At 34.4% G+C, this 60,948-nt stretch overlaps 3 protein-coding genes across 4 annotated transcripts; all 3 read left to right on the top strand.

The window, feature by feature from the left end:
* The first annotated feature begins 6,260 nt into the window (after positions 1 to 6,260).
* On the top strand, positions 6,261 to 27,152 carry LOC136819479 (cyclic AMP-dependent transcription factor ATF-6 alpha-like). Its single transcript, XM_067075714.1, has 15 exons — positions 6,261 to 6,487; positions 15,323 to 15,402; positions 15,851 to 16,316; positions 18,490 to 18,542; positions 19,168 to 19,269; positions 19,769 to 19,846; positions 20,385 to 20,492; positions 21,930 to 22,057; positions 22,338 to 22,691; positions 23,161 to 23,239; positions 23,716 to 23,795; positions 25,286 to 25,402; positions 25,722 to 25,788; positions 26,254 to 26,344; positions 26,777 to 27,152. The coding sequence occupies exons 1-15, from the start codon at positions 6,400 to 6,402 to the stop codon at positions 26,884 to 26,886; spliced, it is 2,001 nt and encodes a 666-aa protein (XP_066931815.1). The 5' UTR covers positions 6,261 to 6,399; the 3' UTR covers positions 26,887 to 27,152.
* Positions 27,153 to 28,715: 1,563 nt separating this feature from the next.
* Positions 28,716 to 33,097, top strand: LOC136819478 (uncharacterized). The gene is made up of 5 exons (XM_067075713.1): positions 28,716 to 30,886; positions 31,063 to 31,155; positions 31,470 to 31,641; positions 31,779 to 31,864; positions 32,121 to 33,097. Exons 2-5 carry the CDS (start codon positions 31,138 to 31,140, stop codon positions 32,442 to 32,444), a joined length of 600 nt encoding a protein of 199 aa, XP_066931814.1. The 5' UTR covers positions 28,716 to 30,886; positions 31,063 to 31,137; the 3' UTR covers positions 32,445 to 33,097.
* A 4,913-nt stretch (positions 33,098 to 38,010) lies between these two features.
* LOC136819499 (proto-oncogene vav-like) lies at positions 38,011 to 60,633 on the top strand. 2 transcript variants are annotated; one of them, XM_067075728.1, is made up of 28 exons: positions 38,011 to 38,417; positions 42,601 to 42,717; positions 43,090 to 43,148; positions 43,567 to 43,647; positions 43,850 to 43,967; positions 44,295 to 44,402; positions 45,781 to 45,849; positions 45,999 to 46,094; positions 46,444 to 46,503; positions 46,677 to 46,721; positions 47,069 to 47,161; positions 47,337 to 47,408; positions 47,555 to 47,628; positions 47,829 to 47,856; positions 48,163 to 48,245; positions 48,500 to 48,629; positions 48,886 to 48,928; positions 49,121 to 49,202; positions 49,689 to 49,796; positions 49,937 to 49,974; positions 50,225 to 50,314; positions 51,057 to 51,096; positions 53,599 to 53,679; positions 57,068 to 57,351; positions 57,673 to 57,743; positions 58,047 to 58,112; positions 58,314 to 58,362; positions 58,917 to 60,633. In XM_067075728.1, exons 1-27 carry the CDS (start codon positions 38,208 to 38,210, stop codon positions 58,344 to 58,346), a joined length of 2,379 nt encoding a protein of 792 aa, XP_066931829.1. In that variant the 5' UTR covers positions 38,011 to 38,207; the 3' UTR covers positions 58,347 to 58,362; positions 58,917 to 60,633. The 2 variants fall into 2 exon arrangements, with proteins under 2 accessions (XP_066931829.1, XP_066931830.1); XM_067075729.1 differs by lacking the exon at positions 51,057 to 51,096 and adding an exon at positions 51,382 to 51,415 and having other exon boundaries at positions 38,012 to 38,417.
* The last annotated feature ends 315 nt before the right edge of the window (positions 60,634 to 60,948 follow it).

The following is a 60,948-nucleotide window of genomic DNA, read 5'->3' as shown; positions in this document are numbered from 1 at the left end:
TCAAAAAGAGTTGTTTATTGAAAAGGAGGAACAGACACTTTGAGGAAATCGCCTCTTTGGCTATACTTCTGAAAAAGCACGCTTTTTTCTTCTAAGCTCGAGTTACAACTCTTCCTTACTCAGCTTTTTGATAAAACAGTACTTATAACTCGTTTAATGTAACTCGTCTTTTCTTTTCCGATGAACTGGTTTAAATATGATAGTTTCTTTATAAATGAGATAGTTTCTTTATAAATGAGATAGTTTCTTTATAAATGAGATAGTTTCTTTTTAAACGAGATAGTTTTGTTTTACACAAGATAGTTTCGTTTTAAGTGAGAAAGTTTCTTTTTAAATGAGATGGAGTAGGTTGACCCAGGCCAAGGTTCATTCACTTGTCAAGTGAACCGCTGCGAGTGGTAAACAAACCTCAGTTGGGCAGCAACCAAGGTCAATGACCACTATCACAGCACCTTTTATTGAAGGTTGAGCAAGATGCAGAAATGGGATCATACAAGCCCGACTATGTTTCAAAATGATAAATGGTTTTAGGAAAGGTCTATGAAATGAACCAATTGAAATTCAATTGTGAGAGTGTTGAATACCATGCGTCTTTTTTATAAGAACTTTAGCGTTTTATTAAACTGTTAATTTTTGTAAATATTTTCTTGTCGTTCATTTTTTGTTTTATTTTTCAAGTTTTGCTCATCGAAAAGCAGTTAGTCACACTAGGAAATCTAGCTTTCAGAAAAAACAACATCAGTCATCTACAGGATGTATTTGCAACAACAAGGATGAGAGTTACCTGAATCAAGTTCGCAAGACAATCAATTAAAACTTGAAAGTTTGAAACAAAATAAAACGTGCAGCAGCCAAAATCAACCAACCAAAATTTGTCATTCAATTCCCAAGACAACGCTTCGATTTTTGAGGACTTGTTTATAATAATTAATAATTCCGCACATGTAAATGGGTCATTGTTTGAGGTCCGGCAAAATTTCCGGGAAACAGCCTATCCGGTGGTGCGCGGATCTAGGTGGGTTCCGCCTCCCCCGTAGATCTTCTTCTTGGGAAGTTGATCTTTTTCTTGGGAAGTTGATCTTCAAATTAGTTCTCAAAGTTGGCTTGGCTCAAATTTTTCATCTATGGCTCAAATTTTAGGCAATTTCTCAAAGTTTTTGAAAATATTAATTTCATTAAAAAGCGCCAAGTTATTTTTTCATGAATCCCTTTAGAAGTTTTGCGGCGTATTTTTTTGCTTGAGAGTCAAGTAAACGATATAGCGCTTTCGCAGCATTAATATTTGATACGCATTTTGGCGGGACGTAGTGTGACTAACTGAAAAGCGTGGCAATGTAGTAAACATGTCTTCGGCTGTTGAATGTTTTGACGTTGCAATGTCTTCATTTTGAATATGGTGTTTGAATCATTCGTGGACTAGCAGACTGGACCCTTTATCATATCAACTACTGTAACTTGGTCTAAATGTCGACATCCCTCTTCTAATTTCAACATCCTTCTTTAGAAACAGTGCGTCACAAACAGCAATATTTCAATTGCACGGAAGTGCTTCAAAACACCAGCTTTTTTGGAGTTTTGTCTCGTTTACCCAAACGCTTCAATCTCGCGTAGGCTTAGGGGTCAAGACTAAACCCCCAATACGAGACATTTGCCTGACCAAAAAAAAATCATCATCATCAATTTTGTTAATTGTCAGAATCGTTTACTCACTGGAAATATACGCAAGTTTTGTTTTTATTCAGTTGTGCTTCATTTTAAAAATAACGAAGATGAAAAGTTACCATCAATCCAGCAAGTAAAAGAAAGTATTCCGACTAGTCTACAAAAGTGCACTCGCGCGGCAAATAGAATATCTCGCAAATTAATATATGTATAAAACTGACGAAATCCTTTCTTTTTTATGCTTAGTTGACGTCACCATCGATCCTGACTTGACAATGGAGAACCAAATTTGGCAATGCATAATTATTACGAGCGGCCGAGAAAGTTTGTGTGACGCAAAAATTGCGCAATAAACAAAGCCCTAGAAAAACGCCCACTGAAAATTGAAACTAAGAATTTATTGAATATTTCCCTAAAGAAGTATCAAACTTTTAGTTTTTTGTAATTATCCTAAATTCATAATTTTTAAATACTATTTTTTGAAAGTCAAAGGGACAATGAAAGCGAATTTAAGCTGATTGGGTGGATATTGGGCAGACGGGGGTTTTGCACGTTCCGAGATCGGAAATTAAACGAGAGTAAAAGACGGGGGCGTCTTAGTATGTAATATTAATTAGTTATTATTATTTTTTTTTTTCGTGAATGAAAAACGAATTTTTGATTTTTGAATTAAGGAAATATAATATAATATATTATATTTGATTGTTAATGCCAAAAGATATTTCTTTATTTCACAAATAATCTGCTGTGTTGCTTCGCCACTTACCCCCGGATTGTTTTAGTAGGCACATCGGTCACAAATAAAAACACGTGTATATGTTGAAGCTGACTGTGGACTGAACGAAATTGCAATTACATAAATTATTGTGGAAGTGAACGCTTTAGGTTTAGACAAATGTTTGGGTAAATCAAAAAGACAACTTTTGTGAGAATGTTGAGTTTTGTTTATATGGCTGTTTGTGACGCACTGATGAATGATAGAAAATCTGTGTATTTTCATTATGTAAACAAAAGTACTTACACATAGTTGTGGCGCTGAAAAAGTCAAAACGGTAGAGAACATCGTAGTATAAAAAACGAATCAATCGTAACCGGCATAGCAGGTTTTGTTTTCCCAGAGGAGAACTAAAAACGGCACATCACATTTAATGTGTGAGTGACTTTTTAAGCTAAATATTTCACATTTCTTTACATAATGGACATAATTCTGTAACTTTTTTGTTACATTGTTTTAATTGATTTTCAGTTCATTTACTCCCAAGATAATTACTTCGCATCTTTAACGTCTTTCAAATCAACAATCACTGTTTGTTACAATTCATTGCACATCGTGTCTTTTAGACGATTCCAATTTCAGATAACTTGAGCTCCACAGCAGATGATTGAAAAAGTCAATTCTTCAGGTGCTTCAACTTCACAAACTTCGCCAATCCTGGTGGTGATAAGATTTATATGAGAGTAATCGTCACGAAAAGCGCAAATAACTTATAAAAAAATGGAGATTCCCAAGATTGGCGAAGGCATCTTAAATCTTGGTTAAAGAAAATCTCTTTGATCTTTCGTTTTTTTCTTTTGTTAATTGTTTGCGTCGTTGATAACTTGCGAGGTATTTCTCATGATGAAAACACACGTATTTTACCAAGCTGTCCATCAGTAATTCCGACCTTCCTACTATTCCTATTATCTCAGATTATCTCTAAAGAAGGATGTCAAATTTGGAAGAGGGATGTCGACATTAGACCAAGTTACGGTAGGTACTGGTGATATGTTTCTACTGATTTTGAATTAATAAACTTATATACATGTTTCAATGAAATTTTGTGTGATGGAAGATAACAGGTTTTTAAAAGAGAAAAGTCATTTTCAGAACTCTTCTTAGGCAGCAAATCTTCTTATAAAAAACATTTTCTCTTGCGATCAGCCATGTTGACAAAAATCCTGAATTTCGTGATTTTTTTACTTAGCCTCGTTCAAAATTAGTTTGGTGTTGTTTGATAATAATAATAATAATAATAATAACATATGTTTTAAGTGGCATGCTCCGAAAAATTCAAAAGCTTTTAGGCAGCTGGAGAATTGTTTCCACGAAGGGCCACTGTGAACAGAACAAGAACGAATACGGAAACTGACACAAGAACGATAGGCAACAAAGAATGACTTCACGAATATTAAAAAAAAAAAAAAAAAAGATATACATATTATATATTAATCTCTGTATGATTATTGGAAAAAATATGATTTAGCTTTGGATTTGAAAGTGACCAAAGATTTAGTTTGGCGGAGGTCGGTAGGCAAACTATTCCAAATGTTTGTAGCATTGTATAAAAAGGTTTTAGAATCAAATTTATTTCTTGTTCTCTGTATCCGAATTTTCTTTTCTGATCCAGCTCTAGTATTTACACCTTGCGCATCGGGCTCACCACCATTTCCACAGAGAACGAAACGTTTGGATAGATAAGAGGGACAAATCTTTTGAACAGCCTTGAAAGTCATGAGAGCAGTACTATATCAAATAAATGTTGATTTTATTATTGAACACGTGGTATTTGACACCCTCGCGATAAGTAGGCCCACTCTGTTTATTTAATTTTTGGACAGATTGCAAGGGATAGTTTGAGGATTCTGCTGCACAAAGGAAATTCTATAGAAGTTTGTTTTTGGTTGTTTTTTTTTCACGTTGAAAGACATTCGTTCGTGCATTGGGGTTGTTAGTGCACTGGTAAATTGTCTAAGGGTAGCCTTCCAAACTCAGACTTACCACAGAAAACGTCAAATGGTTGTTTTGATTTCGAACCCACTGCCATACTACACCCTTCAAATGGGCCATTCCAGAAAAAAAAATTACCCCCTAATGTATGACATCAATTTTTGAAATAAATTTTGGCACGGAATTCCAGGCAAACTTTAAACAGTCGGGTGTTTAAGATAAAAACTGCAATTATTGCTCTTTTCGGAAATTATTGCCGAAAACGGCAATTTATCTTTTCGGTTCAAATATGATAGTTTCTTTTTAAATGAGATAGTATGTTTTTAAACGAAGATAGTATGTTTTTAAAAAAAGATAGTATTGTTTTAAAAAGATAGTATGTTTTTAAACGAAAATAGTATGTTTTTAAAAAAAGATAGTATTGTTTTAAAAAGATAGTATGTTTTAAACGAAGATAGTATTGTTTTAAAAAGATAGTATCGTTTTAAACAAGATAGTATTGTTTTAAACGAGATGCTATTGTTTTAAACGAGATGCTATCGTTTTAAACGAGATAGTATCGTTTTAAATGTGATAGTATCGTTTTAAACTAAAGATAGTATCGTTTTAAACGAGATGGTGTTGTTTTAAAAAGATCGTATTTAATGGCGCTTCCGCGCGCCATAAGAAAGATATGACAAAACCCCCGTTGTAAATTTGTTTACATATGACTCAATTTTGCTATCTGCATTTCCAACAAAAACCAATTGAAAACAAAACTAAACGAGGCACAGTGGGCCTACTTATCGCGAGGGTGTCAAATACCACATGTTCAATAATAAAATCAACATTTATTTGCAAAAACGGCAATAATTGCCAAAAACGGCAATTTTCATTTATTTACTTTTTTATTTTTCTGCTGATTCAGCATTTCATCGTTAAAAAAATTGCCGTTTTCGGCAATAATTTTTGAAAAGAGCAATAATTGCAGTTTTTATCTTAAACACCCGACTGTGTTAAAGAGAAAGTACCGGAATTCCATGAATTTTATTTAATTTTGTATTAAAGTATATTGGAATTCCATGGTTTTTTTAAGTTACAGTAACTGAATTCCAGGGTTTTGATAGGTAATTTGTAAATTTGTTACGGAAATTCCGGACTTTCTTTAAAGCAATTTGCTACGGAAATTCCATGTCGTCCATTGGGGATGGGGGTAACCAATAAAAACTGGAATGGCCCAATAACGTCTGCCATGGCAATCAAACTTCTGTAAATATTCCATGGTTGTTACATCAGCCATCTTTATTTTTGCTACGGTCCGCATAGTTGATGCATGCTGGTGCTGGCTGGATGGACATAGAAAAAAAGTTCCCAAATCAAAACAAAGTCATGAACAGAACCGATAGCGATATATCAGGAGGGTCAGGCAACTATAAATTATACACCTCTAATTTTTAAGAATACTCACGATACAATAAGACACTGGTTATTCTACTGTTTGGTTTTCTTGTTTGCTGGTTTGTTTTGGTCAGATGGTATAAATGCAGAAGTTGTTTGACTGTTCAGGACAGTTTGAGATTTCTCCTCTTCTCTAGAATCAAAACAAACGCACCAGCACAGCACAAGCACCAGTTGGCGATAATTTCCATGGTCTTTGTTAATCAAAACTTTTGCTGGAAGTCGTTCTTGATGGTGACTGGGCAGCTAAGACATAAGACTCTGTACACATTACTACAATAAATTATAAGTACATCGAAAGTCACCCTATCCAATTTGATTGGATAAGAAAACTTTCGCATAATGATTTATTTACAGTGTAAAGTAGGCTTTGCGGAAAATCTCGGAAAAAGTTAATTGTTCCCAGGACATTTTGCACTTTCGTTTTCTAAAGAATGTTTTTGACGTCGACATTTTAAACAACAAAGAAAGCTATAACTAGACAGACTGCTAGATAACCACACAGCACACGAGCTGAAAATGAGTGACCAAAAGACAAAATATTGATATAATTAAATCATATTTCATTTCAAGGAAGTTAAAAGAGAAGCAATATGCTGTCAACCCAACAGCTACTCAACTTTGGTGACTCAAACTTGGATTTTCTTGAAAATAATCTTTTGGATCAAGACGACTGGAGAGGTATGATAAAAAGTGTCAAAAGTGTATTATAGCCAAGCTTTCTGATTTCAAACTGTCAAATATCAAATTTACGGCTAGATTATATATTTGCTTATGTATTATGATTATGTATCAAGTGCCAGTCAGGATTAACCACCTAAATAGGAACAAATTTTTTGATTTCACAAATATTCTTATCTAGGATATAGGTACTTATCTAGGAATATTTTTTGTTCTAAGATTAGAATATTTTAGAAATTTTTATTTTACACTAAAACTAAAAAAAGTTGCATGTATCAATTATCATCTATGTTTTCATTTAGGTATTTTCTAACTGTGTTCCAAATTTCAGAAAGATTCATCAATGCAGTATTGAGTTATTGCATTTTAAAGTTTCCAGGCAGATTCCACTGCTTATTAACGGTCTATTTACACATCAAATCCCGTTTTTTGGTAAAGGGAGCCTTAAAATGTGCCTATTTAAGTATTTTTTAACAAAAGCTAAGATTTTCCACCCTTCCACCCACCAAAAGTGCTGATTTTTGGAAGAAGAAACCACTTTGTATTATTACATCTATTAGTCATAATTTGTGCGTATAGACGCAACAAAAACTTGAAAGATCTACTTGTAGTAGGGGGAAATTTGTTCGTTTTTTTGAGGTCGCTCGATTTTTTTAGTCAAAGCACTTGTTATACATTTTTGGAAAGCTAAGGGGTAGGGGAATCAAAATAACTTGGGTGCCAATTTTGTTTTGGACACTTTGGTGTGATTTTCGGACAAATACGACGGTCTCGGGCAAAAATCATAGGGTGAAAAATTAATGAAAATTTCAGCTTGAGAAAACGGAGACCTGTTATATATTTTTGGAAAGCTCTCAAAAAATTAAGATTAGTGATATATTGCGAGTATAGGTGATTTCTTTACCTAACTCGAGATATTAATCCTTAAAAACAGTGTTTTTCAGTGTTTTTCAGCCAGAAACAGCTATTTTGTCCTCTTTTTGTGCTTTCGGAAGCTCAATATCTCGAGTTAGGTACTGAAATCAACTATACTCGCAATATATCACTAATCTTAATTTTTTGAGAGCTTTCCAAAAATATACAACAGGTCTCCGTTTTCTCAAGCTAAAATTTTCACTAATTTTTCACCCTATGATTTTTGCCCGAGACCGTCGTATTTGTCCGAAAATAACACCAAAGTGTCCGAAACAAAATTGGCACCCAAGTTATTTTGATTCCCCTACCCCTTAGCTTTCCAAAAATGTATAACAAGTTCTTTGACTAAAAAAATCGAGCGATTTTACAAATTTCCCCCTACTATTGGACAAACATCAATATCCAACAACAAAGTCTCAAGAAAACAACAAAAACTGAAAGGAAAGTGCCAGCCTTGCTTAACAAGGACAGGAAACCTTTGCTGTAAACAAATAATGTCAACCTCAACCTTCACCAGTCAACAAACCAAAAGGACGTACCAGATCTTCCACAACGTTAACTGCAAAAGCACTCGCATCATCTACCTCCTGGAATGCAACAAATGTCACATCCAATATATTGGAAAAAGCGAGACCCAATTCAATCAAAGACTCAATAACCATAGAAGTAATGCATACAGACCACGACAAGAGACAATCCCAGCGTGTAAACATTTCCACCAAACCAACCACGATTTCAACAGAGACGCAAAGTTCACCATCATCGAACAGATCAACGAGACAGATATAGAAAGAATGAAAAGGATAATACTACAGAGAGAAAACTTCTGGATCAAAGAACTGAGAACCCTCGCACCTCATGGGTTGAACCAAGAACTCAATCTTCTCCAACCGAGCGCCTAAGTCTGATTTACACGTTCATTTTAGACCAAATTCAACTTATCAGATGGCACCATTTACACCAACCCATTTTCAAGCCGAAATCGCCTAAAATGACGTATTTGTCCAATTTGACGTCAAATAATTTTGTATAAAAACGCTTTTTTTCATTCCCTTGAGAACGGACCGAGTCCGAAACATGTCGGGAAAAATCAAAATATAATAGCCGCATTCTTTTTCACCGTCCAACATATTAGTCATAATTTGAACATGCGACTTTGTTTTGAAAGGAAAAATTTGGAGAAGAAAGAAAATGTTCCTAGCTTAGAATAAAAATTATTCCTAGATAAGTACCTATATCCTAGATAGGAATATTTGTGAAATCGAAAAATTTGTTCCTATTTAGGCAGTTAATCCTGACTGAGTGCCATATCTTGGGTCTAATGTCGACACCCCTCCTCTAATTCTGACACCCTTTTTATCACCCAAAATTTATAGAAAGGTTGAAACTGTTTTTCTTTGCTTTAGTTTAGTGGTCAGAGAGGAATAATCCTTTTTAAATCAGTGATTCAAGCTTTCATATCATTCCTTTCTCTAAAGAAGGGTGTCGGAATTAGACGAGGGATGTAGATGTTAGACCAGCTTACGGTATCCAGGTGAGGTGTGTACCATCGATCAGTTAGTGAAAGTACTTCAATTTGTGAAGTGTCTTTACGTTACATGTCACATAGAACAAAAGGAGAAAGCAAAAGAACAAAGGAATAAGCCAATTACCCAAATGCTGGCCGAATTGCCGTCCCATGTTGTTTTGTCAGATAGTCCCAAGTTAGAGCAGTTGACGGTGTAGAAAAAAGTTGTTAAAAAGTATGTCATTTTATCTTAACAATTTCATTAACTACCTATTTCCCAACCACAGAACGGAGCACTGACTTTTAGTTTTATGACTTGTTCTCACCTGTTTGTTTCCGTAATATAAAGAAAGTCTTTATCGTGAACTTTGAACATGCTTAAAAGCGAGCAGGCCATATTTTAGAAAGGCAAGGCAGCATCCGTTGGTGGCAAAAAAGGGCACTTTTTCCTGTGTTGTTCCACTAAAAAGGCAGTTTTTATCAATATTTTAGTGATTTCAGGAGGGGCAGCGTCCGATAACTGGACGCTTAAAGGGCATGAAAAATGGCCTGTTGAGGTAGTTCCACTAACTGACAAGTAGGGTAACTTTTTCAGATTTACCCCAGATTGACAGTTAGTGGAAGTATATACTTCGATTTGTGAAGCGTCTTTACATCACACAGAACAAAAGAAAATATCAAAACATAGTGTCCTCCCCCCTGGATTCAGGGGGGGAATGGCTTTTGAGGTCAAAAGGACGTATAGGGGGGAAAGAATTTTTTTTGAAGCCAGGGGGGAATGGAAAATTTTCATTCTAGGCATGGGGGGAACTCACCAAAATCAATTCAAAATTGGAAAACATCTGGTTTTATGAGATGATATAGTATAATGCTTAGTTTTATTAATATTATGGTTTAAAAACAACCATCCTTTCCATATATTTTTGAATTAGAACTACCTTAGGGAAAACAATAAGCGTTAAGTTCATCAAATTACAGCTTTTTAATTTTATGCTTGAGGGGGGGGACAGAAAAATTTTTGGAGGCAGAGTGGGGAAAAATGAGGGGGGGGATGGAAAATTTTCATTCTAGGCATGGGGGGGGAGAGACCCTGAAGGACACTATGCAAAAGAAATTACCCATAGCTACAATTTTGCAAACATGGGGAATCACAATTTTACGGAAATGGGAATCCTCATATTGAAATAAATCTTCTGAAAATTTCATTCTTCACCATAAATGCAAAAATAAAAACGAAGAAACTTTTGTTTTCTAATTGTCTTGTTAATCTGCCATGAAGTGTTATAAAATTCCTTATTGAATGACACGTTCTTCTACAAAGAGGTTTAAAAAATGACGTAGAAACAAGAAACTGTGAAAATCGATTACAAAAACTACATCACAACCACAAAGTCCTGACTTTTAGTTTTAATGACTTGTTCTCACTTGTTTGGTTTCCTTAATAAAATGAAAGAAGTTATTGTGAACTTTGAACATGCTTTAAATGGAGGTATTTCCACTAACTGACTGAACGTGCGATCTGCGCGCGACATAGTAAAATTATGAGGTGATCAATTTTGGTTGGAAGACAATATCATCCACTAGGATGCAAGTAAAACTTTTCGATCTGCAGACCTAGACCGGAACAAGAGGTTTGGTTATTATCAGTTAGAGTTAGGGTTGGTTGGAGCTTGAGAGTCACAATATGTGTCATCACAAGCAACTTTAAATACGAATGAAATGGAACGTTCCAGCAAGACGAACGATATGGAACGTTCTTGAACTTTTAGGAACGTTCTAAGAACGCTAGAGAACGTTCTTAAACATTCCTGGTCATTCCCTTTTATTTACAAGTTTAAGGATGTCTTAAAACGTTCGGAAGCGTTCCTGAACGTTCCATAACGTTCTCGAACGTTCTCAAACGTTCCATAACGTTCTTATTGAGTCAATATTAACCTTTGGACTCAAAAGATCGTTCGCGAGCGTTCCGGGACGTTCTCGAGCGTTCTGGAACGTCTCTCTGAACGTTTTGGGACGTTCTGGAACGCTCAGAAACATTCAGAAACGTCCCTGAACGTTTTAGAACGATCGAGGACGTTCTGGAACATTCTAGGAACGCTATGGAACGTTCAGGAACGTTCAGGAACGTCTCAAGAACGCTCCGTTTTATTTGTACTTCAAATCGCTTGTGATGACACATATAAGGTTGAAGGTCTTCTTAGGCGGCTTGGTAAATACCGTGTGTTTTGCTTTTGATACAAATAAGCTCTCACATTCTTTTTACACTCCCTGACAGCTGACAATTAGGCTTAGGCTAGATTTACCTCTTTTCTCTTTTCTATTGCATTCTCCTACGAAAAAACTTCAAAGGAATGACATAGAAAAAAGTTGTTAAAAAGTATGTCATTTTATCTTAATAGTTTCGTAAACTACATCACAACCACGAAGCGCTGACTTTTAGTTTTATGACTTGTTCTCACTCGTTTGGTTTCTGTAATAAAAAGAAAGTCGTTATTGTGAATGTGCTTAAAATCAAGCTACTTCCACTAAGGCGAACCCGAAAAAAATTTTTGTTTCCGGTCCACCGGCCGGGTGAAAATTTATTTCGTCGTCACCCGGCCGCATTTTTTTTCGTACATCATCGTTAGGGTTAGGGTTAGTTTGTTTGTTTGGAAAAATTTCGTGAATCAGTTTTTGAGGTGTGTGATTTATCGCACGTGATATTTTATATGCTACTGTAAAATGCACCCCTAGAAATCACTTGGTATGAAGGTTTTATCCTGATCATTGTTATAGAAATGATATTTTATTCATCTCACACTAAACCCTGCATTGTTTTTTGTTAATTCTTGCTTGCAACTCAACTTTTAAGAATGTTTTTTTTTATATACAACTTGGTTTTTATAAAAGAATCATGCTGATTTGTGAGTAAAATAAATAGAAACATTCACAAAGTGGGGACTTTTCAGTAAGTAAACAGCAAAGGAATCATGCTGACTTGTGAGTAAAATAAAAAGAAACACTCATAAAGTGAGGATTTAAAAAATTGGCAATTGAAGATAAATATTCAAAATGAAAGAGAGTGTCCAGTTCTTAGAAATAATTGTAACCTGCAATTGAAAATATAAACGGTGAAAATTAAGTATTTAAATAATCGCACGCCTAAACCACTATAAATCAAAATCTAGGCGTGCGATGATCACACATGAATTTTTCTTATGCCGAAGCCTGTAGCGGTGTCAAGTTACTACAGATTTAAGGTAAAGAAGGCCATCATTTTAACTTCTACGAGTGCTTTAAAAAATCAAAATATTTTCGGATCAAAATTTAGCAAAAAAAATTTTTTTGCGGCCGGCCGGGTGAGTGTTTTTTTCGTCACCCGGTGGACTGGAAACAAAAATATTTTTAGGGTTCGCCTAACTGACCAATGAGATTGCCGTGTATATATAATGACCGGCCCAACTTTTTGTTGATTCTAAGGGATGAATTTTTTCTTAACTTAAGTTCTCAAACGAAAGCAGGACATTGCTGTGAGTGTTATTTTTTTCAAAGAATCATTTCTGATTTGATGAAAGCGCTTAATTTGATTGGATACGTCTTTTTAAACAATTGTGCGACAATTTTTTGATTGGACGAAATAAAACAATCAATATTACTGTGATTGGGTAGTAGAATATTTGGCGCTTTCACAAGCGTTTGCGATTGAACAAAATAAAACAATCTAGATATTTTCCAGGGGATGAATTTTAAGTTTTTTTTATTTCTTCATTTTCGCCATTCCGGCGAGTCTTCATATATATACCACAGGAAAACTCATGAAACCCGTCAACTTAATCTTGAGTTTGGGAAATCCCCAAGATTGGCAAAGAGTCATTTTTTCCCACTTACAGCTTTTTTCTTTGATCTTTAATTGGTTTCTTTTGTTGATTTCTTGCGTCATCAATGACTTGCGCTGAATTTCTTGAAATAAATAAAAACACACAGATTTTACCAAGCTATTAGGAGCATTCGTACCCTGAGACTTAACTTAGTGGTTAGGAGCTTTGTTAATTACCGTAGTTGAGGGTCTAATGTTGACATCCCTCTTCTAATTTCAACGTCCTTCTTTAGAGATAGAAATAACAGGAAGGTCAGAATCACTGATGGACAAAAGATTTTTTCTACCAACTTATGATAGAATTCTTAGTCTTTTCAGTCTAAAAAATTATGACGCAATTGTTTTTTCAGAAAATCTAACATTGAAATTGCTTCACAGTTGTGAGAGCAATGGCCCGGCAAGCGAGAGGTTGTGGGTTCAATTCCCACTCGATTCGTTACCTTTGAGAAAACTGGAAAGTACATTAGTGCAGGATCCGTTGATTCATTACCTATAAGTAATACGCACTTGATTTCACACAGTGACTGTTGATGGACTAGTTGTCCGAAGTCAGGGCTCTGTTGGGCTAATGTCTCTCCCCAATGTACACAGCTTATCAATTTTCTCAAAGTTAGCAGGTTGGTTGGAGATTGGACACTGGCTGTGTCTCAGTTCTTGGCAATTCCATTGATTCGTAGGATTCGGGTACCGGATGGTGAACATTGAGCACGTCGCTCCCCTGTCTACTACGAACTAGTGCAATAGCAACGAACCGATAGCACAGTTGGGAGAGCAATCGCCTGACAAGCGAGAGTTCCTGGGTTCAATTCCCACTTGATTCGTTACCTTTGATAAAACTGGGAAGTACATTAGTGCAGGATCCGTTGATTCATTACCGAAATTGCTTCCATTTAGTAAAATGCATCTATCGTATAAATTCATCATATTTTGATTATACTTATTACTTTTTGAGATATTCAAAATTTAAATTATATGACATCATCAATCATAACGTCATAAGGCTGTTTTCCCTAAAATTTCAAAAATGCACAAAGTTAATTTTATTAACAGTGTTTTCTGAAACCTATATTCTATATTAAAAAACCTTCTTCTGAGGATTGTAGTACCATACCTATGGCTCACATCAGCAAACATTTCACATTGTAGTATCTTCAGAAACGTCATAGTTTGTTACACAAGTACAGTACTGTCCTTTTGTGACTTTTGCAAATTTTATTTATTAATCCTCTCAAAAAATTTAAAATCCAAAACAAAAATTAATCAACTTTAGATAGGTATATCATTTTAATGCGCGGATAAAACATTTTTGCTTATGTACTGATTTTGACAGTTAATGTTTATCTTGTCTGACCAGCACCTTTTGTATAATTGTTTTAAAATACTATTCAGGCTAAACTTGAATATAAACTACTTGCAGGGATACACTGATTGGTAGTATTCAACTGAGCAAGATTTAATAGCAAACATAATTGAGTACAATAGAATAAAATCAAACAGCAAAGCATATATCCTGGTTAATATTTTATTGTGATGCGGTCGTGTCAGCAATTAATTCACAGCTATTCCCCTTGTCAGCGTCCCTTTGCGTTCAATTGTTTTGACTTTTGGTTTGTTGGATTAGACAAAATTAGACAAATGACCCTATTTCGGTGACCTACTCATCAAGCTCTTTCAGGACCATTCCAAGAAGTTGTCAACTACTATTGGAGAAAGTCTATGCCGATGGAATCGCCTTTGTGGTTACTATCAAATTATAAATGGGTCAAAAGAAAAGAAAGTTTTAAAGAGTTATTTCAATTTACAAATTTTCTCAGCAGCATTGAGTCAAATCCTCCCCCCCCCCTCAACAGCCATTTGTTACTAAAAATCAAAAGGCTGTTTCTTAAGCCAGAATAACCCTAGCCCCTCAATTTAAATTTTTTCCCAGCTTTGCCAGCTCAGTAATAGTTTAGTTTTAAAGTCTCAAGGGGCCACATAATGAGAAAATGAAATAAGAACCTAAGAACCCGTACTATACTACTTGTAAGGGTCAACTAAGACTGCTCCAGGACTTCTATAACCAGTAAAATGTTTCTGTAAACAGGGTTTGGAGAATAATTGCTAGAAATCACTGCAATAGTAAAGTAATTATGTGCTTGTTTCTTGGGGTTTCAATAAGATTATATGTTCTAAAAACAGATTTTTCACAATTAAACTGAATAGGCTTCAATGAGTTTTTTATCATTAAAAAATCTATAAAAAGAGTTTTTCAAAAGGAAAAAAGATGAACTTGATCATAGATGAATAAAGATTTAATAGGAAGAGTGCTCAATATGAAAATATAGTTGTCTGAATTTTACTTTAATCGGCTATATTTAACTGATTTCCTGAATGTTTTTGAAAATAATATGATCTTGATTCTTTGTAATAGCTTTTGTTTAAATTTAACATTGATGTTTTTCAGGAAACAGAAGATGGATTGGCTGATAATCTCAGTTATAAAGGGACGTTCATGTATTTTACCACATAGCTTTTTTTTAGTTTTTCCTTAAAATTAATTTTGCTGTTTTATTTGTAGTGAACAACAATGACCTCCTAGATGACTTTTTTGACCAAGGCTCTGGGAGTCCTTCAACATCATCTTTAGATTCAGGCCAGGTAATGAATTTTCTTATCCCATATTTTTAACATTAATATTAGTTTTAGCAACCCTTAATTAAAAATTTTTAAATCGATTGTTTTGAAATTGATAAGTTATGAATTTTCTATTTTAGAATTTCCAATTTTTAATTCTTTTTAAAATTTTAATTCTTTCTTTGAAAAGCTTTAGTCTCCACCATTTAAAACTGTCGGCTCTCCTCTTTCTTTTAGAAAGAGAGATAAGATATTACTTTTAGTTTTACATTTCCTGCTTGCAAGATTTTTTTTTGTAGAGTTATCAATATTATCTATTACTGCTTATCAGATGTCTCATGAATAAATGAGAAGAAAAATTTTTGTATTCTGTAAAGCATAACAACTTTTTTAAACCAATTTAAATTTTCTTAAGTAGAATAAAACTACCCCTGCAAAGACTATTTTTGAAATCAAAAATTAATTTCTTCAGGGAAGCTCCACCATATCTCCAATATCCTTGCATAACGATGATATTGATGCTTGGTTACAAGATGGTTTAATACAACAACAACCCTTTTCAAACATCATAAAAGAAGAACCCCCTTCACCCCCTGCTCTGAACGCAATTGAAGTTTCACCTCCGATTTTTCCTGCTGAAGTATCCATTAATAATCCAATATTAAAAACAATCTCTCTACAAAACAATGAAGTCAATGTTGCAAAAAAACTTCCAATTCCACGTAAAACAGCCACAAGGACCAGGCCAACTCCTCCACTACATGGGAAAATTGTCAATTCTATACCAAAAATACCCCTTCCAAAATCAAGAGCTCCTGTGACCTCTTCCATGGTTAAGCTGAACAATTTATCAAATCTACCACTCAAAAGTGAGCAGTTGAACACTGCTCTACTCCCTGGCGATAAATACACCATACCACCAAAAATAGTTAAACTAGGTAACTGTATTGCTTGATTAAATATTTCTTTGGATTACATTCTTTTGTTAAAAAAAAGAAAAAGCGTATCTCGAACTAGGCTTTTTAGGAGACTGGACAAGGATAGTTCTTTTTTTCAACGATGGTAACAAAAACGCAGTTGTAGGAGCACTGTGAAGAATGTGAGATACCCTTGTATTAAAGTGTAAAGTAACATCAATATAGTTGGGGGGTCAACATCCAGATACCAGACCCATAGCCGGGTGGTGGTGTCTTTTTTTTCTTTAAAAGTCTGAAAAGTCAAGTTGGTATTGATGGGGGTGGGTCCCCCTTGTTTTAGAAAAAAAGAGTTATCCTCGGTTGGTATTGATACCAAAATAGGGGGTGGGTACCCATTTTTTTAATAATATGATTCAAAAAGTTGGTATCCATATCAAAATGACAGCAAAACTTCCCTAATTTTTACACTTATAGCTAGAAATTTTGACTACTTTAGATGTTATTTAGTGATAAATAAGAGACAATAAAATTTTGAAATGATGAACATCAAATGTACTTTTTTAAAAGACCATAATCCCCTCTTCATATTTCATCTGATCATCTAGTTCTCTAATGTTATGCTCATTTGTTTTGTTCCCATTTCATTTATATTGATATAACTTTTTCGACCTACCTGGAGGTCCTATAAATTAACCTTTGTCTGTTCCTCCGTCCGTCCGGAAATCACCGTTGATTGTCTTGATTTTCTTGATTTTCATTAGACTTTTTCCTTATAATTGGTTGTTTTTTCATTCAAAAACATTATTAATAGCAATGCCCACCATCAAGCATGTTTCAATTTTCAATAAAATTGATTTTTAAAGCCGGAACTATTAAAAAATCACTGGAACAACCTATTTTCGCCGGAAAGACAGTATTTCTTGAATTTCTCGAGCTGTACTTTAAATTTTTTTATGAAATTTGGACACTGATGCAAAATGACAATACCTAAAATGTGACGGAGCCCGATTTTCGACAAACATTTTTTTTCGGCCGAAAATGCTGGAAATATGCCGGAAAACTCGGTTTTTTGACATTTTCTCGAATTTTCATCCTTAGTTTTTTCTGATTTTTTGCAGAAAGATGTGTATTCGCAAAGCTCAAAACATGACAGAGCTCGATTTTTTGAGAAAATGTTTTTCCGGCCGAAAATGCCGGAAATCGCCGTTTTTGCAGGTTTTCATTGGGCTTTTTCCTAACATTTCTTCGTTTTTTCTCAAAAAAACATCATTGATAGCAATTCCCACCATCAATCATGATTCCATTGTCAATAAAACTGATTTTTTTTCTCAAAGAAGAAAGTGTCACGGTAGAACGTGATGGTTTGAGTTTTCTAGAAACCTTTATTAAGCTGTGTATTTTTCTGAAAGTGGATTGTTTTTATAAAGAAAAGAGTTTATAATAATTTTTTTTAGCTTTTTCAATAGGGTTAATAATTTCTCCCAATAGACATGCTTTCATTATATATTTTTTATTTTGTCCAGTTATGTCTTATGTGTTTCATTGTTTCAATGTTCATTGATTAGTTTTGATAACCAGGTAGGTCCATAAAAGTATCACTTGTTTTCATTTTAAATAAAGAAAGTACATATCAGTCTAAACAGGTTTCAATTGGATTTGTTTTAGCTTTTGAGTATAATGACTGTAAATGAGTAATCAGTATAAATGACTTTGAAGTTTGTTTATTTTGGACTTTTTCAATATTTTCAAGTTTTATTTTTTATCAAGCCTGAAGCAAAAACATTTTTTCTGTGATAGCATTTGGTAATGAGTGAATCTATTGTGTTCTAAAATTATGTACTAATAATAGCTTCTCCTAGTTTTTGCACATCAATTATATTCAGATAATATTGATTATGATTGATTTTGCTAGCTTCATTGGGTTTGTTTTTATTATATTGTCAGTTTTCAATGACATTTTTTGTGTTGTGTTGAAAAAATTTGGGGTGGTGGTGTTAAGTTAGCTCAAAAGGTCAAAAGTCGGGTTTTTGGGCTATGGGTTGTTATTATAAATGTTGCAGAATGTTGACCCCTCCGCTGGTCCCTATTACTAAAAATAGTTTGCACTCCAGTACTTAAAGAGATGTGTCACATAAGCTGACCGGGCCAGTAAGGGTTGATATGTGTATTGGATTATCAAATTGTTCTTTTTCAGAAAATGGTCAATTCTATATTGCCAGAGCTGTTCTGAAGAATGCTCCTAAAAAGGTAAGTCATGTATACCTATCTAAAATATTATACTATTTCCAACTGTGTAAGAATACCGCTGAAATACTAGTAAGGAAAATGGCAATAGAAAAGACCCAAGAACAAAAAGACCCAAGAACAAAAAGACTTCAATAAGATGAAAAATATATATTCATGATAATAATTTCGACCAACTACAGGGGCATGTAAAAAACGTTCCCTTTTACAGTCAGAGATAATAGTGAAGTTAAGTAAATCAGTAAAATCACGACGACAAATGAAAATTTAACAGTTTCAACCAATCAAATTTTGTATTTTCAAAAGCCTTTTACAATTTTCGTCCGTCGTCGTGATTATCCTGGTATGCTTAACCTCAGTAATGTAAAATAGGTTGCAAATGTTGGTCGATTCTGTCCTTACTTTGATAAAGTATTCAAATTAGACCAAAGTTTGGAGCCAGTGTCATTTATATATTCCTTCAACATGCAAGTTCAGAGGCAAAGATGCCTGGATCATGCGTTTAGTAAAACCTCTTCGCCCTTGATTGTATTTTGTCAATTATTGATATAACTGCATAAAAACAGTACAGTACTTACAACAATCTTTCAATAACATAACATATTTTTGCTTTTCTGGTTGTTTTCAGGGAGCTTCAACCACAAATACCACAACAACGCCAGTAGTTGGCCAAAAACGTCCTTCTCTACCTCTGGTCACTACTGCGAGTATCACAAAAGATTATACAGGTGTAAGTAATACGCCAAAGCGTTCGAAATTGGTGGTCTGTATTATGTAATATTAGTTAAAGAAGATATTCTAATGCAAAATTGAACAATAAACTGGGAAACGCGTGCTGTTTAGTTTTAATGATGGTTTTAAAAATTGCAATGTTTTGCAAGATCAGCATTTTTTCATGGCGACTCAGGCCTGACTTTTTATACTGTCAATCCGGCTTTAAGTTGTTCTTACTGCTGCCTTCCTTAATTAAAAGTAATGACTTGCTTCTTGATAGATATCAGAACAAGATCGGACAGAAAAAAATTATCATGCTGTTGAACATAGCAAAGACTATATCATCAGCATCTCTTCAAAGTACTATCTAACATAACCATATACCACATAATGGTGTAGATAGTACAAATCATGTAATGTACAAGTGATATAAAGGTGAAAACAGTACTAACTACCTAGGAAATGCAGATAATGTACCCAGGTAAATTGATATATTTTAATGATTTTTTCATCAGTTGAAAGATGTGAAAAGACAACAGCGAATGATGAAGAATAGGGAATCAGCCTCATTGTCTCGTCAAAGAAAGAAAGAGGTATGTTCAGAACTTCGAATGTCAATGTTATCAATATGCGTTTTTTTATACTAGGTAAAAATATATTTATGTTTTACCTATTACATCTCATGGCATAGTAGTGTAGTGGTTATAAATCTCGACTGCCGTCAAGGAGGTCGGAGTTCGATTCCCACTCAGTGCAGTGAATGTAACTTTGCCCAGGCCAACTCATGCCATGTGAGGGGAACTCTGTCGGTATCGATCCCACAATACATCGTGGATGAGGTGAGAGTGAGCTGGCCTTGTTCCCAGTGGTCCACGCCAGATTAACGCATTTGATCCAGAAACTGTGTGTCAGTGTCTCGCAAGCTGGCAGGCATTATAAACTACAGCTTAAGACGGTTCTAACGAGACGACTTCTTGGCCGCTCAATATAGAACTGAGCATCATCTGTAAGGAGAAGCCAGTCTTCATCATCATTACATTTCATATTTCAATAACTACTTAGATAATGCAACTAAAATTCAATGTGGGTCACAATTACTATTGTACTTAAAAATTTGTCTGTATTTTCCAGCATCTACAATCACTCGAGTTGAAAGTCTCAGAAATTTCAGCAGTCAATTCACAGCTTCAAGAAGAAAATCAAAAACTGAAAGAAAGAGTTCAATTATTGGAGTCTGAGGTAAAACTTGGTTATTTTCTTTTATTGCCGACCCAAAAAAATATCAGCGTTTTGATTGGTCGAGAGCATCGAGATATTTGCGATATTTCATATTTCTTTAGTCTGGAAATATGACCGCGTTGACTTTTGGGGGACTGGGTAAGCGGCGGGAGAAAAATCAAAACAAAACAGCCGAAAAGAACTGACTTTCGGAGAAACTGACTTGGGAATCAAAAGGGGGAAGGAAACGCAACAAAAATCTGTTCAGATTAATTTTTACTTTGGAGTTCTTCCATAAAAGACACTAAAATCAAATCTGATGAACTAAGAATTTATTATAAAACAACTTTTGGCAAACTTGTCCGTGTGATAACCAAACAGTTTTTTATCAATGCATACAAAAAAACTTGAGATTCTTGAATGTTTGCCAATAAAATTTCTCATAACATAACAAGGAAAGTGTAATGTCTTGTATTTAACCAAATGACGAGTGATTTTTATAAAAGTTCTCTCCTAATTCTCGTTCTCGACAACAACGTAGTCTACGTCCTTGACTTTTCAACTCAACAATCATTATACATCTTCCTTCTAAAATTCGAAACATTTAGAGCTTGACGATAATCAAGAAAGTATCCAAATTGTTTTGCTGTTGAAAAAATGTTGTTCTTTAACCATTTTTACAAGCATACATTTCCATCATGGGACTCCTTTCCTCTGCTATTCTTTCCCATGGCCATGCCACCGAAACAAAAACATAGAAAAAGACTGAATGTTATCAATCTGATTAATCCATTTATGGAGGGTTTCTTCTCTATCGAAACCATACTGTACATCATCTGCATTTTGAATTATCAATCTAGAAGCTTTCAAATACATCTCTAAAAAATCTGCAACTCTTCAAAACAAAACTTCTGGATCGAAAATGATCGAAAAATGTTTCTCTATTTTGTTTTTGTGTGAATATTTTTAGCGGGAAGTTATCGAATGTTATTTTGTTCGAATCTAACGTTCGAATTAGATTTTCGAATAAAAACATTCGAAAGTACACAGAAGCAGAAGAAGGCGGAAGTAAGTTTAAAAACAAAAAGAGGACAATTTTTTTGAGTCGACAATAAATTAGTTATCACATGACTTCTCGTGCAATACTCGATATTTTACTCGTTCCGAGATTTTACCGATATTTTTCCTCGCCTAAAGGCTCGGAAAAATATTACGGAAAAATCTCGGAACTCGTAAAATATTTCTCGTATTGCACTCGAAGTCATGCGATAACTAGTACATATTGAACCTTTAAAATTTTCTCTTAACAAAATCTGTCTTGTAAGTCTGTATGCTTTCGAAATCTTTCTTTTGATAATCAATAAAGCTCTTGTTGAACTGTACTGGTCTTGATACTACTTGGCTCTTGACTCTTTACATTGAAAATTTTCAAGAATTTTTTCATTTTCTTTGATTCAGAACAATAAGTTAAAAGACGAAATACAAGTTGGTTCACCTTCTCCAAGCTTCATCAGTAAAGAAAAAGCTGCAAAATCTACGACAGTCCTTCTCGCTGTTCTTCTCTTCATCATTTTTAACCCATTCATGTAAGTAGGAGGAATTTTCACCGTGACTACTGGACCATTTTTTTAACTGTCCATAGGTGTTTTTAATGCTTTCCGAATAATCTTTAAACTTTCTTTATTTATTTTTCAACTGATGATCGTCTCCACGGCGTGAAACTATTAGTTTTGAAATAAAACTCATTAACTTCATTCAAAAATAGTATAAACTTTCTTTATAAATGTTGCATTTTGAGGCCATGGATATTATTTTTGTAGATTATTTAGTTTGGATTTTTAGATTCTTTCTATTTTTCAATGACAGGTTTTCTTCTAAAGCAACAAACAAACCATCCACGCTCATCGATAAACCCATCAATAATATTCCAATCCACTTCAAGAGTAGAGCTCTACTCCAATTCGACAACTCTAACAGTATTGATGCTCATTTCCATGCACCATTCAAGAGGAAAACATTAAGAAATGTCAACATTTTGGACCATAATAAACAGAGAGGTCAACCACACATACGGTTTCATCGAAGGCCACCTGCGAGGAAATTAAGTGAGGGATTATTGAGCCATGATGACTTTCTGAGTGAAGCGGATGAAAAGCTGTTCCAGAATCATCTTGACTCGTTCGATTGTGAAGAAAATTTCAATAAGACAGATGTCAATAGGTATAATGCATGCATAGATTGATTTTTGTGCTTCACTTTTTTTCTGCAATTACCTGACTTGCTATTATAGCAAGTAAATTTCACATCCCAAACTCCTCTCCTTCTACCATTATCCTTTCAGCTCTAAGACATCTAATGGTCATCTAATAGCCTACCGTGGCGAATAAAAAATCAGACATTGACTTTTCTGTTTGACCGAAATTCAATCCAATCACCCCTTGCGTTAATTACACTTGCACGTCAATTACACTCAATTACAATATTTGTAATAATTTTCACAACTTTCGAATTAAGACAAAAAGGATCGTGGTGTTGAATTTCGGTCAAATGAGAGAAGTAATAATCATGACATTTACATAACTAAGCGCTAAATTCCACTGACTTTGCATCATGTGAAAGCAAAATTCATTATTAGGTCATTGGAGAACCTAAATTGAAGCTATTCAATTTTGTTTTATTTATGTTACAGAATTAACAGAATATTGGAGGGTTTTGCCAAAGGTTACAAAAAAGAAAATAATCAACGAAAAATGAAACATAAATCAATTGTAAGTCATTCCTCTTCATTATTGTTTTTAGGGCTCTTTATTGTTCTGATCTTTTTGGCCTAAGTATTGCCCGGCCTACTCTAATTGGGAATTAAATAAAGTTGGCAAAAGTTGACTGTCTGAAAATGAAATTACATTAACCTATTTTGACGTCAATACAATGACTTCTTTAAATCTTTTTTAAGCAAAGATTTTAACTGTCATTTTTCTGTCAACCTTTTGCCTACTTTAATCAATATAATCGGCAGACTTGAGAAAGCCGGCCGTCTACTTGAGGTGAGGGTTTTAGAATCTTCGATTAAGAAAGGATTACTGATTTGCGGAGCATTTTCTGTCCTTAGGTTCTACGAACTGCAATAAACCCTTTAGAAAAAGTGTTGTAGCAAAAATATTCATCACGCTACAGCTGGTTCAATGTTATTAATTTATTTATTTATTTGTTATTGACACAACTTTACGTTTTAATTGCTTGACAGAAAAATGGTGAGTCCAGATTCGACAATTGCACTGAACCTCACAAGCATCCGAAACCGTTGATATCTCCGTATTTGTTCAGGTGACTTATTGCTAAAAGTTTTTCCGTCTCAGCGAAGTCTACAAAGAGGCTTTTTCTTCTCAAAATTCTGCAAAATTCACCAAAAGATTATGTGCTAATTTGTTGTGTAAAATCCATTTTCCGTCTCAGACGACAAATCTTGCTTTAACCACTTTGTAAGAACCAAGCGATAGCCTTCTATATTGGAAGAAGTTTTGAGCATTTGGAAAACCTGTTAAATATTATCATGGCTTCGATTGTATGAACCTTTTAGACCTACCCCGGTGGAGGTCCTATAAATTAACCTGTGTTTGTTCGTCCGTTCGTTCGTTCGTTCGTCTGTTACCAACTTTTCTCAGGATTGAATCATAGGAATCTTTTGATTTTTGGTGCAAAGGTGCAAAATGGTAATGGCCAAAATGTGACCGAGCCCGATTTTCGAAAAAAAAATATTTTGGGCCAATTTGGGCCAAAAAACGGCTAAAAAACGGGTTTTTTAGACTTTGTGAAAAATTGGATCATTAATTTTTTCTGATTTTTTGTATGAAAGTAGGGTACCATCATAGGTAAAAGATGGCCCAAGCAGATTTTTGCAAAAAAAATTTGTTGGCTCAAAAAACGCATGTTTATCTATAAGAATCACTATTAATAAGCATACATCAATGTTCTTAATCAAATTACTCAATTTTTTTATGAATTTTTTTTTGCTCATGAGGGCTTATTTTTAAAGAGTATGTGTGTTTAGACATGAAATTTTGGTTGCTTAGCGTGTTTTTATAGAAAAATTGGCCAAATTCGATATTTTTTTATAAGCACATTATCAATTACTTAGATATTAGCTTTTCTCGAGATTGGCTCTTTCATTCTTTATGATTTTTGCACAAAGATGCATAACTTTAAACCCTCAAATGTGACGGAGTCCGATTTTCAAATAAAAATGTTTTTGGGCAAATTTGGGCCAAAAAACGGCTAAAAAAAGGGTTTTTTGGACTTTGTGAAATTATTGGATCATTGTTTTTTTCTGATTTTTTACATGCAAGTAGGTAAAAGATGGCTCAAGCAGATTTTTGTGAAAAAAGAATTTTTCAGCTCAAAAAACGCATCTTTATTCATAAGAATCACTATTAATAAGCATACATCAATGTTATTAGCCAAATTACTCAATTTTTTAATGAGATAGATGTTTTTTTTTGCTCACGAAGTCTTGAATACGAAAGATTATTTCAAGAGCATGAAATTTTGGTTTCTAAACGTTTTTTTTGTAAGAAACAAACGACTAATTTTAATAGATCGTCACTATTTGTTTAACGGTCATGCTCACGTAGATATCAATTATATTTTTTAAATGCATAACCAGGTAGGTCCATAAAAGTATCACTTGTTGAATTCTAAATTTTTCTAAATATTATGTTTTCAGGTATGAAAGTTTTGAAGGCTTCGAAAATTTTTGACGTTCTTATAAAAAAAAAACGTGTATGAGATTTTGTTAAAAGGTAACCTTTGCATTCCAGGTCGAAACAAAAGAAATTTAAGAAAAAAACATCATTGTCACCAAAACCTCGAGTTAAGAAACGAGAGGAAAAATCATCAGAGCTACCTATCAAATTTGTTAATTCAACATCCCAAGAGTAAGCAATTATTTCCATTTTAATTTTCCTCATTTCTTGCTTTAATGTTACTGTTATTGCTACCAAGGGCATCCAAAAAAAAGCAGACAATGCTTTGTCATTGGATATTTTAAAAAGCTTGAACTTAGAACGGTATTGTCTGTGTTTCTCGGCAGTCAGTTATTTACAAAGGGGTCACATATACATTACAGAATATATGTTTTTATGAGGGTTTGTTCATATTAAGCATGGAGACAGTCTGAGCCAGGTTGCCTTAACTCTATTGATAACATCTTCAGAACATAAATTTTATTTTGTATTGATCTCTTTTGCAATCTAGTCTGTTGAATGAAATCCAAAGAAAAGTTCCACGTAAAGATGACACGTTTTATATCGTTTCTATGAAGGTATTTATTTTTGAATTACGATTTTCTTAAAGAAAAACTCCAAAGAGCTTCGAATAGCCTAGGGTATTTTTAGCTGAGGTCTAGTTGGCAAGTCTAATTAGGGGAAAGCTATCCAACTTAAAATAATCAAAATTATTGGGGCATTAAAACTCATATTTTTGAGGCTTTGCCATTTTAACCTCTTAAACAGCTTAACCTTTTTTTTGAGAAATTCAAAATTTCAAAAGCTTGTAGATTGAGAGTTAGACAATGGTTTTCGTTGATTGCATTCGGTTTATGGCTTTTTAAATCAAGTGGTCAGGATGAGTTAAAGCCTTAAATTTGGGACTTGGTATATTGGCAAATTTAGACCTTGTATACACGTCTCTTGGGTTTGAAGAGTTAAGAATGAAAAATACACTTACCTTCAAATATTTTCATTTGCTTGAAGTTGAGATCAAGAGTTTTCTTGTTTGTTTTCTTCAGGATGTTGTGATCTTACCAGCAACCAATAACAGTCAGCTTCATCGACCGAAGTTCTCCTTTATTGTCCCTTCGTTTTTGAAGAATAGCAATGGTAAGTGGCTGCATCCTCAACAAATGTAATGCATTATGGGTCAAAATGAGGGTTATTACTTCAAAGGGTCCAAATTACTTGAAATTTTGAAATCTACGTAAAATTTGATTGGTGAAGGTATTTGAAGCAAAACTCAGGCCACAGGAGTCTTTGAAAACAATTTCAAAGAGTCGAAATTTCGATTTATGAAAAAGGCTGGTCACTGCCACGTCACGTGTTGAATCCAAAATTTTAGGAATGTGACCGAATTCGATTAAAGTACGAAGTGTGAGTTGCTATCGTTCTACGCTATTGATAGACATAAGCCTCAGTTTCGAGTTGATTTTAATTTTACAAAGCAACAACTTGGTGAGGCATTTTTTTCTGAGATCTAAGAAAAGATCGTTATGCCCAATTCACAATTTAAAAATTTTTTAATTTTCTTTTCTTCAGATACCTCTTTACAAGAATTCCTGCAGATCGATTGTAATGTTCTGGATACCAAAGTTGTGCGTATGAATAGAAAAGCTTTTTCTGAACCCTTTTTAACTCGGGTTCAATAGGTTAATAGTCGTGTTCAGTTGCTTATAAATTTAGCATCTCTTAAAACAATAATACAATTTTTTTTTTAATTTTTACGATTTATCAAAAGTTTGCAGTATTTTTTTACTTTAAATTTTGGATTTAATATATATAATTTCTAGGTTTTTTTCATTCTTTTAATCGTCCGTACACAGTTTAATCTTATTTATTATATTCTTCATACTTAGCCTTTTTATTTGAGATGTTTGGAAGAATTCATATTTGAATATTCTTAATGCATTCTTAGGTTTGGATCCAAACGAAACCTAAATTTAAAATGTAAAACATATAAAAAATGAAGCGACTGCTTCAGTAGAAATTTTCGTCATCTTTCGTGACTTCATCAGCATTCATTTTTTATGTTTTACAAATTTGCTGCTTCAGCATTTTAAGTTTTCTAAATTCAAAATGTATTACTTCGATACTTCAAGCATGAGATGGCATTTTCGTTGAAGCCGTGAGCACTACTTGGAGATAATTGGGAATTTACGGTAAAAAAAGCCCAAAAAAAGGCAATTTTATGCCAAATTCTATGATGATGATATGAGGGTATAATAGATTGCCAGCACATGTTTTGTTATTAGAAGGGAATCCATATTTTGAAAGAATCAAACATTTTGTATATAGGAATGAGGAAAGCTAAACGTAAATTTCATATCATTTCTAATTGATCCTAATTGGATCAAAAGTTATGTTCAAGCTGATAAAAGAATTCATGAAATGATTTGAGAAACGTCAACCATCAACTTTCACTAAGTCGAGAAAATTAAACTTCTACATTTGTCTAATTTAGTAATTTTTGCTCAATTTTGTAAATATTTTCAAGCACAAGACATTACTTTTCATACTGTAGGTCACTATGCTATAGGTCACTACACGTTTTTTTTTTTTTAAGAAACACACTTTTAAGAAACATGAGGCTCAGAATGCCTAAAAACTAAGAAACATCTAAGAAACATGCTGAGGCTCAGAATGAGAAAATAACATTTTTTATTCGTTTTTTCTTAATAACCTTCCAATCCAGCCTTCCATGAGGCTGATTATGTCGAAAAGTTTAGAAACATGTAAGAAACATTTAAGGCTCAAAAGGCCGATTTCTTAAGAAACATTGAGGCTGCTTGGTAAAACTAGTTTCTTAAAAAAAAAAAAAACGTGTATGCACTTTCGAAATTTCGAGTTTAGGACAATTTTTATTGTGTTTTCAATTTTAAAAAGATTTATTTGAATTCCTTTGTAAATATTTATACTTGTTCAAAAATTAGAAGAAGTAATTTCTTTTTGGGTAATAAAGAAAAAAAAACAATCAAGAATTTAATATGTTTGTGAGGTCTTTCTTACAATACCGAAAAAATCTGGTTATATTTTGAAAGGGGCATACATTATTTTTCATAAGAACAAACTATTTAAAAATATAGCGCTTCGATGGCCAAAACGTTAAAAACATTTCAAGGCTTTGTAGGATCCAACTCAATTTCTTCGGACGCTGCACTAAAATACTCTCACAAAATGGAAAACTTTAAACATCTTTAGAACATTTTTAAGGCTTAAAACTCAAAAAGCCATTATAAGAACATCCAAAGACTTCGGAAGTTTTGAACATTCTAATAATAAACGCGTAAGGTAATCTTTTAAATCAAATTGCTGGTGATTGGAAAGGCCTCCTTGTTAATTTCACTGATAAGGGGAAAGCGATAAGTAGACAAACGTACGGATGTGATAGAAGCCGATGAATTTCTAGCCTGAATCCCATTGCCTCAAGTTAGTATATATAATATAAGGAGCACGAATCTCTGTTAGTCGATGCCACACTGTAAAAAATAATTTTCTTAAGGTAGATAGTCATCTCAATTTAAGAAAACTTAACTGATTTTAAGATCTCATTTCTTAAATTAAGATTTCAATTTTCGAGTTTTGAAAAAAGTGTACGTTATCCTAAAATTAGATAAAATTTCTTATATTCTAGGGCGGTCAGATAAAATATCTAGAACTATAGAGAAAGTGCGCGAAGCGAAATAAAAGGATTTACTAAAGCATGAAAACTTCTTTTGTTTTTAATCAAAAGAATAGTTTATTGAATGAAAAATTTCACTACGAAGGTTTTAACATTTTTTTGAAGTTTTTTTGTGAGAAGTTTTGTATGTATATGGAAGAGATTCTTTTTGAGGGGAGAAGAGCAAAGACAAGACGCGATTATAAGATAAGTATTTTTTTTATATGTTAACTTTTCTGAACTTACCTACCTACCTACAATCTTACAGATATGGTTTGAGCCTGTTTCACTTAATGATCACAAGAGCATAAGGGATATATTCTAGCAAGATTCGTAACGATATCAATATTCTTGAATGAGACACTTCCTTCGTATAGGCAAGCATAAATGCGTGGAAACAATTTGTAGTCATGTGCTACCTAAATTGTGCAGACTATCGGACGACCTTAATGGAGCGGCCCGTTTGTTTCTACAAAACCTTAGAAAAATTACTGTAACATTGGCAAGTTAGTGTAGAAGCAATTTGTAGTCATGTGCTACCTTAATTGTGCAGACTACCGGGCTACCTTAACGGAGCGGCCCGTTTGTTTCTACAAAACCTCAGAAAGATTACTGTAACATTGGCAAGTTAGTGCAGAAACAATTTGTAGTCATGTGCTACCTAAATTGTGCAGACTACCGGGCTACCTTAATGGAGCGGCCCGTTTGTTTCTACAAAACCTTAGAAAGATTACTGTAACATTGGCAAGTTAGTGCAGAAACAATTTGTAGTCATGTGCTACCTAAATTGTGCAGACTACCGGGCTACCTTAATGGAGCGGCCCGTTTGTTTCTACAAAAACAAAACCTTAGGAAGATTACTGTACCATTGGCAAGTTTTAGTGCAGAAACAATTTGTAGTCATGTGCTACCTAAATTGTGCAGACTACCGGGCTACCTTAATGGAGCGGCCCGTTTGTTTCTACAAAAACAAAACCTTTGGAAGATTACTGTACCATTGGCAAGTTAGTGCAGAAACAATTTGTAGTCATGTGCTACCTAAATTGTGCAGACTACCGGGCTACCTTAATGGAGCGGCCTGTTTGTTTCTACAAAACCTTAGAAAGATATTACTGTAACATTGGCAAGTTAGTGCAGAAACAATTTGTAGTCATGTGCTACCTAAATTGTGCAGACTACCGGGCTACCTTAATGGAGCGGCCCGTTTGTTTCTACAAAACCTTAGAAAGATTACTGTAACATTGGCAAGTTAGTGCAGAAACAATTTGTAGTCATGTGCTACCTAAATTGTGCAGACTACCGGGCTACCTTCTTGGAGCGGCCCGTTTGTTTCTACAAAACCTTAGAAAGATTACTGTAACATTGGCAAGTTAGTGCAGAAACAATTTGTAGTCATGTGCTACATAAATTGTGCAGACTACCGGGCTACCTTAATGGAGCGGCCCGTTTGTTTCTACAAAAACAAAACCTTAGGAAGATTACTGTCATTGGCAAGTTAGTGCAGAAACAATTTGTAGTCATGTGCTACCTAAATTGTGCAGACTACCGGGCTACCTTAATGGAGCGGCCCGTTTGTTTCTACAAAACTTTAGGAAGATTACTGTAACATTGGCAAGTTAGTGCAGAAACAATTTGTTAGTCATGTGCTACCTAAATTGTGCAGACTACCGGGCTACCTTAATGGAGCGGCCCGTTTGTTTCTACAAAACCTTAGGAAGATTACTGTAACAACATTGGCAAGTTAGTGCAGAAACAATTTGTAGTCATGTGCTACCTAAATTGTGCAGACTATTACCTAAACCTGGCTACCTTAATGGAGCGGCCCGTTTGCTTCTGCGTAAAAACCTTGAATACTATTTTGGAATTTTTTTCTGATTTAAGCCATATATATCGATCGAGATCAAAGCAGTTTATATTTTTTTAAGGGAAAATGAAGTGCGAGCCCGGACCGGAAGGGAAACTTCATTTACTCTACAAGTCTTCTTCAAAAGGTGAGAATATTTCTGTAATTATTTATCCAGCACCTTCAATATTTGTCTTCGTTACTCCAAGTACAGAATCTCTTCAGAGTCATTTAGCAAACGTAGGTGAAAAGAAGCACTTACTTATCTTGAGCTATGTTGGCTTGTGAAGTCTAATATATTATTTATTATTTCCTTTTCTACAGGAGACCGATCAACCGAAGGCAAAAAAGAAAGAATTGTTTGCCTGAGATGCCAAGGTTAATGGTAGAAGTTAGGACATGGAAATGGTTTATCGTGTACGGTAGCAATATTTTTACGGTAGAGCCGCTTCCACTCGGTTTAATGGTTATGTTTCACTTGCTCCATGAAGACTATCTAACAGACAGAGCTGATTACCTGCATGCATGACAATCTAGCATCGTCTTCAAAGACGCTTGTTGTATAGATTCTCATTACGAAAGCTTTAATAATGCAGTAAAATGACTTCAGAATTTCTACCCATCGATTTCGACACTCCTATGTCAGAGAGCCTTTCTCTTAAAATCAAAACAATGACTTTCCATAATTTACCACATAATATTCAATCCAATGTCATCCATTTTATTTTTAGTTAATCAGAGAGGTAGGGCGCATTCTTCATCAAGAAACAAAAATGTTTACACAAGAGGTCATCAAAAGGCTCTCAGTACAAACCGATTCGCTCCTCCCCTACGTATATACGAAGTTCAACACCAACAAATCGCTAATCGAAACATTGCATAATCCAAACTTCAATATTTCATGTAAGTATTTCCGACTTTGTTGCTTTGTCACCGTGAACTGAGTTTTAAAGGGTATTTCTGAAAACTTAGGGGTCTTATTCGAAAATTAGTTCTGCCTCCTTGCTTTTTGTTAATTAATTTATTTTGATTATTTCTAGGGACCAAGCTGGTATCTATCCTTTCCGTCATCGATGTTCTATTTGATGGGAAGAAAAAGAAGAAATCTATCGTTCAACTGATCCATGTAAGTATATTTTCAATTCCGTCACAAAACATTTTTATCGAAATTATGCATAGGGAAAGAACACTATACTAACGAAAACAGTGTATGGAAAATATTTACATTAATTCTTCTCTGATCATACCTGTTTGCTCATGCTCTCCGAATAGGATGTTTCCGATAGGATGGTGAATGAGTGCTTTGACCTTTTTGCGTATACGTTCATAAAATGCCTTGATGATATATACTATTCTATTATTTGTCGTATCCATTTTTACAGGACGAGGATGACCCCAACATTAAACGAAAACTACTGTTGCCAGAGTTACCGGGCCTCATGGTTGAAGTAAAAACCGGCAAAGCTTTTGTAATGTATGGGGCAGAAATACTCCGGACCGTTGATCAATTACCGATGGGGCTGCTTTGTTTCTACGCTCTATTTTACGTACTGAACGTGGACTACCCCAACGAATGTGCTACGTTTCTCAGTATCCTCCAAAGACTAATTTTCAAAGACATAAGGTGCATCGATTCGCACTGCGACAAAGTTGAAAATCGTCTGGAGGAATTACGGACCTTTTTACCTTATGACTTTATAATTTAATCAACACTTGTTTTGTGTTTACTTTTTATCTTACTTTTTATCTTACTTTTTCATGCCGCCTTCAATTTTCAAAATCATCGGAATACTCTGGAATACTCTCTTCCGTTATTTTCTTTTGGAGGTATTTTGTGCATTTTACTGAATTTTGCTTTGTGAGTTGTGCCATGTCTTCGAAAGGAAAGTGATAGGTTTTATAATTGGCCCAGCGCTAGCGAAGGGGCCTTTCAAGAGGAACTTTCCGTGTGTCTGTCCTGTCCTGTCTGTCCGCAGTCCGTGCCGTGTTCTGTTTTTTCCTCTCTCACTCCTGTCCGTGCCATGGTTGCTCTTTTGGTGCGATTCAATCGGGGGCATTCGCATAAAATTTAATCGATTTGCTCGGGTCGTCTTAGGCTGCGTGCTGTAAAGAATATCGATTCTACTGCGGCCGTGGGTTTATTTGCTCCGAACGGAATCCAAGATGGCGCCTGAGAATCACATTTTGGTTGTCGGTCAATGTTTTGATTTCTTTATGGACCTTGAGACTTATAAAGGAAAGTTTACTGTTTCAAATGTTTTTCAATTAGTTAAGTGTAGCTCTGACTTGCACCCACAGAAGTGGATGCTCATACTTATTGACCTAAAAGCTTTTAAAGACTATCTATTTTGAAAGTTGCATTTTTTACACTGATTTTGCTTGAGGATTTTCATCGATGTTTTCTCATTATTGTTCAAAATGAAGGTTCAAACACCAACCAGATTATTACAGGTATGTTCTCTTATGTAATGTTTACTACTCTCTTGCTATCTCCTTGATGATTAAGAGGAATCAGGCATTTTATCAGAATAATTATTAACTTAACGTGTGCGAAATGTGTGTTCATCAGACTTTTATATTCAACAAAAAAAATTATTCAAACAGCAAGAGGTTGACTAGAATAGCCTCTATTTGTATTGTTGGATATTTTGATAATTTTTCTGCATAAAATTATGGTGCAATTTTATATTTGTTGAGCTTTTTTAAAGGAGTCTCGATCATGCTCAGTTTTTTTAGTTTACATCAGTACATACCAGACGACATAATTAATCAAAATTTTCAAAGGTTGCTGCACTAAAATTGTGAGGATTCGATTAGGTTCCACTTAAACTTTGGCAACAGGAAATGCTCGACAAATTCAACCAAAACTCTGTTCAACAAGTTTGACAACAAGAAATGTTTGACAAATTCGACAAAAATTCCGTTCAACAAAGTTGAAAACCAAACAAATTCTTTCAATGGTCACACTCTTTAAGAGAAAACGCAAGTTCAGAAATATGGTTTTTATTTTAGTAAGTGAGGACAGCGATAAATTCAAATTGTCCCACTGTAAATTTTTTGTACAATATACCGTGAAGTCGGGTAACTTGCATCAGTTCAGTGGAGGTTAACATGCATAGCCCTCAAATGAATGACCTGTCTGGTCCTTAAAATTCAAAGTGAAATCAAAACAAAAATGGTAGAGTAGAGCTGCGAGCGAAGCTGCGTAGTTCATTTGTTTTGAAATTTTGCTGCTTTGATTGGTCAGTCATTTGAGGGCTATGCATGTTAGCCTTCACTGATGCAAGTTACCCGATCTCACGGTAGGGGTAGGAGTTTGTAATTTCAAATTTTTGCAGCGGCATGGTAGCACATGCCGGGCTCAGAATCACTGACAAATAACTGTGGTGGTTCGAGCCGGGCTCAAATCTACTGTTTTGAAAAAGTTTTCGCAAGGCATTTTGAGCATTCTCCATGTTGCAGCTTGTATTGCGGTTTTGTCTGATTTTGCAAGTTTCTTCTTTCCTGTTTCTCCTGGTAAAATTGAACTAAAAAGCTCAAATTTTGTACACAATTTCAGCATATCATAATGGTTAAAAAAATAAACAATAAGGACATTATAGATACATTTATCTAAGAAAATTAAGCCATTTCAGTCCAAAACGGTCAAAAGGGCTTATCGGCGCCACCCTGTCAGACACCATGGGTGCCGTGATATAGTGGTAGTCGACCTTGGCTTCTGTGCAGGAGGCCAGGGTTCGATTCCCACTCACGGCAGTTCACTTGGCAAGTGAACGTTCCTTCGCCCGGGTCAACCCATGCCATGTGAGGGGAATTGGGTAGTCAGTTCAAGGTGCTGACGGGACGCTCAGTAGTAAGCGTCTATAGTTGCGAGAATAGGCCTCTAAAGCCTCCTGCAACTCAACCAAATAGAAATAGAAAAAACCATCTTGAAATAGCCTCATTTTGGGAAAAACACTTATTAAATTATGATCTGCATCTGAAAGTGAGTCACTGTACAAAATTTCAGCCAATAACTCCAAATTGTTCAGTTTTTATGGACCTTTTTATATACAAATTTTGCATTTTTTGAGTGCTGCTGTTGAGGTTGCAGCCGCCGTGGTTGCGGGAAAATTTTTTCGAGGCTAGTTTCTTTTTAATTTTACTTTTTATCATTTGTTTTTGCTCCCTTTAGTTAGAGCTTTTAAACACAATCATGTTTGTTAAAGATTTTTCAAAAGTTTTATTTTTACATAAATAAGTTTTCCCGTTTCATGTTAGACACATGTTTCATATCAGTTTGTTATATTGTGCTAATATAAGCAAAAAAATGTTTTTCTCTTCCTCTTTCTGACCAATCTTGCTCCACATTCGTGCCAATTCAATATAAAAAAGCTTGTAAATTATACACTCTTATTTAGAAACAAAACTTTTAATGCTGGGCCTTCATGCCCTTGGGCTTCTTGTTCTAATTAAAATAAAGTTGTACAGTCTAGAATGAATTTTCAAAATGATCTGTTGATTTTATTTTTATCTTATTGTGTACATAATAGTAGGCTATTATTAAAAGAACTATCAATGTGAGCGCCGCGAAGTGCTCCATGGTATCATAATCAAATGTCTCAGTTTACCTTTTTTTATAGCAACCAATTGTCAACAGGGTATTCCCCTGAATTTTTGCATAATTGCCCCCGCAGGAGCGCAGCGACGAGGAGGCACTCATAGCTTCACGCATAGATATTGGACTGGAATCTCGAATCTTTGCGTTTTTGTTTGTAATTTGATTTCCGGCCAATTTAGTGTTCCGCAAAAATATGGCGGTAAATTATACAGCGGTAAATGTTATACACATTTTCATATTACGTTATATGCTATTACAATTATTATATATTACATTTCATTAGTTTTGATTTAGCATTGAAAAGCTGAAGCGAGTATTATAAATGCAAATTATAGAAAAAGTATATAATTACACAATAACACGAGTTACAATATTACTTTTGCAAATCAAAACAAACAAAATGGCAGACTGGTTATGATGATGAGCTGATTCTTTCGTCTTTGACTGGAAAAAGTGTTTTGTATGGCTAATTTTGTTTCTTGTCTTTAAAACTGAATAAATACTGTAATTTAGTCAGAAGTTCATTTCAGCAATGATTTCAATTCTTTTTCTGGAATCTTTAAAGAAGTTTGCTCAAGTTTTCAAATGTACATTTTGTTGATATTTTTGTTCAAACTGTAATTTATTGTCTGTTATTTTATTAATAACTACCTTCATTGTTTATAGATCTTCTTGAGTTTTAAAGACCATTATATGGTCGTAACTCAGAAATGTATTTCTTAACTTGGTAAAACAAGATACCGGCAAAGTAGAAAAAAGTAGAATGTATGCGTATGAAAACAAACTTTTTTTTTGGTCTTCAAAATAGATTTACCTCATTAGAGTGTTTTCACTGTTTGTTCAGTGTGGTAAATCTATTTGGAAAACCTGAAAAAAGTTTGTATAGGCGCACATTCAACTTTTTCAGTTGTGATAGCCTACGTAATAACTTGCGCTCCAGTAGTTTGGTGAAATAGCTCCAATTCTGGCTTTCCAAGTTAGGAGGGACCTTCCCGAAGGCATTTAACGGTGGTTAGACTAGGCACACAGACAGTCATACAGAAACACCATGAAGTGAAAGTATATAGCTATAAACTCAAAAAGTCTAGCTTCCTGAAGGCACGTCTCTTCATTGTCTGCCCTGCGATCCTCTTAATGGATTCAATCCTTTCAGCTTGGAGAAAAGATTGCATCATGAAACTAGGCGCATTTCAACTTTTCTCGACTGTACGTCTGAATGGACCACAATGGCATTCCTTTATTTTTCTTTTGACCAACAACAGAAAAGATTTTGCTTGAGAAGTGCAATCACAGCGTAGGCGAGTGGAGACCGGGTCTTAGCTAGGACTGGTTTCTATTTCGCCCTATTTAAGATGGCGCAGAACTAATTGATTTTAAATTTTATCCGCAGTATCCTCTTGACTATTGTTTATTAGGCAAAGTAGCAATAGAGAATCAGTCAATCAATTAATCAATCAATAATTAAATCAATCAATAATCAAATCAATTAATTGTTCCTGATTATTTTTTATGTTTCAATCTTTAAAGCATTAAAAGCTTTATAGATCTTTAAAGCATTAGAAGCTTTATAAGTTCATGACATGACCTTTCAGTGGGGGCATTTAGTGAAAGCTATGACTAGTCTTAATCCGAGAAAAAACATCTTAAAATCGATCTGATTTATTTTGAAAAGCTCTTTAAACTATATCTTAAAACTAGAAATTGTTCAAAAACGTCATCTGACAATAAATCTTGTTTCAAGAAAAAACATCTTAAAATAGGAAGATTTTGGCAGAAACACATTACTTGATTTTTTCTAAAAATAAGAAAACTTTTCAAGATATATAATCTCATAATCTAAATTTAAGAAATAATTATCTCGTCTCACGGAATAGTTATTTAATCTTACAATGGTCATATTTTGCCTAGAAATAAGAATTTTCATCTAGAAATGAGAAAATTATTTTTTACAGTGCAGCAGCCTAATGAATTTTCTTTCTTCTATCCATTTCAAAGGTTCTTTTAACCGATAGAATTTATCATCCAATCGTCTGAAGAGCCGATCCGGCTAGAACCAATGATCAGCTGACTTGAGCTTATCCCTAACTGGCAATAGCAGTATAAAATTATAGAGCGGATTCATAAAAGATACATATTCCACAAGACAATCTATGACAGGGGAATCATCACTTGTGCTTCAAAATGCAAGCACACTCACAGTCCAAACCCTTCGTTTTTTCTTAAGCTCTTACTTAAGTTTGCCAGGGAAACTTTCAATAAGGACTGAAGGCTTCAGCTCTTCTCCTCTAACGAAAAGGTTTTCTAGGGTGTCTTATGTTGTAAGTTCCGCAAATTTGTGTCGCTTGCCTTGTCCCGAAAAAAAGTCGAGTCGTACCCCTTCTATAGAAAGAAAGTTCTTGTGTGTGTTTCACTAATTTTGCAATGTTTATCAGAGTTTCTCTCTGTGTCATATTAATTGTCATGAGTGAAGGTAGAGAGTCTAGCTATCACCATATTTCCCTAACACCTGTCTGGTAGCGTTAGAATATTGCGCCATATCACAGAATATCGCGGCCTTTTTTCGCCGAGAGTCATCGTGGTGCGGCAGCGGGCGCACGGGCGTCTGCTGCAGCAATGCTGATGTCAGCAAAATAAAATAACCTAACTGAATCAGTTTGGTTAGAACTATCAGTAAATCGCAAAGGATCGGGAACAATTTGTAATGTTATGAGTTTTTTCAACATGGCCGCCCGTTGAGGATGTTTTGAAATTAATTTTAGTTTGAGGTGGCTAACATTATGCGTTGCACATTTATTTTGAATGAAAGCAAAATTGAGCTAGTAGTAAAAAAATGATCTTTATTTATGAGTGCATTTGATAAAAAGACAAAATGGTTGCATTAGAATGGCAAATGGCCATCAATTGGGTCCGCTCTACAGACATTGAACCTGCAAAAAAACAAGCTCTCAACAAAATAGACGACCTTCTGGAATTTGCTCAATCCTTACGTGATGGCTATATTTTGTGTCTTGTTGCTAACTCTCTGAGGCCAGGAACTATAAAGGATATATCAAAAATTAACAATGTTAACATGCATGAGGTAAAAATGTTTTTTTTACATATAAAAAGGTAGTTAAAGGTTTTTTTTACATATGATAGTCCATTACGCATTATAGAGTATATGTTATTATATTTTATAATATTCTAGCCGGTACTTGGCGTTGCACGGCAGTTTAGCTGTTGCTGAACGCATTTAAAGTCCTTTGGATGTTGGGAAGGTGGCTTAAATTAGATTTGATTTGAAATTAGATTTTTAATTTGTGGCAAAAATGATCAGAAAGGGTATCATTTAAATAACACTTATACTGGTGACCAGCAACGTCTAAGACGGCTCTGCAATTAGATATTTTTCTCGCTTCGATTGCTTTAGAGGGGGGTCCCCAGTGCACGAACGCCAAACTTATTTTTCACTTTTTTCACTTACTTTTAGTTTTTACATAAATCCTTTTCGACCATCTTGTAGCCTTGTAGACAAGGTTGAAGTCCTTCTTTCAGTTTGTTTTCACTTTATTTGAAGCCTTCAGGGCTCGAAATAACGGTCGGACATCGGACATTGTCCGACCCAATTGTTGAAATGTCCGACCCAAATCGATTCTAGTCGGACATCATGTCCGACCCAATTACTTTCGGTGCCTTCAAAAAATTTGTCAGATGCGTTGTGAAATTTCCAAAAGAAATTATAATTTACATAAAATTAGTAACTTCTTTATTTATATACACACAAAAACTCTCAAAGTTGCGATCATTAGTGTTCTTAGATATTAATTTTGTGTGATGCTTTTTCTCAACAAATGAAAGCATGCTTCAAGTAAAAATCATGGGCTTCTGACCATTAATTGGCATTTGTTTAGCTTCTTCGTGATCAATGTAAAATTCTATCAGAAGCTTGTATTATACTTGAAATATACCCCACATAAAAATCAATCGGACATGTCCGACCCATTTTACTTTAAAAGCCTTAGGACATGTCCGACCCAAATCAATTTTTGATCGGACAATGTGTCCGACCACCTAAATATCGTTATTTCGAGCCCTGAGCCTTCTTCTTGAAATAATAAGTGGTTAAAGCGAGCGCTATTCGGACCTGCAGTCCACGAACGAGGAACCAGTGCACTAACGATCTTTTAAAAGAAAAAATTAGAGCTCCGCTCGCAGGTAATACTTTAAAGGGGAATTAACGTTTCAAAATTGTTAACAAATAAATTACAGATTCAAATAGAGCTCATTGAGACAATTTCAAATATATATGGTTTATAGGGCTTTAATCTTCTACATCCGGGATAAGAGTTGTTTGAAAATTCCCTTGCGTTGCTATGGATACGAAAAATGTGACGTAGCACACGCTCTGTGTTTCTCTTTTTTATAAGGGAAGAGTGGTGAATGATGATTTAAAATGCAGTTTTTGAGTTTCTTTTTACCGTTAGAAAGTTCACTGCACATTTGGAATACTAACTAGACTCTCCTAGTATTATTTCTTCAACGTTTTGCTACAACTACTCTAAAAAAGATTAATTTCTTATGTTTTTTATCTCTTTTACAACCAAATAGAGTGTAACAGTAAGAATAGTTGGGGCGCATGTGACGTCACAAAATCAACAGACGGGGAGTTTTTCTCCATTGTAGAGTCAAAATTGTGAGAAATTAAAGATTGAATAACTCAATGAATAAAAGACATTATGAAGTGGTTCTTTTTTTGTTCGATCACATTTTTCTTCCTCTTTAATGTTTCGAAAAAAAATCTCAGGGTTAATTCCAAACGTTAATTCCCCTTTAACTCTCTTCCAAGATGATACAGGGGTATTTGAACTTTTCGAAACCACGCGCTTTTTCACCAAAAAAGCGTCTTTATTATAAGAACTTTAGCGTTTTACTAACCTGTTTATTTTTGTAAATATTTTCTTGTCGTCCATTTTTTTGTTTTCTTTTTCAAGTTTTGCTCATCGAAAAGCGCGACAATGTAGTGTCTTCTTTTTTAATTGAGATCGCCAGCGCTTTCGAATGTTTTGACGTTGAAATGTCTTCATTTTGAATATGGTGTTCGGATCGTTCGCAGACTGGAACCTTTTTTATATCAACTACCGTGAGTGGTCCTAAATCCGACAGCCCTGCCTAAATCCAACGTGGTCTTTCAAAGATACAAACTAAAATAAAAAAACCCTTTTGCTGTGACGCAACGAAAATACCATAAGTGTCAACTAAACTGGGAAATTTGATGCAGTAAACCAGTTAAGAACCAAATAATTAACAATATTTGCTTCTTATACGAAACATATTTTTTTTTGCAATATATATGTCAAACATCATAAATGATAATAAAAGGTAATTACATTCAGACTTTTACAACTCACACTTTTTAATTACATTATTGACATTTTGACATTATAGCCATCTTGTTAGATGTTTTGAATTTGTTTTGAGAATTCTTGCAATAATTTTTCGTTCAACTTGGAGAAGGAGTGTTTGTAAACATAGAATTTTTTTTCATAACCTTTATTTGGGGGGTCGGAATTAGGCAGGGCTGTCGGATTTAGGACCACTCACGGTACTGGTGATATGTTTCTATTGATTTTGAATTAATATAATGAGCTAACATGTTTCAATGAAATTTTGTGTGATGGAAGATAACAGGTTTTTAAAAGAGGAAAGTCATTTTCAGAACTCTTCTTGCGCAAATTTTCTTATAAAAAACATTTTCTCTTGCGATCAGCCATGTTTACAAAAATCCCGAATTTCGTGATTTTATTACTTGGCCTCGTTCAAATCAGTTTGGTGTTGTTCTGTAGTGCTCCGTTTATTTTAATTTTTGGAGAGATTGCAAGGGATAGTTTTAGGATTCTGCTGCACAAAGGAAGTTCTATAGAAGTTTGTTTTTGGTTGTTTTTTTCAAGTTCAAAGACGCTTGTTCGTGCACTGGGGCCGTTCGTGCACTGGGACCGTTCATGCACTGGGGCCGTTCATGCACTGGTGACATGACTCTACATTTGCCGTAGTTCTTGATGATATTAGGAGGGGGGTTTCAGTGGGTACCTGATTCCGCAATTCCGCCAATTTTTTCTCCAATTTCCGTCAAACCGTCTTAAATTGAACCAAAATTCCGTCACCGAAAATTCCTTTGAATTTCAATATTTTTGTCGAAAATTCCGCAAATTTGGAATATCTTTTACCAATTCCGAAATTCCGCAATTTTTTTTGCTAAATTCCGTTTTTCCGCACTAAAATTGTCTAATTTTCCATCTCCGTCATAGAACCCAATCTCCGTAATTCCGTCTAAATTTTCGCCAAATTCCGCCACTCCGTCCGAAAAAAGAGCCGATTCCGCTCCTCCGCCAAACGTGAAACCCCCCCCTTAGGAAAACTTTGATAACAAGATTTGTTGAAAAAAGGCAGCCAGGGGTACTTTTGTTCCATCCTTAAGGGTGCCTTTTTTGAAACATGGCAGTCCCTGTAAGGGGAAAACTTCTGAAGGGATTTGTGAAAAAATAAACAGGCGCCTTATAATGAAATTAATATTTTCAAAAACTACGAGAAAATTTAACCCAAGCCAACCTTGAAAACTAATTTGAAGAACAACTTACAGTACCTAGATCTGTGCACCATCAAAAGTATATTCCCTGGAAATTTGCTGGACCTCAAACACTGAGATCTTTATTAAAGAAAAATGGAAACTGTAAAATTCTCTCAGGAAATGTTGAATTTGTAAATTAACAGTAAGGATGCTCATCCCTTTAAAAGAACAATAATTTTTTTAGTGGCAGTTAGGGGCATTCTTCATTGTTGAGGGACCTCTGAAAGTTTATCTACGTGAATTGAATGCTAAAAAGATGAGGATTTTATGTCTTATTATGGTCCTATGTAGACATCCCATATAATTCTGACACCCTTTTTAGAGATAGGGTCATTTTTATGTAAATGTTTGAACAGTGTCGCTTAAGCTGAAAAATTATAATATGTTGGTTAGGCAGTAGTTTGGGTCATAGAATGTCTGATGTCCAACAGTAGTAGTTTTAAGACTTGAAAAAAGGTTAGATATGCCCTATCCAATTAGTCTTAGAGTTCACAAAATTTATGTTATTAAATATTATGTTAAGTTGATGATTACATCTTTAAAATACCTCTTTTTGATGATTTTCGTATCTGTGGTTTCAGCTATACTTGTAATTTTGTTAGGTTTAACTGTTATCGATCATATTTTGAATATTTTTCTTTACCTTGATCATTTTCAGTTCTTATGCAACCGGAATATCAGGGCTTTTTTGAAAGCATGTACAACTGTTTTCAAGCTTGATGACAAAAAGCTTTTCAAAGCAAAGGAACTTTATGAGGCTACAAATTTTGAAGCTGTAAGAATATTACTTTATATGAATTTATGACATTTTAAACCTTTTTTAATTCAATGCTTTTTGGCATTTTATCATTTAAGAATAATATTATAGTTGTGTGGTCATTACACTTAAAATTGTGACGTAATCTTCCCAAATTAGATGAATTACATACAGTTTGCATGATTTAATTTTTAACCACAACAAAAGGATTATTTGGTTACATGATTAAAAACTAACAAAGGCAATAGACAATAAAAAGTTACAATAATAGGCTTCTAGACCAGTGTTTTTGAAAAAATGAAAAATTAAACTGTTACAAGATGTTGTAAAATGTTTTTATCACTATTAGTATTAGAGAATTCTGTTTCATTTTTGCTCTACTCCTTTTAGGTTATCAAAACATTGTCTCATTTGTCAAAAACCTCGATAGCAAAAGGAGCAGGCCTAAAGTAAGTATTAGTAAAGTAATTAGTAAAGCTGAATTTTGCCTTATTTTTCCCAGTTTCTCATTGACATTGAAGGAGAAAAATCCAAGAATTTCTCCAGCTGCTATTTTAATCTACTTTTAACCAATCATAATTTTATTTACCTTTCCCAAGCCTCAAAATAACAATTTCAAGTGGGTCGGTCAAAATGTCCGATCAGGGTTGCTTTAGCTTGAAAATTATGATTTTTAGGTCGGAAATGAAGCTATTTGGGTCGGACTATGTCCAATGTCTGATCGTTATTTCGAGGCCTGCTTTCCTACTACTGTACAGGAAAACAGTGATAACCAAAGTGAAGTGATAAACCTCCCATACAAGACAGATTTTGCCATTTTTCTGACGCTGTGTTTTGATGTACTTTAACTGTATTTTACAAATCTAGACCATTTCCTCCAGACGATTATAAGAAACAAAATCACCAGGAGCAAGAAGAAGACATCTATGGCTCCCTCGGTGAAATATTGTAAGTTTTAAAAATAGTATTGAATACCTTATTACACAAATGTAAGAAGGCAAGTTTTTGATATTGACACTACAAGATATTATCTTTGCTCTAAAAAAGTTTGTTGAAGTTTGGATTCATTCCTATCATTGCGTGTTATATCAGCATAATTTATTTCATTGATGAAAATGAGTTTCTGGAAATTCAAAATATCACTTTTTAGAGAGGAGAGAGAAGAAAAAACAGATTATTACAATTATGATGAACAAGAAGAGGATATATATGATCATGTGGAAGTATCTGAAAAGATCTACGATGATATTGTCCAATGCACACGACAGGTAAACAAAAACTATTGAAGTGATCCAGTTTCTTCATTATTATGAATACTAATTTGTTGGATCCAGTGTTCAAAGTTTTTCCGTCTTGGGCAGATTTCCGTCTCAGCGAGGTGCCAAAAGAGGCTTTTCTGTCTCCAAATTCAACAAAGTCCATTTCCGTCATTCAACAAAAATCTTCAAATCATGAAGAATCTGGCCAGATTTGTTGTTAAAAGTCCATTTTCTGTCTGTGATGAAAACTTTACTTTGACCACTGCCAATCATAATATGAAAAGCTTTCCTAATGAATCTCTATTTTATGACAAAAAATTATCTTATTCCTACTAGGCACATGCAGCTACAAAGCCAGCAGCATCAGATAAGCGTTCACATATCGTAAACGAGATTATTGAAACTGAAGATACTTATGTAAACCATTTGAAAGTCATGGTGGAGGTAAGTTAAAATGGCAATTGAATAATTCAATTGCATTCTAAGGCTTTCTCCATAGTAAGTTCTGGCATCTCTGCCCCAAGTTTCCTTTATAATAAGTTAAAATTTGAATTGGAATATAATTGTTAGGCTGATATCAAATATTTCAATCATTCATTTTTTGAATCTAATGTGATTATTATTGGACCTACCCCGGTGGGGTAGAGGTCCTATAAATTAACCGATGTCCGTCCGTCCGTCCGTTCGTTCGTTCGTCCGTCCGTCTGTTACCAGCTTTTCTCAGGATTGGCTCATTAGTTTTTTCTGATTTTTGGCACAATGATGCAAAATGGTAATGCCCAAAATGTGACGGAGCCCGATTTTCGAAAAAAAATCATTTCCGGCCGAAAATGCCGGAAATATGCCGGAAAAACCGGTTTTTTGGCATTTTCTCGAGATTTCATCATTAGTTTTTTCAGATTTTTTGCACAAAGATGCGTATTAGCAATGCCTAAAACATGGCAGAGTCCGATTTTTGAGAGAAATTCTTTTCCGGCCGAAAATGCCGGAATTATGCCGGAAATCGCCGTTTTGCAGATTTTCATCGGACTTTTTCCTTATATTTCGTTGTTTTTTCACACAAAAACATTATTAATAGCAATGTCCACAATCAAGCATGGTTCAATTGTCGATAAAACTGATTTTTGAAGCCGGAACTTTCTAAAAATCGCCAGAACAGCCGATTTTCTCCGGAAAAACGGTATTTCTTGAATTTCTCGAGCTGTACTTTATATCTTTTTATGAAATTTTGCACACTAATGTAAAATGACAATACCTAAAAAGTTACGGAGCCCGATTTTCGAAAAACATTTTTTTCCGGCCGAAAGTGCCGGAAATATGCCGGAAAAACTGGTTTTCTGGCATTTTCTCGAGATTTTATCATTAGTTTTTTCTGATTTTTTGCTCTAAGATGCGTATTAATATTGCCCAAAACATGGCTGAGTTCGATTTTTGAGAAATTTTTTTTTCCGGTTGAAAATGCCGGAAATCGCCGTTTTTGCAGATTTTCATTAGATTTTTTCCTTGTATTTCTATGTTTTTGACACAAAAACATTATTGATAACAATGCCACCATCAAGCATGATTCAATTGTCAATAAAACTGATTTTCGCGACCAGAACTTTCTATTAATTTTTTCCCTACAACCCTTCCCTCTCCCCTTATCAACAATCAATGATGAATTTATTGCGTTATGCATTTTCGCTAAACGCTATGTTTTCTGACTGATTTTTTTTCATTTTTCTCCTTGCATTGCTATCTAACTTTCATCATCAGGTAGGTCCATTCAGCATCTAGCTTGTTTTTAATCTTTACTGATTTGCGAATTCTTCTTCTTTTTTAGCAATATATAAAGCCACTGAAAGCTCACATGTCTTCTCAAGACAAAGAAACTATTTTTATCAACACAGAGGTAAGTAGGAATAGAAATGAGCTTTATTAAGATAATTCATGAAATTACTTTCTACAGTATCTATTCTATCTAATGATTGACTAGTTTTTAGGTATTTTTTGCAAGTTTCTTTGCTACGTTTCGAATACCTTCTTTGTTTTCAATTTTAGCCCCTTTATTTATTTCACATGACGTTTAAAAGAGAATTATCAACTAGGAGAACAAGTACCAATGTCAAACTAAATCTCAATGCATTTGATAAATATGTAAGTTCTATTAAAGCCAATATGCAGTTGAAACTCTTCAACCTGAACCTCTATAACATGAATGTCTCTTTAAATTGAACAAGTTTTGTGGTCTCTTAAATTAACAATACCTTTTTATAAACCTTACTCCATAACTGGAGAATGTGCTCCCTATGGAGACTCTGTATTATTTTCAACACTAGCGACTTTGTACACAGAATGAAATCTTTATATGTTTTCAATGTAATGAAATGATTGTTCTTCCATCTTTGTACATCACCATTTTAGAATATTTTGGCGCAACAACTTTTTAAATTATATATAATGAACTTTAATTTAATTTCTAACTTGCTATTTTTCCTGTTTTTAGAAAGATAAATTTCTAATATATGCAACATATTGCACAGGATTAGAAGAAGCACAACAACATGTAAGTTTAGCTTGGCTTTCCAAAAGTAAACATTTTTTCAAATACATTTCTTTAATGTGAGAAAAGGATCATCTAGATAATTATACTCAAGAAATAAGCGATGGATTTTTCTGCAGAGTCGCCCAACATCCATCTTTTAATCTATTCATGCAAGTTTTCCTATCATTTTTTAGACCATAGAATTATCAAAAGAATCTGGGTTCAGGGACAAAGTTGAGGTAAGATTTGAATTTTTAAACTAAAGGTATATAATTTCCTACCAATTTCAATGATTGTATTAGATTTTTCCAACATTTCTGGATCTAGTTTTGAGAAATTCTCTATTGATTTTTTCTTCCTGCCTTTATTGTTTCTTCTACAGAGAAAGTTTCCACCGTCCCTCTTTTTTGTTCTGACATAATATCAATGATAAAAGCTCTTCTGCCGTAGACAGAAGTCTATGCAAAGTAGATAAAAAATTCTACATAATTCACCAAAATTTCTAAAAGATGTGCTAAAAATCGATATCCAAAATAAACCTTACTTTGACCACTGAAGCAGACTGAAGATTATTGTTATTTTTCAGCAATGCAACAAAACAGCAAAACGAAAGTTTCCTTTACAAGAACAGTTAATGATTCCGTTCCAAAGAATATTGAAATATCCTTTATTACTGAGGGTAGGTATTTTCTTCAGCTATCTATTGTTTTTCAAATCAATATGATACAGTTGACTGTTTAGTCTCAAGTAACGTTTAATAATTTTGCTTGCTCTTTCATATTGTGAGATTTATTTGCCATTCTTCAGTCAAATAATCAAACCTTGGTTAGTATAGATGACTTCTTTCATTTCAGGATCTGAACAAACACACACCTGAGACTCATGAAGATAAAAAGGCTGTTGAACAGGCTTATGACCTTATGGATGTAGGTTTTATTCATTCTACTTGTCACTACTCTGAACAATAAAAATAATCTTGAATATAATTTATTATTGCAGGGTCATAGCTTCTGTTTACTTATAGTTTGTGTTGGCACGTCATATTCTTTGAATTTCATGAATTCCCTTACAGGATGTGGCCAGATACATTAATGAATACAAAAGAGATGCAGAAGCAGTTAAAGTGCTGGCGCAAATCGAAGGAAGGTTTGTTGATACCTTGTTTTATAGTACCTAGTCTCTGAGTATGGTTTTTATCTCATCAGAAAGCTTTTTATATAGAAACATCCACACGTTTCTTTCTCGCTAATCGTGCATTGGATTATGTACCTTTTCTTTTCAGAATAAAGGCTATCATTATTGATTACCGTTATTCCTTGATGTAATGAATTTTTTTCTCTTTCTAGTATAAAATATGAAATGCAAGCTCAGGGGGTAAGTCTTCATCTTATTTAAATTCAATTGCCTTAAGGTTGAACTAGCTAGCTTTTGAGGACTAGAAATTGTCTAAGTGCCGAAACTAGACTTTCCCTTAAATTGCAAAAGATTACTGTATTTAAATACTTCAGGAATTGTTTTCTCAAATTGGAGTACTATGAATCATCTTTCATAGAAAAGGGGATACCACCATATGAACAGTGTATTTTATTATTATATTTGAACACAACACAATTTAATTCATTTAATCATTCATTCATTCGTTCATTCATTCCATTCATTCATTCATTCATTCATTTTCAGAGTAAAGGCGGGCAATATGGACGCTACGTTAAATGTGGAGAAATTCAAGTCAAATTTGACTCCCAAGAAAAGAAAGTCATAAAGTAAGAGTCTTATCAAGTTAGTCTCACTTTCAAAGTTATCATTGGTTTGTTTTGAAACATTGCCAGTAATGTTATGCATTTGCCAAAGATTCTCATTGATTTATGTCATAATTTGAAGCCATTTTTCAAAGTTTAAAATTTTAAAAACAGTCAAGCAATATATTTTCGGATAGAACACTTGTATTTTTATAAGCTTGAGAATGGTGATACCATCTCATTGATTTAACATCACTATTTACTCTTTTCTTTTGTAGACGGTTTGCCTTCTTGTTTCAAAAGTCTATTTTACTGTGCAAACAGAGAGGGGACTATTATGACGTCAAAGAAATATTTGATATGCAGAAATTTAAAATTGCTGACGTACCTCCAGTTGGAAAGGGCAAGGTATGTGGTTTGTTTGGCTCTTATTGTCAAGGCGAGTAGGTAAAGTTTACGAGACAAAGAAAGTCACATCGGAACAAGGATGACTGGATCTCTAGGCTGGCAATGGTGTATCAACTTGAGCTTAGCATAATGATTTATAATTGTGTATTTGTTGGAGAATCGAGACAAAAATACCATTAGATTTGCTAGAAATTTTCCAACATGGTTTATTATAATGAGTATACCTTCTTATCTGTCACAATCTCTTTACTTACAGTTCAGTCAAGGTTGGTCCATGCAGGCACATGCTCCCGATGGTGGTATGTTTATTTAAGTACCTTTTGTTATTATCGGAAAGAAACCGGGGTTTATTTTGGTTCGGGAGTCTTCATATCGAAAGCATAAAGCCATTTTTCAAATCTTTCCATGATACTTATGACACTCTTTCAACTCAATAAAAAAAAAGTTCCTTTGAATTGTACTGACTTCTTATTTCTTGTTTTAACTTTCAGTAACAGAACATAAAAATTGCACCATGTTTGCGAAAACACAGCAGGAGAAAATCAATTGGGTTTCCGAAATTTCTAAATGCATGTAAGTATGTCATAATGTGTCGCAGTTTCAAAACCCATAGTAACTTATATTTACTTTCGTGTGCCTAATAAACTGCATACTGAATGGTATTTCTCAATTCTAAGAAAGATTTTGTCATTGTATCTTAAGATCATTGATTTAAGGCCCGAAGGGCTCGAGTAGAATCTCTAACCTTCCTCAGGCAAGAAAAAGTGAAGCCCACTTATTTCCCATCTAGAACCTAGAATTCGCCGCAATCATGACGACGAATTGTATCTAGCGCTTCTATTGTTTTTGTGGACTGCATTTTTTTAAATCTAGCGATAGATTTTACTTTCAATCCGTCGTTTGTGTAAAAGCCACGCGCAGGCGTTCTGTATAGGAAAAGTGTCTTCATTTCCCATTCAGGAGTCTCGAGTCTAGCCCTTCGGGCTTTAAACTCAATACTTAGGATAATAATGGGCGATGTTTTCCTAATTTGTAACTTATTTTTTTACTCTTTTACAGAGAGGCGGTAACTTTATCACAATACGAAGGGAAGTTGGACAAGCATCAATTTGAACTTACAACCTTCGAAAAACCACAATGTTGTACTGTTTGTAACAAATTACTAAGGTAAGCTTTTAATATCACCCATCGTTCGATAGTTTTTCGAATCTTAGCCTACAAAAAATGATATGCTGATATTAAAGAACGAATAGTGGTTTTATATTTGTAACCCAAGATTCGCTCAAAACACTTATTTTACTTTTCAGGGGTCAAGTCAGTCAAGGCTATAAGTGTAGCAACATTGGTAAGACCGTATTTAATAAAAGAGCTACACTCTAATCATATGTTTTAGAATTTGAGTGATTTAGGCTACCAAGAAAAAAAGTACAATTCATTCGATAAAAATTATGAAACTCAAAACTCTAGAATAAGCTTTAGTTTACCATTTCCATTTAACTATTCAAGGCTGACAACACCCAAATTTTCATATGTTTTCTGTACAAAAGATAACGCAATCATCAACGAATATTTTGAAAGCCATTTTTCAATTTTAGAATGTGGAGCTATCGTACACAAAGACTGTTTGGTAAAATGTCCGAGATGTAAGATCGCACCAAGTCGTCCTCTAAACCCTAAACCTACCAGTAAGTTCTAAGATCATTTTTTTGCAGGAGAAAGTTCGAAACAGGGAAATTCACATTTTGAAACAAAGAAAGATTTTTTAGCTAGAGTTCCCTTTCCCCTAATTACAATGATATGCATCTGAATCAAGTTTTCATTACTATTTTGTAATGATACTAATCCCTGGAATCAAATACTTTCGTTCAGTTTGAAATGGATTTCTTTTTGAATATCTGTTTTGTTAGAAATTCTAAAAATAAATTTCCTTACCGCTCAGGATTTACAGAAAACACAGTTTCTCGAAAGTTTCTCAATATTACTTAACGTATTACTTCGAATAAACGCCCGGGGCGTTTATTTCATTTTTTCGATTTTAGGAAGGGCGTTTATTCGAGGGAGGCCTTTAAAAGAAGGGGGCGTTTGTTAAATTATTTGAGTCTAACGTCGAATATTTAGAGCAAATCTACTCTTTGTTTTAGTTCGATACCAGGATTTCAGTGCAAATTTCTTTGGGTCAGCGACTAAAGTTGCATTAAAACTGATCTGGTTACAAAAAAGACTAAAATCTTCCTTTTCAATCCTAATCAAAACTTGTATCAAAGTACAAGCCCCCTAGAGGGGGCGTTTATTTGAGGGGGCGTTTGTTAAATAATTTTCCTTTTGTTGAGGGGGGCTTTTAAAAGAAGGGGGTCGTTTATTTGAAGTAATACGGTAGTTCTCTACTACGTACCCGGAGAATTATTTGTTTTTGTTATTGATGAATAGGTGGGCGAAGCATGAAATCTTATGAGTGGAGTACAACAAGGTGAGAAGCTCAAAGAAAGGGCTTTTGATTGTAAATTCAAGCAAACTGTTTTCGACGAAACTAAAAATTCTTGTTCATTAAAAATCAATTTAGACTGACTGGTCTTCGTAGTGTTTACGTTTGCTTGAATTTACAGTCACCATTATTTATTGTCTTATATGTGTATACTAATTTTATTTTTATTTTCATTTACTTTCATATTTCACTCAAATAATTGCACTCCCTTCCTTCACTCGTTCCTTCACTCGTTCCTTCACTTACCTATTCACAACTTCGACACGACAGTACACTTGAGACCACGTGATGCACGGCCTAGAATGTAAGTCACATTATGCACTAAACTAACTTGATCCTTGATACCAAAGAGGTAATCTGCAATTCCTGAAATAACATGCCGTCACAACTGATTTAGGGACTGGTCATTTGGAGGGTAGACTTGAGTCTTATTAAACTAACACAAAGTGTAAAACACGTGAAATCAAAAATGAGCTTTGATCCCACCTTAATCACATGAGCAACGTATTTTGTTCAAGTTTTAGTGAAGGAAGAAGATAACCTGCTAGGACGAATTACTTACATTACCGTATTGTAACTCGTAACAATTGACAATATAATGACAACTTTAAATTTGACACTAAGATAATTCACCGAGACTTGCACTTCGGGAATGGTCATGAAATATCTATGGGAGAATGGGATGGATAAACCTCTCTCCCCTAAGGATACCATAAACAAAAACAATTTCATACTCACTCTCCTACCACAGTGGGCAGAAATCAGCGGTCAGACACACATTTGGCCATAAGGTTCGATCTAGATGACTTGGAAAGGTTATTCTGGTCAGGGGGGGGGTCAGTACTAAAATGTAAGACATACATGAGTACTAAAAGGATTTTCGCTAATTTTTGACATACCCCCACCTATTTTTCGAAAATGTTATTTTAGTACACATGTACTTAAATTATTTTGAGCAATTTAACATAGATACCACCCATTTTTTGCCCTTTTACGGGTTTACATTTACCAAATTGGGGTCATTGTTACAAACCTAGTGGAATTTAGCGCATCAATCTGCATAATAATATAATTTTATTACTAAACTGTGCTAAACTGTACATAAAAATATTTTTTTTAAATATTTAAAAAATTGGAAAAATTCTGAAAGATTTTTTCGAAAATTCCTGAAAAAAAAAATCAATTTTTTTCCAAAATGTTAAAAAAATGCTCCATTTTGGCTGATTTTAGAACAAAATACTAAGATTTTTCAAATATTTCTTTAAGGGACCACCCTTTTGGTATTTTAGTACACATGGTACTAAAACTATTTTTGAGCTTTTTTGCAGTACCACCACGTCACTAAATGTCATGATGTCTGAGATTTTAGTACCAACCCCCTCCCCCCTGTTCTGGTTATTCCCCTGAAAATTTTTTCCTCAGATTTTTCCACTTTTTGACTAGAAAAGGCTGTAGAATTCATTTAAACCAACTTGGAAGTCTTAAAATTGATGGTTACTAAGGGAGAAACACTAAATTTTGAGAAAATGGCCAACCTTTGTCAAAAATGGCATTTTGGGCCGAAAAGCAACCAAAAATTGCATTTTTTACCACTCAAAATCCTTAGATATTAAAAATACATAGGTTCTGACAGATGGATTTTGTTCAGCTGTGGCTTCCAAATTTTAAAAAATATCACGGTTAGCTTAAAAAAAATTGTGCAAATCAACTCTTTTGTTTATAGGGTCACTATCATTCTTGATGGCTCCATTATTGAATACTCCAAAGTCATTTTTTGGAAAATGCCATAAGCAGATCAATGCTTTACTGGGCTATTTAGAAGTAGTTTTTAATGTAGTTTTTGAAAAAAAACATTATGGTTTCATATGTTCTGCTTCTGGCATTTAGAGAAAAAAGCCTTAAAAATGGGATTTTTCCATAAATTTGATAAATTCCATTTTAAGGTCAATTTGTAACGATTTAAGGGTCTGGACTTTTTTTGGGTACTCCATTGACTTCAAATTTGCCTTAAATTTGACAAAAACCCAAAAAATCATTGGAAAGAAAAGTTTTGATATAAAAAACATCACACAATTTAGGAACACTCTCCTCTAAAATCCTCCAAACCTTCTAGTAGATACTTTATGACCTCTCCAAGCTTACCTTGAAAAAACTAATTTTGTTGGGGACCAATTTTGGTCACTCGCCAAAATAAAAAATTTCGTTTCGTTTCAAAAGCACTCATTTTTAGGCAAAAAAGATCAACTTATCGTGTCGTTCGCCAAAATTAGTTCTCAGAAAAATTAAAAAAATTGCTGCTTCGCAAGTGATAAACTACAGCCCGGCTGGTAAAAAAACATTTATAACGTCTAGATAAAGCTCGATAAATCGAACATGATTTTAAAAGTTTGCCAGTAGCAGTTGTCTGATATGATGGATTCTGAAACAACGTGTTGTGCAAGCTGGAAGTCTTTTACTAGAAGTTAGGCTTTGATCGTTCTCTCATAGCATTCCAAACGCTCACAAGTCACCACCAGCCCAACAAGTTTCACAAATGCAGATCAGCGACTCCTTCTCTAAATACCACTGGTAAGATAATTGTTTTTATTTGTGCAGAAGTAAGTGCTGTTATTTTTTACAAGGACAATTTTTTTCATTTTTCATAAAGATTATATTTTTTTCCTTTTGATAAAAGTTTGGATATTGTAAACGTTTCACAGTGGAGTCTCTGTAACTCGAACATTTTAGTTAGAACCTCTACTCAACTCGGTCAAGTTTTCTGGTCCCTTCAAGTACTCCTAGTTCGGGCCAATCTTAGCCCTCCCCGGCGAGTATTCGAGTTACGGAATCTATTTATATTATTGTTACTTTGCCCTGGTTGTACGGAAGTCAATCCGGTTTTTACCATAGTTTCCGTTCCAAAAACAAGCCTTGTAAGCAGAAATTGTGAGTATTAAAGTCCATTTTTTGGCATTCTGTCGAAGCGTACCCAAATTTTAGTGCAGCAATGTTATCATTCGCTTGTTACTGTTATTTAGTGATTTAAATAGAAGGGACATCTTCACACTTTGATCATCATCGTGGTTTTGACGATATCAACATTTGAATTGTTAGCTGTTAAAGCATTCCACACGAACGAATTCCTTTGATTCAAATCAATCTCAACATTACAATCATTACCAAACCACCAGGCTGTTTGTGCGCTATTGACGCATGTTTGGGCGGACAGTGAACTCCTATCTTTAGTAGCGAATGAGAAACCCGCCAATGTTTCAAATCCCGAAAAGCCAGATACGTGAATCAAATCTGAACTCAATCGAAAATATTCAGTTTCTTGTTTGATCGAAAAATGGGCGTATCTCCCGGTCGCGATCTTTCCATCACTGTCTACTGCTTCAATCAATAGATCGACTCCTTGCGATTTGCTTTTGGTCAGCTCATATATCAGATGATTACCCAGCCAAAAAGGTTTATCTTTCTGGTGCTTACCTTTACCAAAACCACCTTTGAAGTTTTCCCATGTTTTGTAAAAATCTCTGGAGCTTGTTCGTCTTTGTATAAGCAACCACGGGCCGTCTTCTCTTTTCATCTCACAAAAGACTTTCGTTTGCTTTTCATCAGAATATGTTACCACATAAAAATCATCTTTATCAAAGCCTTTGTTCTTCCAATCTTGACAACTCCTTTCTGTGATTGATTCTCTTATTAACGTGTAATAATTGCTTCTCTCTGATTCTTCGAAATCGATAGGGAGATTCTCTGGATTTTTTCTGATATTGAATGACTGACATTGGTATAGATATGGCGTACCCACAGCTATTTCTTCCACGTTCATGGACTTGCAATGGGATTTATGTGCCAAACAAAATAAATGACACTCCATCTCAGAGCTTACGTTCTTCGAATCTACCAGTTCTCTACCAATATATCGAAGTTTTTCTCCTTTCAGTTCTAGTTGACCTGTGTTGGCCATTAATGCCAAAATTGTTGTTTTGAGAAAGGAAATGACTACTAGTATTCTCAGATCCATTTTGAACGATGAATGTCTTTACCTTTCGCTGCAATCAAAAATACTTCTTCTTTTTTTCCTACTGAAGCTCAAAAAATTGATTAATGGGTTGATAAATTTTTTCATTTTGATTCATTCCTGTGGGGTTTCTTGAAAAGAAAAGATTTATAGATCAGATATTGATAGGTGGGAATTCTTTCTAATTTTTCATTTGTTTTGATTTTAAGGCATGCTGTCAAACTTCTTCATGCTTAGAGTCCTTCACAGCACTCACTTAATCGTGATTATTTCGTTATTCAAAATGTTTCTAGATTTATGTTTCTTCATGGAGGGTCATTACTAAAATCATATATGAGTACTAAAATGGTTTTGGGGAATTTTTTCTATACCACAAACCAAATTTTGTAACCAAGGGGTATGTTAGTACACATGTAATCTTTTTGGGCCATTTTGATGTAGCGATCCCCTATTTTGATGTAGCGATCTCCTATTTTGGTCTTCTTGGGACCAATTTTTCACGAAAAGCAGATTTTTGCAATTTTGGAACTTTAAAAAGTTAATACTTTTTACTAACAATTGATTTGGGAATGTTTCTTCAATGGAAAAATTCAAAATATTCAAAAAATGTAAAAAATCACTAATTTTGGCTGAATTTTAATTTATTTAAAATTAAATTTTTTTTTTTTGTAATTGCTCAAAAACGTTGAAAAGCGACCTATCAAATTGTTATAGAAGCATAATTGCATGGATCATGATTTTCATTGTTGAAGCGATAAAAACCTAATGGAAGTATCTTTTTATGTAAAACGAAGTAAGATTTTAAGTGAAACAAAGAAATTTATCTGAAAAAACTGAAAAATTTGATAATTCCAACCGATATTGACTTCAATAGCTACACTGATAAAATCAGCCCTACTTTTGACTTTAGGGGTCTTTAAGCCAAAACTTAAAGCTGAATTCCATAGAAAATAATTTGAAATGACCCAAATGAAAATTTTTAGTCCTTCAGAGAATTATTTCAAGCATTTTTTGTTTTCATGTCCACTTTAAACTCTTTATTCCTGCAAAAAAGTGATAATTAGGTTATAAAATTTGATAGGTCGATTTTCAACGTTTTTGAGCCTTTTCAAAATGTGAAATTTTTATTCATTTCAGCATAATTTTTGATCTATTTGACCAAATTTGATAAATGACCCCTCAAAATTTAAGTTTATCTTTCCTCTTTCCAATGCAAAAAGATTGATCTTTTAAAAATTCATAGAACTCGAGAAAATTCACTTCAAAGAGCAGAACTTTTTTCTGGGACACCCGGTAGTTGATCGTTTGCATAAAAATCCCTAATTTTTTGAAGTGACAAAGATAATTCCCAAGATCATCAAACTTCAGATAAAACATTTTACAGATTTTGAATTATTTACCGGATTCTCCGGCGGTATCGCGCTATTTACCGCTGTTTTATTATGAATTTTTCTTGGACCTATTGTCTAAAAAAACCCTGCCGCCGCCGGTAATATACGAATACCGGCGGAAACCCGCGGAATAACGCAATATATTTCTAAGCTCAATCATAAAGTCTAAATTGATTACGGGCGGGTTGCCGCAAAACACCGCGAAACCCGGCGGCGGCGGCGGTAAAATATTCTACTGAAAAATGTTGATTACCGGTGGGTTGCCGCGAAACACCGCGAAACCCGGCGGCGGCGGCGGTAAATTATTCTAATGAAAATTGCTATTAATTTTAGACAAGCTCTGACGAATGAGAAATACCGCCGGGTTTCCGCCGGGCTACGCGGTAAATAGATTGATATCTGTGCTTAAATGAAAACATTCTGTAAATTTCAAAATATTCATAATCAGTAAATTTCACGTTAGCTTTGGCTGTAGCCATCATTGATATCGAAAGAATTTTGTCGGCTGAAGAGTACTATTTGTAGGCTTCATATTCTCATTATCATGACCATTCTTCAGGTTTGCTGGACAGTTATCACGTGATCAAGCGTCCGGAGTTTTAAATGGTCATCCGGACGGAGCCTTTTTGATCAGGGAAAGCCCGAATTCACCGGGGCTAGCGATCAGCATTCGATACGGGAACGACGTCAAACACATCAAAATCGGTCGGAGTGGCAGCCGGTACTATCTGACGGAAGCCAAACAGTTTGAAAGCGTAGAGGAAGTGATCAATTATTACAAAGTGAACACTCTTGGCGTTAGTTTCCCAACGCTTCCTACCAATTTAACCATTGGAGTATCAAGTGAGTAACTTTTCTCTGATTACCCCCCCCCCCCTCGAGCATGCTGTACTACTATTAGTTGTGTACTACCCGTCACCCGGCGTCCCACCCGCCGGGGAGTAGATAAGCTGAACGCATCATAAGCCCTTGGATATTGGGAAGGGTATTAAGATTTGATCTTTAAGCCCAAAGAACGAAAACGAAAAATTACCAGTTATCAGCGTCCCTTCATACTTCCGAAACTTTTTTAAAAATACGATTCCATAGATTTTATCGCACTTCTTTTTTACCTTCCTTGTCTTATTTTCTTCTTTTTCTTATCCCTATTCATTTCCTTTCCAGCAAATAAACAACGGACGATGACCACGCGGTACGCATGGCAAGCTCGCAATGAGCAAGAGCTCTCTTTCCAGGTAAGTTTTCGTTAGAGATTCTGAACCTTTTTAATTATACCGTAGCTTTCATATGTTATTATAAAAGTTTTGGACATCATCAGCTTACCTACTTACAGAACTTTGGGTGTAAGAAAACTAAAATGTACATTTTTTGATATATTAATTTCGCTATTTCTAAAGCTCCGACTACCGTCTTTAGACACCAAATTTCATTTTTAACTTTCTCAAGTTAATGGTAATTTCAATTCCAGCCAGCCTTAATTCTATTCAGTGTTTGGTCCTACAGTAGCTATCAAAGTCATCATCTTGTTTATTCTTCAGGCTGGTCAAACGATAGTTGTGAAGAACAGCGATGGTAAATGGTGGTTCGGTGAATGTAATGGAAAGGTAGGCATGCTTTAGCTTAATCGCGCCTCCCAGATTTCACTCTAAACTTCTGACTGTTGTTGTAAGAAAGGTTTCAACAAAAGTTTTTATTATTTCTGGAAAAAACCATATAAATGTAGTAATGCCATTTGAAAAGGCGCAAATAGAAAACGATGTGGTATTTTGCCGGATTTGAAGCACTTAACCTATTTTTATTTTTAGGAGGGATTCTTTCCAAGCAATTATGTGGAGTGAGGCTTTCGTTCTTGAGGTAAAATTTGATTTCAAACTACGTATAGTCCTACATTTCTTTTAGCTAGAAAATACATTTTCCAGCCTTAACATGAATGACAATGAAAGTATGTTTATCAATTGTATTAAATGTCATTTGTCAATTGAGTTGGCTCGATTTTAGTCTTGTTGTATGGTACTTGTATTCTTCGCACTTCTCAGAGCTTATAAAATAACAATTGAAAGCTCTTAAATTACCAAATGCCTTCTAAATGGGGAGTTTCTAAACATCGACCATGACCGGCGACCACGACCAGCGACCAGATAAATTTGGGTTATCGAGTTTTTTTCCTTTTCTCCAACGTAGAGTGTCTCTCCTTATCATTTGAATATATCATATTGAAAAGAAGCTCACCTCTATCTCATCTATTTAGAGCACTTTTTAGTATTCTGAGGACTTGATTTAGACATTCTCTACGGTGGAGAGAGCAGATAACCTCGATAACCCAATTTTATCAGGTCGCTGGTCGTGGTCGCCATTTCTAGTCGATGTTTAGAAACTTCCCTCTTAATGATTTTCCTATCTTTTTTTAGGTACTGGTCATGCTTTGTTTTGTTGTTTATTGTGAATAAAGAAATTTTTCTATTTTTGTGGAATCCACGTAATTAATTTTAGATAAAACATTGTTTAGTTCCTAGGCTCCCTTGTTATAATGATTTTCAAAATTGAAAAATGTTCGTCTAAAAATTTTACCAAATTATGGGGAATTTTAACAAAAAATATTTGAAATCAAGAAATTGCAGCGTATCCGGAAGAAAATTAAATAGAAGGGGCGGATAACTTTTATAGCTTGGAAATTTCAAGGATTAAAATTAAAATGCATCCTAAAATCAGACTTTTTTCACAAGAGAGGTATCAAGTATACTGTATACTTTTCCTGATACACTGTGTTTCTTTTGTAATGAAACCCAGAGTCTAGCTGTTTGAAATATTTGACTTCCAGATTCTTTATATTGTAATGTGTAAAAACACTAGATCTTTTTGCCTAACCAAATATTCTCCAAATTCACAATATTGGGGCTTGTTATTTTTAAGGCAACAGTACAACGCGAGAATCTATATCTAGAGATTTCAAATTAGAAAATAGTTAAGGCTGGTCTCTATTTTCTCGCGAAATGGGCGACAGTTTTTTTCTTAACCTTTTTTGCCCGAAGAAAAGATTACGTCATAAAAAAGTTTCACGCGTTGAAGGAAGTTCTACTTTTTTCATCCGTTGCGTCAATTTCGACCAATGGAATTGCTTCATTTTTCAACCAATGGCCTTACAAAAACGTCAAAAGGTTTTCGCTCATTTCGCGCGAAAGTGGCCGCCTTTGGGCATAAAAATATGAAAGTTTTAAACAAAAACCTAGGAAAATTTTACAAGAGAGCAAACAATTTCAAACCATCTCACCATATTTTAATTTGGAATATACGTTATATTTAATCCCCAAAATTGATAAAGGGAAAGTTAAAGGGTAAAGTCAATATTATGGGGTCTAACGAAAATATAGATTTACAATAGAAATTTAAAACGAAACTATTTTTACATGGTTTTTTTTTTTCGTTAAACAATTAAATAATTTTCTACCAACTGTAGCTCGATACAACTTTTTTTTCCATAATGTTCTAATTTCAAAATATTATTGAAATCTCCTTTTGTAACTAGAATTTTTCGTATTTTTTTCGCGACATTATGATTTAGTTTTTTTAATTATTGTTATAATATTCTGATGATTCAATTATATAATTTCGATAAATTTTCACCACAGTAGAATTTTATGTAATTTTTAACAAAAATGCCATGCCTTTTCTTCGCCTAAACATGAAGTCAATTGAACCAAAAATGACAACATCCCTGTTCACAATTTTCTATAAATTCTGAAACTGATTTTTATGAAAACGTTTGTTCTTCTGATATACTTATGCCACTTTCAGACCATGTTCGCACGTGATGGTTCCGCTTCGCTCCGAAACGGAATGAAGCCATTCTATTGGTTAGAAGTGACGTAACACTTGAATGTAACCAATAGAATGGCTTCATTTCGTTTCGGAGCGAAACGGAATCGTCACGTGCGAACATGGTCTCATTGGGTTTTTTTGAAACAAAACATCCCTCAATTGTTAATATTTTTTTTCCATTTAATTTTTTGCATCAAATATTTTTTTTTGTTAATTTATCATGTGTTTTGCTCGCAAACATTTTTTCCCGTTTAGGTTCGTCAGAAAGATAATAATTTTTCACTGAAAGAAATAATCACTTCTCTTCAATATTTCTCAAAGATTTACATCGTATCGTACCATAACGAACTATCGAATGAATGGTGTCCCATTAGGGAAAAATTCTTTTTCTTCTTATTTTATACACCTTTTCGACCGTAGTCGCGCGGTCAGGCGCGTGCCACTTTATTATTAATGAGGTTAGTTAAGCGCGGGTTTATTTTGACCGTATAGTGCGATACCGTAGGCCTGTACATAACTTGCCAAAGCAAACCATGCAAGTGAAATCTTATGTACAGACCTACGATATCGCATTGAACGGTCTAAATAAGTGTAACCTCGCTATTTAATTATCCCCTAAACTCG

Source organism: Clytia hemisphaerica, unplaced genomic scaffold, assembly GCF_902728285.1.
Source record: "Clytia hemisphaerica strain Z4C2 unplaced genomic scaffold, Clytia hemisphaerica genome assembly, whole genome shotgun sequence".
Classification (NCBI taxonomy): Eukaryota; Metazoa; Cnidaria; class Hydrozoa; order Leptothecata; family Clytiidae; genus Clytia; species Clytia hemisphaerica.
Note: the sequence above shows the minus strand (reverse complement) of the source record. Positions and strands in the feature narration are given on the sequence as shown.

What these genes read in the sequence shown, in the direction of transcription:
- LOC136819478 (XM_067075713.1), top strand. An exon ending in TCCAAACTTCAATATTTCAT is followed by an intron (nt 31,642 to 31,778) that starts GTAAGTATTTCC and finishes GATTATTTCTAG; the next exon opens with GGACCAAGCTGGTATCTATC. An exon ending in CTATCGTTCAACTGATCCAT is followed by an intron (nt 31,865 to 32,120) that starts GTAAGTATATTT and finishes CCATTTTTACAG; the next exon opens with GACGAGGATGACCCCAACAT.
- LOC136819499 (XM_067075728.1), top strand. Translation starts at nt 38,208, where the DNA reads ATGGTTGCATTAGAATGGCAAATGGCCATCAATTGGGTCCGCTCTACA. An exon ending in CTGGCGCAAATCGAAGGAAG is followed by an intron (nt 47,629 to 47,828) that starts GTTTGTTGATAC and finishes TTCTCTTTCTAG; the next exon opens with TATAAAATATGAAATGCAAG. An exon ending in TTTAACCATTGGAGTATCAA is followed by an intron (nt 57,352 to 57,672) that starts GTGAGTAACTTT and finishes TTTCCTTTCCAG; the next exon opens with CAAATAAACAACGGACGATG.
- LOC136819479 (XM_067075714.1), top strand. Translation starts at nt 6,400, where the DNA reads ATGCTGTCAACCCAACAGCTACTCAACTTTGGTGACTCAAACTTGGAT. An exon ending in CATCTTTAGATTCAGGCCAG is followed by an intron (nt 15,403 to 15,850) that starts GTAATGAATTTT and finishes TAATTTCTTCAG; the next exon opens with GGAAGCTCCACCATATCTCC. An exon ending in GTTTTTGAAGAATAGCAATG is followed by an intron (nt 26,345 to 26,776) that starts GTAAGTGGCTGC and finishes TCTTTTCTTCAG; the next exon opens with ATACCTCTTTACAAGAATTC.